General features: G+C 38.4%; 1 protein-coding gene and 1 long non-coding RNA gene across 2 annotated transcripts; one reads left to right on the forward strand and one right to left on the reverse strand.

The window, feature by feature from the left end:
* Positions 1-41,390: 41,390 nt before the first annotated feature.
* Positions 41,391-56,760, forward strand: IL12B (interleukin 12B). The gene is made up of 8 exons (XM_072400424.1): positions 41,391-41,521; positions 47,791-47,878; positions 49,052-49,303; positions 49,451-49,562; positions 49,800-49,981; positions 50,882-51,039; positions 51,801-51,914; positions 53,729-56,760. The coding sequence occupies exons 2-7, from the start codon at positions 47,794-47,796 to the stop codon at positions 51,912-51,914; spliced, it is 903 nt and encodes a 300-aa protein (XP_072256525.1). The 5' UTR covers positions 41,391-41,521; positions 47,791-47,793; the 3' UTR covers positions 53,729-56,760.
* LOC140323404 (uncharacterized) lies at positions 50,900-59,442 on the reverse strand. Its single transcript, XR_011919371.1, has 3 exons — positions 59,307-59,442; positions 52,335-52,368; positions 50,900-51,594 (listed from the first exon to the last, which is right to left on the reverse strand). It is a non-coding gene; the product is annotated as an uncharacterized lncRNA (long non-coding RNA).
* Between the last annotated feature and the right edge of the window lie 1,506 nt (positions 59,443-60,948).

The following is a 60,948-nucleotide window of genomic DNA, read 5'->3' on the forward strand; positions in this document are numbered from 1 at the left end:
AGTTCTTGAGCCGACCCTGTATTTCTTCAGGAACATAGCATGAATATATTTTGTTTTTTATTCATTTGTTGAAATTTTGTGTTACTGTAATTTAGGCTAATCATTAAGGAATAAAGTAATTGTTTTTATCTATACTAACCCTGTGCCTTAAAAAAGAGCCTCCTTCTCTCTTTCCCCTCTTCTGCTATTACTTACCTTGATCATGAAACACATCTGTAAAATGTTGGCATTCACTTTTTTAGGTCACCAATATAGAGAGTGGATTTTCCCAGCAGGAACATGAGCAGCAAATCCAAACTTTATCCAAAACAAAAAAGTTAGTTGTGGCTGTTAGACTTTATTCTAAAATACGGAAAATAAAAAATTTAAACCAGATGTCCCAAGGTAAATGCAAATTTCAGTAGTATTTAGTTTCAGGTTACCTCTAAGGGACCAATCAGAGACATTGGAAATATTTTATCCCCTCTGGTATTAAAGATAGCCTTCTGTAAGTGATATGCCAGGTCCCATCCATATTCCTATCCCTGGTACAGTTTTTGAAATAAGTTGTTGTTCTGACTTTTGCATCTATACCTACTGTTCCAGTTACCTGCCATGCCCCCTCCTAAAGGCTCCTGTCACCTGCCAGGCACAAGGGTCCTACTGTCTCCTGTACAGTTATTGGAATGAGCTGCTCACATTATTTGTGCACCTGGGCCACCTGCCATTGTTACCTTGCCACCCACACTTTTTAATATAAGCAATATCTTGCAAAGGCAGGTAAAGTTTTGGGAGAAAATTTTACTTTTACACTTATGACTATAGCATTTGTTACCTCTCACTTAACCTTCCTGATACCTGGAAGGCACAAAATCTGAATAATATCCAAGCATCTTTGGCATCATTTTTGGAATATGTGTCCCTACTGCTTACTCTATGTACACTGTAAAAACAAAGAAAAGCATTGAAATACATTTTTTTACACATGTTAGAAGATGTTGTGTGGTTTTTCTAAAATCCCCAGACAAAATGTTTCCATTATTTGGCCTCATCATCTCACCAAACCATTCTGCACATTTTGGCATCATTTACTAATTTGTAGAAGTCACTTTTTTAATCCTGGTTTGGCATCCCATAACATTTATGTGAGTTAGTGTAATCATTCAAACTTTATTGATTTTTTTTTAAGTTCAGTTAGAACTTTTAGATTTGCTTACTTCTGTTTTCTATGCGTACAGCTTAATTCTTGAGCTAGCCCCCCACACTGATTGTAGTTTTAGTACTGCAAACCTTGTGGTTTTCACATGGACATTAATTGGTTTTATGCAAATTCAAATCGCAACCTGCATTAGCCAAAAAGAATTAAGAGTTATATAACTTAAACAGAAAATTGGTTAATATGGGTTAATGCACTTTGAACTTTGTTGAAAAACACATTAAAACCCAATTTATTATTACAAACATTTCAGCTTTACTACCAATGCCCCATTCTCAGATCCTTTTCCTGAGTCTTAGGTAAATAGTTCTGCTTACCTCTCCCTATTGGTTGGAACACAGAAAGCAAACTAATCTTACATGAGGAATCCAGAGGAAAAACATTGTACTAACAGTAACAAATATCCAAGTGCTCCTCATGGTGCCTCCAACACACACTCACCACATGACTTTTTTACCTCTCTTCCAAGATCAATTGTTTAAAAAGTTTTTTTCAGTCTTCGCAGCACAAACTTTCCCTATGTCAGCACATGAAGATCTCTGCTTCACATGAGGCAGTGTTCTGTTTTTGTCACTAGATAGCAGCAATGTCTAATTGCTGCACGAAACACATAAAAAGAAAATCAGGACAGGTTCTCATAAAGTGCTCAGGTTCTATTGTGTGGATTTTAGAAACAATGTCCTTTTGAAACACCTTTAAATTTAGTGTAAATACAAGATAAAAATAAATACAAAAATTGCATTTTTTCCAAAAGTGCAAAGGAGTCAACAGTTGGGCCAATGTATTTGACATTTAAGGTTCTAAGTCCATTCAAACTTATTGCAAGTGCAGTTGACCTGCATTTGACCTGCTAAAGCAGACTTGTAAAGTGAACCTGTTTTTTTTCACATAAACATGAGTTTTTTCCTGTTAAAAATTGATCTGGTCGTTGCCTATGACAGGTTGCAAATGATAAATGGTTACTGGTTGCAGACACAGTAAGTATTTCACACTTACCAACTACCGGTATATACCTCTTATCCTGCTATGCCCCCATTTTGCATAGAGTAAAAGTTTATAAATAAACGTTTGGTTAAACAGAAGCTATGTAAAAGGTCTGGTGCAAACTAATACTTTTGTTAATAAATAATATAAAATAACATTCATTGAACTTGCCCACACTTTCAAGTTTACACATGCTACCTCCTCCTCCTACCACAATGCAGTGATCAGTGCCCCTTACCTGATCTCAAGATCAAGTAACCAAGGTGAATCCCAGCACTTGCGTGATCCTTATTTTGTATAAATGGGCTCCCTAGTTATAAAGATCCTTTGTGTATCTGCACAGTGTGTACACCATGGCTGTGTCTTACTGATTAGTGCTGCCACATGAAGTAGAAGGGAATGTGCATACTCCTAAAGTGCATTCAAACCAAAAACAATTTTTTAGTAAATTTGTAATATTGACTCACTGTATACATGACTAGTGTAGCTCGGACATTTGCCCAATTTTTCCCTCACACATGCCTTTCCCCACCTCCTCCCAACTTGCAAGCCCCCCAAAACCCTACCAGTGACACACTGACAACTTAATTGACTTAAAAAATGGCTGGCAAGCAGCTGTTTATTTAACACAAATAAATATCCAATTTACATTTGCATAAATACTAAACTAATAAAACGTTATATAAATTTACAACTCAGCATAAATTAACATACAAATTAGCATACCCATTAACATAATACAATCCTCAAAGATTTTATTTACACCGCCAAATCTTTACAACCATATACCAACTATGTTCCCTTTGTACTAACACAACCAACCAGTTTTAACCCAATCAACTAGGCTGCAGGTCTTGGAAGGTAAAGTCTGCATCACCACTGCATATAGACCTCGACCATCACCATTAATACCACACTTGTCCCTTGCCGCCCAGCACCGCCTCAGGGCCTACACCGTACCAAACTTAAAGGAGCATCCCACCAGCTTGGTTGCCCCTCCATAAAAATATCCCCAGACTCTCACCTTCCACAAGACCTCAACTGCTCCCCTTAAGACAACCCTAATCCTTTTAACAGGTCAGGTGGGAGGGAAATTTTTCTCCTGCAAAAACTGTCCCTAATTTTTTTCTTTACGCCATATATCCTTTCTTATTCTCCTCCCACCTTTACTTTGGACCCGACCCTCCAACTAACCCCTCCTTAATCTTTCCACTCACTGTTTAACCCTTTCCCCCCTTTTTGGGAAGCCCTTGCATCCTGTCATGTAGCCCCTGCACTTAGTTCCTTGCTGTAGGCCTCTCTGATCATGAAGGCAATACTTTATTTTGTGTTTTTGCCTTTTGTGAACCTAATAACAAATTTCTTACCTGGAGCAAGTTTTATGGGGTTTCTGCCAGTAAATCTGAGCAGCTGGAAGATGCCAACTATACATGATATAATAATAGGTGAACCTTGTCTTCAATGGGCAAAAATAGGTGCACAGACCTTAAAAAATATCTATTAAAATCTATCAAATACAGATACAGATATTCGTGTGTCAAACATAGAATTCTTACTGATCTTTTCAATATGTAAGAACATTTCTCTATGAGGCAGATACACAAATCCTCAGTGTATAATATAATTCATCTCAGGCACGAGACATCTCCACATGCAGGTCACCTAGATATTGCCTTCTCCATTTTGCTTGCTGTATGAAAGCAATGTAGGTAAAGACAAAAAATACATAACTTATTTCCTTTTTATGTACTGGGGCTTTTTGTATTGCTTCAGATATAGTTGACATGATAGGATAGTCAAGTAACAATTATGCAGTGGCACTGCCTGTCACTTCATCAGAAAGATATGAACAGGAAGTGGAGAATAAGGAAGACAAAAAAATGTTTAGAGGCTTAAGGGATATTTCCTGATGATAGCTCTCTGCAGTGATAATATTTACTGACGTTATTTATATCATGTTAAACCAGTTTAACTGCGATTACTAGCTCATGTATGACCTGTCATCACATTTCTGCTATAGGTCGAAATACTTACTATGAGAGCAGTGGGATGCATCCATGACCAGAGTAGCTCGGACCATCTATTCCAACCTTGATCTTTCCCCACCAACCTCTTTTCCTCCCCCATCAAACACCCAACCCTACTTACCAACCATTCCCCAACCATTAATGACACATACACCAATATGGGCTTAAAATGGCTGGCAAGCATCCATTTATTAATCCATAAAAGGGTAAATTAACTGTTCAATAAATAACCCATAATAAAATAAATAAAAAATGAATAACAAAACTTTAAACAGGTAAATTTCAGCAAAATTTGACATAACAAAAATACCCCAAATAATATACCCTAACTAATTAATAACCAAATTTCCACCATTTAACAAAACGCGACCATACGCAACAATAACCCCCAATATACAAAAAAACTCCAACTTTTAAGATATAAACCCAGATAACCACACTGCTGGTCACAGAAGGCAAAATCTGCACCCAACAGGAAGTTAACCCTTCCAACAACTCCACCTTGGCCCCTAGCCACCCAGCACCGCCTCATTAGCCATGAACATCCTTTCACCATAAAGTGGGGCGGACCCCACCAAAAAGGGTCCCCCCAGCCTAAATCCACCACATATTCACCACAGATCCGAGCCCTGGATCTTTGCCTTCCAAAACCCCAACCGCCAGCTCACTATCCTCCCCAACTACACATAAATAACCAAAAGGATGGGTCGGCGGGAAGACAGGTTTTAGAGTTTATATATGACAGGGGTTTTAAAGCCTTAACTGTAATTAACATTGCAAGTTTTGCAATATTAAGAAAGAGAACGGGGGGTGGGGCAGTGAGGGAAGAGGTGACTTTGTATCCCAAAAACGTTTAACAATTAAAAGACTTTTACTATTAAAGCATAAAGTTTATCCAACAATAAGAGTTACTGGTGGATCCTCATAGGTTGTCATCCCGAGGCTGGAATTTCATTGGTGTGTTCTTCCTGCTGTAGCTCTCTATACCCATAAGACTGGAGTCATTGCCCCTGATTCATCATTGAAATCCGCGATCGCTGGAAGCGCGATAATACGCGCGACCCGCGATCGCGGATTACCGCTGCGCGAGCTTTTCCGGTTGTTGAATAGCGCGATCGCGCGCGATTCCGGATCGCTAATACGAATGCGCGACCGATAATCCGATTTTGCTTGATGAATCAGGGGCATTGAGTCTGATTTATCAAAGCTCTCCACAACAGAGGAAGACTATAATGAGTAAACCTGTATGATCCATCAAACCTGAAATGGATCTGGTCAGTTTCAAAAGCATTTGCCAAACATCTTCTCCAGTCTTAAAAAGCTTTAATACATTTCGCCCAGTATGTCTCTCCCAAGGGGGTGCTTGTCTAACTGGACAGGCAGATGTTGTCAGGTCATGGTGGACCCACAGAAGTAAGATTTTGTGTAGAGACAACTAGGGGGTCAGTCGTGATCACACAACTAGGTGTCAGTAACCAGGCCGAAGTTCAGGGCAGGGAGGACAAAGTGGCCTCTAGGATCAGGCAGAAGGTCAGGACAAGGTACAGGCTGGGAGGTTGCTGGGGAGAGTCTCGGATGCCTAGGAGTTGTTTTATATCACCAGCCACCATTACACCTGAGGCTAAAATACCCTCCACCTTTTAAGGGCCCTTTTTCCCTGTGCTGTGTCGATGTGTGCATGACCGCCCATAGACAAGGCCAGGGAGTGTGACTGCATGCTCTGTTAGGCAGTAAGTGAGAGCTAGTGCTGAGCCTGACAGCTCGGCAGGGCAGACAGGCACAGGAGCCTACAGGACAGTTCAGTGGCATGGTCTTTGGTAGTAGACAATGTATGGTAGGTATGTCTCAGCCAGCACAAGTCCAGCATCACCAGCCGGCAGGCATCATAAAGCAAAAGTCCACCCTGAGGCAGTGAGTATCAAAATGTCCAGCCTCAGCCAGCAGAATTGGTCCAGCATTTCCTATCCCAAGTCCAGCATCACCAAGCAGAAGTCAGTCATCATGGATTTTTAAGGAAAAAAATAAAAATTCTCAGAAGGTAGAAAGTACCGGTAAATGCAGTGTGTCTCACTTATCACACAAAATTACATGAAGTGTAAAAGTGTAACTTTTGAAAAATTTCATTAGCCACACTAGAGACAACACGCCTGTCCAACCAAAACTTAAAAGATTTTCTTAAAAAATTCATACATATGGAAATATGCAAATAAGGAAAGAGATTTAAATTAAAACTGGTACACAATTTTTCCATGAATTGAATATTCTTAATTTGAGGATGCAGTGTACTGCTTTCCATGCTGGCATTTTCCACAAACAAAAGTCCCAAGGCTTTCGTCCAAAGTGGCTTCCAGGACTGGAGAAGCTGTGTACAAGAGAAGGACATAATTTAAATGCAACGCATAGTAAGGGACATTGTGGATATCAAAACAATATGTGACATTTTGAGATTAACTGCAAAGCATGCTGGGCCTTCTTCATTTCACGTCATGTCCAACTCTTTCATCACCTACAGACCTGGGTAAAAAAACACCAAAGCAGACACACTTTGACATGTTTTTCAGAATCTGGGACACCAACTGATGTTGTTTAAAAGCCCATTGTGCCAGCTCATCGAAACAATGTGGAAGAGTTCATGCCAGTTCTTTCTGTTCTTTTATTGCCACACCAATTGCAACCTCTTTCTGCTAATGGCTCCCTGTCCAAAAATCTCCCTGCCGATTCTTTCAGCTTTTGCAGCAACAGCAAATTTAAAACTGTGGGTGCTTTGCAGGGGAAACACACAGTATCTATGAGCTGAGGCACATTCATCAGTGTGCCCCTACGTATAGCCATTACTATAGGATTTGAGTAAAAATACAGGTACCTCTTCTCTTGTATTAGGACAAAATTTGCTTTGCCCACCATTTAGTTTTAACCTGTCTTGATAAAAAAAAACGGTCAGCAGGAAAGATTCAGTATCTGCTTGTATCTTTCTAAATCTTAAGCATTTTAGGAACCTCAAAAGATGGGGTGCTACGTCTAGTGGTCCTAATAACTGAATAAACTTTGTTCCCTAATCTGAAATCAGGGTGCTGACATATTTACACTTTGATTTCAATTTCTGGCTTTACCTCCCTGCATAGCTGATTACAGAGGTGCTCAGAATTACCTATTGCACTACCACTGAAGGCGAAATGATAAATGATGTGATAATGGCATGATGGATGATATTGCTAAACATACCCACTGTGTCAATCCTCTGAAATCAAAAATCATGATTCTGAAGAAAGTTGTCCAGTCATTAAGGACATTTTAGTAATGTTTTATAAAATTTAAACATAGCAGTAATTATGCCCTTTGATAAAAAAAAAAAAACCTTTCTACATGTAATAGTAATGATGCAGATGCACCAAAAAAAAACATTTCTGTATGTAATAGTAATGATGCAGATGCATCAATAAAATCATTTTATGTTTTATTCAATATGCTCTCACTTCCCTTAAAATGGACACAGTGTGTCCAAATCTCAAAACTGAAATAAATAGATGTACTGTTATTGCTGTCACCAGAGTAATTAAGGAAAGTTTTTACACAAAAGTCCCATCTGCTAAAATTTCCAAATTCTCACCCACATTTTTCCATTGGTGATAAAATGTTTGTTACCAATCCGTGCCCTGATTCAGTTCATAAACAAATTCGGGACTTTCCTTGGAGCACCAATGAGGGCATCAGCTGTCAAATTTATGTCATAGTAAAAAGTAAACCAATCCAGTAAATTATTTGCGGAAAGAATTGTCCTAACGCTAGTCTAAAGCTAGCCAGTCAATTTATTAATTAGAATTTTATTACATTTTGCATACTCTCTGCATCCAGTTTGAGGTGACACTTCAGTCAATCATTCTAAATTATATTCCTTCTTTGTTTCTCAGTGTGCAGTGTTTCCTCTTGATCAGTTATTGGTTTGATTTTGGTATTATGAGATCACATTATGCTATTTGGAGCTGATATGTTATTCTTGTGTTTGCATGTCTAGTCCAAACACTGTATTTTCCCCACAATCTAAATACAAATGAATAGATTGACTGACTTTCCAAAAGAGCTGGCTTTGTGTTTGGTGTGTGTGAAACCTTTGAACTTGAAGGAAAATTAAAAAAAAAAAACATTGCATTGGGCAAAACACCATAATTGTATGATTTTTGTCTAATTCTCTGGTGAGACAGAGCAATGGCTCAGAGACAACAAAGACACAAATGTTTAATTCTCAGAGATTTAGAAAGCCAACCTGTTTTTTTAACTATTGATAAAAAACAATTTGTTAAGGAACATATATTACAAACAATTGTCAATTTTTAAAATTTGTAAATTTTTTTTTTATTTATTTCCACCAGCCCTCAGTCACCTCCTATCTACATATCATCTGCATATATTGCCTGGCTTCCTAATAGTGATAACAATGGGCCATGCCTGAGCAATATACATCGTCACAGCCTCTTGCAATGTTCTTCAGGGATGGGTCACAGCACAGGAGCACAATTGTTTTCACATAACCCTGAAGTGCCTAAGCAAGGATTTTTATGGCAGGAATACTGTCAGGTTTCTGTAACATTTACTAGCCAGTAACTATCTTTTACCATTGCTGGTGTTATATTGATTGTATCAAGGATGGGCTGGTTAATTAACATTTGACATGACATGCAACCTATCCTATAATTTTGTTACACAAAAAGTACATGTTGTAAAGTTTAGTTCTCTATTACAGATCTTTGAAAATGATACCATTTGTAGCAATACTAATGTCTGATACCAATTCTGTAGTAATTATGAGTCATGCTAAAGCCTCTAAATATTACCATACATCCTCTTTTGATTTACTTGTGTTTTTTTTTATTAATCACAGTTTAGGATGAACTATGATGCTATGCAACATATTAGTAGGAAAGATGGTATAATTATAGTACTGTGTGTGTGTGTACTGGTATGATATTGTTGCAGGGAACTATTACAGGTAAACATTTTTCCTGATATAGGTATGTTCCCTGACAGAGCGCAGACAACAATAAAACATTGATATGGGTTTAGGGCTCTACTTATGCAACAGAAAGTTTTCCTCCCAAAATAGCATTTGGAATATACAGTAATAGGGGCTTTGGAGCAATAGCTCAGAGAATTGATCATAGTAGTCCAATGTCTTACGAAAAGCACTGTTGTAAAAATGTTTGCCCTACATGATGACTTCCTATATGTTCAATTAAGCAAACATTCTGAATTTTGTGCAGTACAGTATCTAAAGTAGGTGGTACAATCATTCACCAGTTGTACACTAAAAGAGTCAGGCTGCCATAAATATGTGTGTGGACAACTTGCAAGCTAGAGGGGGTAATTGTGAAATGGGGAGACCTAGTGAATAGGTCAGTATATCAAAAAGCAATATTATACCCTGTGAGGTCAACAACCAATTGATGGAGTGGATGGCGTCCAGTGAAGTTATATAGAGGGGCCACAAGCATGCTAAAAGGATGATGCAGAAGCACCTGCATCAGTGTGGCAGAAAGAATTGTATACATATTTTCCTTATAATAGGTACAGCCTGAGCTCTTATAAGCATTGCCCCAGATAGCAGTTCTGGTCTCAGGGTCCAGTTCACATATTCAAAACCTCTCCCTAATGCACATAAGGAAATTTGGACAATGGTGGGTGTGTAAAGTACTTGAGAAGCCTACAGGTATATACTGAGGAAATCAACCCTTTGTGTGTGGGTCCCCTTTACAGATCTGTTCAAAAGGGGTAATGTTCTAAAATCCAGAGGTTGGAGAAAACCATGCAAAATTTCTGATTTGTAAAAGGCATAGAAGAAAGAATGGGTTATATTGTATTTGTCCCTCAACGTCATGAAGGAGTAAAGCTACGTATCAGTAGAATGCAGAAGTTGAAACAGAGCTGTTCCCCTCCAGGGCCCTGACATGGTCATTTGAAGGCTTTTTGGAATCAGAGGTGTTTGTATAAATGAGGTCAGTAAAGAGGCCGGGGATGTGAGCCTATCCTTAACATAGCATTGCCTCCAGATATATCTGGTAAATATAATAGTAAAATGCAAGTCCCTATCAGGAAGGGACTCCTCCTTGTCTCCCTCCCTCCAGACACTCACCAAGTACAAAGAAGTCCAAAACAGAAGACACCGTAGCTATGTAACTAAGTAGTAATTTTCCTATGAACACACATTACCTCCGTCACCAGCCTCTGCTCCAGATCTGAAGTCTTTATCAGTGTCTTTTGCCGTTAACACTTCTGCATGACGAGGGGAGCTCGGACTTTCTAGCCCATCCTTCACCACCACCATCAGAACCTCCACCTCACCCCGACCCCCATCCTGCTTATCATCCCCCCACCATTAAATACCCAGACACCAATCTTGGATTTATATTGGCTGGTAAGCAGCCGTTTATTTAAACACCATTAAACACATTAACCATTCAAGTAATTAAAAAATATCCAATAATAAATAAATGACAAAAAAAATACATTTACACTTTTGATATGCAAGCATACATTACCATAACAAACCACTCCATTAATATTATTATTACCTAATTGGGATTATATAACCCAAACATATTACATTGAATGTAACCTATTTAACCAACAACCTAATTCCTCCCTTTTATTAATACCTAACCATAACAACAATATCCATAATGTTATCAAACTCCATACTCCTGGTTATACACCCAAGCAACCAGGCTGCAGGTCTCAGAAGGCAAAATCTGCACCCAACAGGACATTAACTGGATCCTTGCCTACCAAGACCCAACCGCTAAAATTTACCACACTTTCAAATTATAATTATAACTATGAAAGGGGTGGGTGGGAAACTTATTTTTCAAAAAGAGGGCCTTCCACTTCTGTCCAGCTCCTTTTAACTCATCCTATTCCTAATCCCCTCCTACCCCACGCTCCACACTAGCACAGCCCCCTCTATCTCTACTACATTTATTAACCCTTAACCCCCTGCCTCCAGGTTGTGTAGGCCCTGTGCCTAAATTCTTCCGGCTACGGGCCTCTCTTGCTCCTTTCTTCATCCATTAAATCATTTCTTCGTCTTTTACACGTGAAGGGTTAAATGAAGGAACCACAAAACATTATTTAAGGCTATACGATGGATATTAAACTATTTACATATTCTCAACAAGTGGCAAAAGATTAAAAAAAACATTACTCACCTCTTACCTGCATGTACAATGAAGTAACCTCAGTTGAAAATTTGAAAATGAATTTGTCACCAATGCCCTTAGGTACATTGTTTTTTACTGCTTGTTAATAATATATCAATTGTTTAGTGTGCATAGTCTGAACAGTGGTTCACTTTACATACATTACCTGCATTCTTCATACGATGATATAGTAGAGACAGTCCATGTAATAGAGAAGATCTTATCTACAAATCAAATACCTACGTCATGGTGACGTAAATGAGAAATTGGAATTTGTTTAGTTTTCATTGAAAAGTCACGGTTGACAGTGGCATTTTTTAAAACTGGATTTCACTTTTAAATAACCTTTGTGTTATCAAAACAAGGGTATTCTTGGTAAAGTTGGATTAAATTTTCCCTTTTTCTCTTTTAGAGAGTTTTTTGAAAAAGAAACCAGCAGTAACAGAAGTTGGGATGTGAAGGGAAGAAAAATATTGCCGTATACTATACTAAATATAATACATACAGTTAGAAAATAATGCAGCACAAGGGGCTTTACACTATGATCCAGAAGCCCACTGATAGCTGACTCATTGTCATCAATGTACAGTAGTTTAATCCCAAGGTGAAAAGTTCAAATGTTCCCCTTCTCCCAGCTGTGAACTACCACTGCCACAGCACCCATTTGCCGAAGCTCTTTGCTCTGGCCCTGGATTTGCCCTGTGAAAAAAAAACACTTTTCACCCCTCTTCTTTAGCAGGAGATTGGGACTATAAATAAGCTAAATAATTAATAAACATTCATAATAGATGAGTAGTGAATTGAATAGTATTAGTATATTATTGTGTAGAGGTGGAATTATGAGAGTGAGTGGGAATGATAATAATGAACATGTAATGAGAAAGAAGTTAAAGGGGATTGATTAATATGTAAAAAGGAAAAGAGGACTTTTGTAAATATATCTGTTTGTATTCTGTATTGTGGATAAACAATATTATTATAGGAGTCAATGTTGCATATGAGGATATGTCATATAAAAAGATCTCCAAGGAACTTATGGTTACTTATGGTTAGATGGTTACTCTTGTAATAAAGTACAAGAAGGTATCATAAAGAGTGGAGATTTAAAGTGATTCCAGAATAAATGGTCACTAAGGATTCCATGTGCCATTAAAAAAGAAGTGCCAAAAAGGTAATGTTAAGGTATTTATTTTAAAGTCATTATTATTATTATTATTATTATTATTAATATTATTAATAAACAGGATTTATATAGCGCCAACATATTATGCAGCGCTGTACATTAAATAGGGATTGCAAATGACAGACTAATACAGACAGTGATACAGGGAGAGAGGACCCTGCCCCGAAGGGCTTACAATCTAGTAGGTGGGGGAATTTCACACACAATAGGATAGGAGATATGTAGTGGTGGGAAGTAGTGGTGGTTTCAATTGACAGAAGAAGATGGGTAGGCAAGTTTGAAAAAATGGGTTTTGAGCGCTCTTTTAAATGAGCAGAAGGTGTAAGCCAAAGGAGGATATGAGACTTCCCAGAGAGAAGGTGTACAGAGAAAAGAGAAACGGTCCACGGACTGACCCTTGGGGAACACCAACAGGGAGGAGAGTGGGTGAGGAGGAGTTACCATTGAAAGAAACTTGAAAGGAGCGGTCAGACAGATAGGAAGCAAACCAAGAGAGAGCAGTGTCACTGATACCAATGGAGCGCATGATTTGTATTAGAAGGGGGTGATCAACAGTGTCAAAAGCAGAGGAAAGATCAAGGAGAAGGAGCAGGGAAAAGTTGCCTTGAGACTTAGCTCTAATGGGATCATTGGCCACTTTAGTAAGGGCTGTTTCAGTGGAGTGGGCAACTCTAAAACCAGACTGGAGGGGGTCAAGGAGAGAGTTGGTGCTCAGGTAATGGGTGAGTCTTTTGTAGACAAGCCGTTCAAGAAGTTTGGAGACATATGGGAGAAGTGAGATAGGACGGTAGTTTGAGGGTAGGGAGGGGTCCAGTGAGGGTTTCTTTAGGATAGGGAGAATTATGGCATGTTTAAAAGCTGAGGGGTATTTACCAGTAGAAAGGGAAAGGTTGAATAGTTCGGTTAGGGCAGGGGCCAGGGTGGAGGAATGGGCACGGAGTAGATCAGAGGGGATTGGGTCAAGTGGACAGGTAGTAGACGGAGATGATGAGAGAAGAGTTAAGACTTCGTCCACAGTAACAGGGCTGAGGGAGGCCAGTGATGATTTACAGGTGGAAGGGGTGGGTATGGTTGGAGTGGCTTGGTGGGCAGAGACATCATGTCTGATTTTGTCTATTTTATCTCTAAAGTAGGTGGCAATGTCTTGGGCAGAGAAGGATGTTGTGGGGGGAGCAGGTGTGGGGTTTAGGAGGGAGTCAATTGTAGAGTAGAGGTTGCGTGGGTTGGAGGCTTGAGAGGAAATTACAAAATAATTGTGATACAAATATTATTTATCTATATTAAAGGAAATAGTTCAAGAATATAGAATAGTAACCACATAATTATCAAGTTAGCTATAGTGGGGACATATAAAACTTGATAGAGGATACAAGCTAGAGTAAGTAAAAGGTTAAATAAATGCAAGGGTGCCAGTATTTTTGGCCAAGACTGTATGTGATAGTGGTGATGAAAGAGAGGAGAATGAGTGAGGTGCAGATGAGAATAATATTAGTGGTGTGTAATGCAGGTGTGGTAAGAAGAGGAATAAGTGTAATTAAACTGGTGGGTGTGTGGAGGTGATAAACATTCAATATGTGAGTGATGTAAAAAGGCAAAAATAGGATCAGTGTGTATGATGAGTGGAAAATTGTTACCTAAGCATCTTATTGTGACAAATGAAACGATTATAAACATATTTCTATCCAAAGTGATATATATTATCCATAATGTATTATACATCGAGGTATCAAATAAGTATATACAAAGTTACAAACTTACAAATTATATATTGTAACTACAGTATATAACATAGTGAATGGTTGTAATATCAATAGGTAATATATGGAAGGATATATACATATCATTCAGTCAGAATTTCATTGCAATATAAAGAATTTACAATATGCATAAAATGAATGAAACAATGGATACATGATTTTTGTTGGGGAGTATTACACATAAAGTGCTATATTAGACATTGATCATGAGAATAATTACAATGTACTCATTACAGGCATAGTATAATGTAAACAAGATGTTATAAAATTTAAAAATGACAAAAGATTATAGTGTTCAATGCTGGATGCAGGTAAAATTGTATTTGTGCTTTTTCTATAGTCATGGAGATTGTATTGTTGTCATCAATGACTATGCATAAGTAGCGAATGAAAGTTATGTTCCATGATGAACTTAAGGTTGAAATTGTATAATTGTATAAATTGTATAGTTGTATAAATTCAAAGAATTCCAATAATGGGTCAAGAGAATCTGTTCAAAGGAGGAATACATCATCAATGTACCACCACTACAACAGAATCTGGTGGCGGTATTTATTAATGTTACAGTTGGTAAAGAGTTCTCTTTCCTATTCTCCTAAGTACAGGTTGGCGTAGGATGGGGCGCATCTTGTTCCCATCGCTACACCCTGTTTGGGTAGGTTAGTGGTATTATCAAAAGTGAATACATTTCGTGTCAATATATATTTCAGTAATAAACAGGATGAACATGGTGCCATTGTATTTAACCAGGTTGCAATGGATTGAAGTCCTTTCTCATGGGGGATGCTGCTGTATAGTGCCTCAATGTCCATGGCGACTAAGTTGGTATTTGGAGGCACTTTTTTATTGTTGGTAATTTTAAGGCGTTCTATCCCATCTTTAGGGTATGAAGGTAAACTGGCTTCCAATTGTTGGAGGTAGAAGTAAACTAATTCACTTACATTGGCTGAAGAATTAATACTTCATATTATGGGGCAGCATATAGGATCATTAAAGTTTCTGTGAACCTTGAGGAGCTTGTAAAAGGCAGTAATCATGGGGTGTTCGATCAAAAAGTAATCTCTGGTGGATTTGTTAATAATATTTGTAACTGAATATCGATCCAAGATCCAAGATGGTTTTAGGGATGAGTGTGTACCATTCATGGTTATTTAGGATTTTCAAACACATGGATTTGTAGTGGGGAGTGTTTAGTATCACTACATTCCCTCCTTTGTCATATGGTTTTATCACTTTATCCTAATTGATCTTATATTTGTTAAAGGCTTTGGTTTGTGCTTGAGTTGGTTGAAGAATGGGGAGAGTTCAGATGTAAGTTGGTTTTAAATATTTCTTCCGTAACTACGTCCACAAATGTTTGTATGTGGGGATTGGAAGAAAACTGGGTAGAGAAGGTAGATTTAGGTTTTCTATGTAAGGGGTGAAAAGACAAATCAGGATTCCTATTGGAGGACTTACATAAGTATGATTCATCTTGTGAGTGGACTGGTTTGTTCTCCATAACAAGTTGATAAAGATCTTTTAGTACAGGAAAATCAGCTTTGAGATTTCTAAATTCAGGTGGTAATTTTGATAAAGGAGTTGGTGGAAGGTAAAGTAGGTATGGTGTCTAAAATATGGTTTGGTGTGCTTTTGATTCTTTTGTCAGGTTACTGACTGGTCGCTTTTATATCTCTTTTTTCCTTTCTGATTGAGGTCCAAATAAGTGAGTTGCTTAGAAAGGAAACCTTGGTCTGGCATAGTGGAAGGTTTAAGAATTGTTACAGGTTTTGCTGGTTGGGTAGTGGGTTTGTTGAGGGAAGAGGTGGATTCCCATTTATATGCTTTTTTATTTATAAAGGCCTATTTGTCTCTTTAAAGTTTCTTCGCTTTCTTATGGTAAATGTATTTTTCCAAGTGATTTCTTAGGTCTTGGAATTTTTCTTGAAAGAGAGGTGAGTTAATGATGTTTACATTGTGAGTTTGGAGCGTCTGTAGCTCTAAATAAATGTATGTATTGTCACGGCTGCAATCATTGAGAAGATGCCCGGCACTGGGGGTTAAATGGGGAGAAGTCTCCCTATTCAAAACCTCTAGTGCTCTCTGATTGGCTAAGGAAAGACTTCCTCAGCAAATCAGAGAGCATTAGAGGTTTTGAATGGAGGGACTTCTCCCCATTTAACCTTTAGTGCCTTAAAAAAAAAAAAAATGTTGGAACTGTTGTGTACTGTTTTCAAATTACCAAGGGACTGTTTTCTGCTTGCTGAGTGCAAGAGAACCTGCTCACATTGTAATATAAGTATCTCTTACTATGTAACACACTTTCCAGCACAGTAATATTATGATACATTTGTTAAATTTTTCTTTTATCCACTGCAATGCAATCCCGTGTGAGAAAAATGTAACAAATGTATCATAGTATTACTTTGCTGGAAAGTGTGTTACAGAGTAAGAGATACTATCATTGAGAAGAGTGTGCGATCCCTGGGGCACTAGAGGTTAATTAAGGACTCCCTGTGTTCTTGGATAGAGAATCTCTATCCAGGAACACATAGTACAGGACTGCAACAGAAATCAGGGGAGCGGAGGGGATCTGCTGCACCCCCGATTGATGTTGCCGCCCTGTAGTATGTGTTACATGACAGGATGTGTTACAGGACTCCTGTGTTCTTGGATAGAGAAACTCCATCCAAGAACACATAGAACTAGTAAAGGGCTGCAAGAGCAATCAGGGGAGCAGAGCTGACAGCAATGGTACTAAGATGCATTATTCATGTAGGAGAGAGGGGAGAAAGAGGAAAATGGGTTTTGCCCACTGGGAGAAGCCCTATCAGCACAAATAATGTCTCCTTCTTCTCATAATTTTTTAAGAGGTACGCCAGCCCCCAGAAATAAATGAATAACTAAATAAAAACTAAATAAAGAAGATAGAGAAAGAACCGGGTTTTTTGTTGGTAAAAGACAGTAAATTAATAATATATATTAGGTGAGTTGTAGCAAAACTGATCACATGTATTCAAGCATAATCATGGGGATAATGGGCTTCATACTATACAAGTTTCTCTATGTATAAATAAAAAGAGCGTATACCTCCTGATGTAGTAGCATGAAAGAAGTTTACAGCTAATTTTTCTGGCACATTTGGCCCAAAAGGGTTCTTCAGGGGTATTTTGAGATAGAAAATAAGCTAAATATTAAAGAAACATTCATTGATAAAGTGAGTTGAATAGTAGTAGTATAGTATTGTGTAGAGGTGTTATATTTAGAGAATGAAATATATCTGTGTGTATTCAGTATTGTGGATAAATATTATGAGTATGAGTACGCATGAAATCCTTGGTGATGACCATTTATATTGAAATCACTTTAATTCTCCACTCTTTAGGATCATTTCTTGTACTTTATTACAAGAGTAACCGGCTTTAACACAGTATCCAGCTCCCTTGATATGCATGTGTAATGGAACTTTTTAGGTTCATTGGAGATCTTCTTTCTAAAATATACTACCCTGTGAAAAATACTGCCATCATTCAGCACATCATTTTTTGTGCTGCTCATAATAACATTTCTTCCTTTCTGTCTAAAACATGAGAAAAGAATTGGGTTGTTCCCATTAGGCAACACAAACAATTCTGGAAAAGTAACCAGAAAACAGGGAAATACAAGAGGCCTGGCCTTTGTTTGGCATACTATAACAGAATGTTGCATGGGCATGCCTATTTCTGTGTTTTTCAGAGGTCTGCAGCCAACATTAGGGAAAGAAGTCAGGTCTGGCATCAATGTCAATTGCATGTATAGCATACAGCTCACCTGTCAATGGCCACCGGATGGATTGACTGAGCCAATAAATGAACCAATCTAGACCACTGAAACCTTAAAAAAAATATAGGTTTCTATATATTCTAATTATTTCAACAAGTTAACTAATTACATGCAAACTGCTTTATTAAAAAAATAAATAAAATCTTTTAAATATATCACAAGCCAGTTAGGATTTAGATAAAGTACAAGTGTATAGAAAAATCATAGTACCACAAACATCCCAGAGCTTTAAATTTGTTTTTATTTAAGTTGCACTAAGCTGCTTTTGATTTTGATTTAGATTTTAATTGATTTGCTTCAGAAGAAGAGTAGCATACCGCTTAACCACTAGTTAAATTTTACTTTTAATATGATATAATTACTCAGAATGGAAGATGACAGCTGAAAAGTAGATTTGTTACCACCTAAAATCATGCAGTTTATATTTTAGATATTTTAATAATGAAAGACATTGTTGGGATATATTAAATGGCCAAATATTCAAAAAACAACCTTCACTGTTCAAACAAAAAATATATATATTAATTTTTACTCCACTCCTACTTCTTTCGTTTACTATATATAGCCAGAATGTGTGCCTGCCTGCATTCCACTGTACACGTAAACAATATAAATAGTAGAAATAATTACTGATAATGCTGATAATCATGGTAAGAAGTAAACTATAACAAAAAACACCATGGACCAGTTCTGGTTGGAAATAATGATCTTGCTTAATACAGGGCCACATCACATGGGAACATGTATATCTTTAAGCAAAAAAAATTAAAGATTACATTATAATGGCAGTTGCAAAACAAGGAACAAACCTCATATCTGGAGACAGGCATAGTTGCACAGTCTAATGCAGTTATAAATAGAGGAGTCTGCGGTTAACAGCAACCTTATTACAAAATGGAGATTTGACCTCATGAAGACAGAAAGGGAAACTTGCTGCTATGGACAAAATAAAGTGTTTTCTGTTACTTATAGAAACTGTTTCATAAGGTAAATCAAATTGCAAAAATAATGTTAAACCATCAGATTATACTGGGCAGTTAAATTTGTGTACAAGAGTCAGTATAATTAAATGGTACCTGGAACGCATATGACCAATAACCTGTAATTCCTTCTGGCATGAACGCTCCATTGTAAAGGCAACATGACAGTCCTCTGTCTATACGGAATCATCTTTTAAAGTCTAACTGTGCCTTTAAAAACATAGGTGATGAAATTTAGGCTGCATAAAACCAAAAAGTGTCCATCACAGTGCCGTTTTCTTCTCTTTTTTTTTTTTACTGTTCTAGTTTTAGCAGAAAATTCAGGTGCCAGGTTTACAGTGGTCCAACATGCACCCTGTTATAGTGGATTAATGACTAGAGATGAATAGTTTTCCGATGGGCATGATAAACCAGGAAAAAACAAACATGTTCAACATTTTCTTCTTTTGTTAAGTTTGAGCTTATTGGTCACATTACCTTCATGACCGGGAAACTGTTGGGTTTACCAAGGTGTCATCCTAATTAAAATAATTAGCTGCAAAAGGTCTTGTAGCTACTGATTGTGAATCTTGTCCACCAGCTTAGTTCTGCCAAAACAGCCAAGGCTGATTCATCAGAAGGAAATTGTGCAAATCCAAAAAGACATAAATAATTGCCATATATACGGATATCCTAGTGAATCCTCAAGTGGTGACTATGGTACAAAATAGATGTTAGAAAAACACAGCAGAAAACAACAGAAAAAAAGGGCAGGGATCACGGAGTTGCTGCAAATTATGTCATAAGGGGTTGCAAGGTGAGAGATAGGGCATGAAAGCCAAAGTGAAGCCAGCCTGATGTGAAAGGCAGTTTAGTAAGTGGAGATGTTTTAGAGTCAGAGTGATACCAATGGTGGAAGAGGCTATAAGAAGTTGTGCATTGTGTGTCAACACTCACCTTGGGGCAATTTCATGGGAACCCTGATGTCACTGAAGGATACCTGAGAAATAGGAGAAGCCTGGAGATCTGATGCAGCAAGTTCTACTTTGATGCAGGGCAAAGCAAATTTTTCACCTTACAGCTGGTGCCCTCAGCATGAAGTACTTCCTTTCCTTCTGATTGATAAGAAACCATATGCTAAGTTTAAAGTTTAAACTAGTTAGAGCTTATGCATGGACAAGGAATCTGTCCTTTTACCATGTGACAGTGACTGAATACCAAGCTCTGGCATTGTCTCATGGGTTGACTTAAAACATATAATATAATCCATAATATATGGAAGTGCCAGGCATTTCTGTTTGCTCTTGGTGGTAATCAGATCTGGAAAAATAAGGTGAGTATATGTGGGGAGGGGAGACTGACAAAAAAGTAAATATGTGACTTTGCACTGTAAAGACAAAGCCCAGGTCCACCCAAAAAAATAAACTTGAATTAGGTGTTGTACCAGTTGTCTGTGCTATATTTAGACATGTGGCTTTTCCATTTTTTATTTTTGGTATATTTTATTAGTCATGTGCCCTGTTTGTATAGTGATAACATATTCAGGAAGGCATATATTATCTGTCTTCCTGTAAATGATTTTCCTTTTCGGTGTAGTTATCCTGCAAATGCATGCAACCTAGTTCTCATCTACAAAGCTGATTCATTTCAACCTGTATGAACCTCTCATAATTTGTGTAACTGCGGTCCAGAAAAAGGAAAGACATTCATGACTGAATTAACATCAAGTAGCATTTGCAGAAGAAAGGTAGAAAAGGCAGACTTCTTGTTGCCTTAGAATTGCTTTGCTATGAAGATATGTTAGAACATTTCTATCTGGAGTTCTTATATGTTAAAATGGTATATGGTAAAACATACTATAGTTAGCATTTTTGGAATACTTGATTCTTGGGTTTGACTACCTCCATGTAGACTCCCTGGAAGGTTTATGTATGTTTCCACCACAAAATACTGTTTTTGTTTATTGCATTATTGTATCCCAATTGCCCCAGAGTGTATATCTATATGACTTTGTCAGGGATTTTAGTATTTAAAGGGCACCTATCTATAGATCCTCCAATCTGGACAAATTTGCTTTGAGGGCTTCTGGGGACAGAACCGACATACATTTTCAATATGTTCTTTCTAAATAATGGGTCTATGCTTTGGCATCCCACATCCCACAAAGCTTTGCATACCAATCTTTTCTAGGAGTTCCATAAAAGATTCCAAACCCAAGACAAAAGGTATTAAGTGTTGAAATTCAGTAAGAACAGTGTGAGTCATTACTGAAATAATTAAGTGATTTCTGAAAGTATAAGCAGAAGGATTAAGTAAGTGATAATTGACAGATTATTAGCACTAAACAGAGTACACTTAATTAATTAATAACATAATTAAAAAAGTTATGTTGCTCTGCCTCTGTCTAAATAAAATAGGAGATATAACCTTGATTTTCGAATCCTGCATCCTATTTTTGTAACTAGAAATTATCAATTGGATGCAGAAAATTAAACTTTCATGCAAATCATATGTAAAGTTCTGCAGGTGTGAAGTTTACTGATTTTCAAACTTTATTGATTCCTAATAAAGTTCAGAGCATCAAGTTAGTTCCATTTGCATGAAATCTGCATTCAATCTACAAACAATTTAAACCAGCATCTCATTGACAACTCGTTAGTTTTAGCATCCTGAATATTTATTGTGGTATTGATGGGATTGATCATATTGATTATTTTTTATTGTTTCTGTAATTACCCCCCCTCCCGAAACCCATCTCTTTTTTTCCAAATTATAATTCATTGGTGTATTAAACAGTTAAAAACAATAACAATAAACTATCCCAACTTATAATAAATGATAAAGACTATACACTAATAAGCAAATATGTCATTCAATATAGTGCATGCATGGAAATGAATAGACATTTTATAAATGATGCAACCATTTTTTAATCTAAATAAAAAAAGGGAAAAAAAGATAAGAACAAATGAAAATATATATAAGATAATATAAGATATAGAAGAAAAAAAACATTGTAAAATAAATAAAAAGATGACTAAGTGAAACCCTGTCCAGGCTGAAACATGTTGTGCAACAGCTATCTTAAAATGCCTTTAATTCTCTTAAATGCATTGAAGAGGAACAGATCATTATTTTATTATTAAACTGTATAGTTTGGAACACATGGATCATGCAATCTCTATTTTAGGATAAATTATACATTAAGTATATGCAGGTAAATTGGGTAATATTGTAGCACCCTTATGTCTGACACAACAGTTTTCATAAAATAACATAATATGTTTCAACATTTTATTAAATGTTGTTTCTCTTTTTCAAGGTGCATGATGCACCCAAGAAAAGAGAAGTGTGGGAAATCCAGGGATAGCTTATGCTTAGAACACCAGCAGGCCTGAAGCAACAGGATGGGCAAAAGGCCTCATGACAGGGGGAGTATAGAAGGCAGAACGTTGGGGTTAAAAGTTTAGGGGAAAGCTTGGTGGAAGGTGAAGAGGGGGACCGGATGGCTTGTGTGGGGTTAAAAGTTTAAATGGAAGGTTAGAAGGTTGAAGAGGGGAAGGGACCTCAGAGCAAGGGCATGAAGGAGGTAGAGGTTGAAAGTTTAAAAAAAAAAAAAAAAAAAAAAAAAAAAAAAAAAGAGGGTGGAGAGGTGTGAAACGCGGGAAAAGCTTGGGTCAGGATTGGAGGAGGTAATGAAGGGGTGGCGGAAATTGAAGGGTTAAAAGAAATGGTCCTGGGGGTAGGGTGCAGCACTTTTGAAATAATTACGGGTGGACTGCATTGAATTTGTGATGGCTGACATGGAGGCCCTGATGAGCAAATTGAGACAAGCTGCTGAGTCCAGAGGAACAGCGTGGCTGGAAGCACAGCTGGCCGCGGCACTGCAGGGGGTCGAGGGGGAGACATGCACGGAGCCCCCCCTCTCCAGACGAGCTCGGCGGTCAAAGTCGGCAGCATCCCGTCCGAGGAGGAGCGGGGGCGGATCTTTGGAGGCGGGCTCCGGTCTGTGTCCTGACGGGCGGAGTCCCGGGCGGTGCTTGAGGAACGCGTCACAGAGAGGAAGTTCCGGTTTGGCGCAGAATTCCGGAACTGACGTCACCCGACGGGGCCCGGAAGTGGGCGAAGATGGAGAACGGAGCATTCCGGAGGAAGCTCTTTCGGAGGGGGAAGTCCTGGAGGATGACGGCGTACCGGCAGTGAGACAGCAGTGCGGGATGACGGCAGCGGGCGGGATCAATGCCCGGCAGCCTTGTGAGTACCTGGGGGTTTGGGGTACGCGGGGGGTGGGAGGTGGGGTTGTAGAAAATGTGCAGGATGTTTGTTTGCCTGGGATGGGAGATAAGGGCGCAGGTATTGGGGGGGGCTTGCAGTGCTGCCAGCAGGAGGAGGTCAGTCACGATGATTCTATGAGGGGGGGGGAATTATTGATGGGTTTGAGGGATTTGCTGTTGAAATTCGCTGGTGGGTCTGCTGGGGGTGTTGCTTGTAGGGGCAGTAGTGCTGAAGGGGGTGTGGATCGAGAGGACAGGGCGCCTGCGGTGGTGGTTGCAGAGCCGGGGCAGGGGCGTGTGGGTGCTTCGGCAGAGGGGTCTGCAAGTACAGGGGGAATTGTGGGTGCGGCGCCTGCTTGTGCTGATGGCGTTGGTAGTAAGGAGCGCAGCGCGGAGGTGGGTTCTCAGGGAGTGACAGATGGTGCGAAAGGGGAGGTCTATGTCTGCTTTGAGGGCCCTCTAGGCGCGCATCTGGCACAGGAGATAAGAGAAAAAATTTGGAAAGGTGAGTATGTGGAGATATTCTCCTTATTGCCGGTGGAGCGTTTTGGTGGAAGGGACTTGAAGCTTGGGGATGGCAAGCGCTCGGGGGAGGAGAAGGGGCTGTGGCGGTTGATACCGCGAACTTTTCAAAATTGGTTGCAGGCCTTCGCAATTTTAGCAAGCATTGTGGGAGAAAAGGCGCCGGACAATTGTTCAGCGCTTTTCTGTTACTTGGATGCCATTAGTGAGGCCTACAGGGTTTATGGGGGCTTAGCGTGGCTTAGGTATGATGAGCAGTTCAGGCAACGGAAGGCGATGAGGCCTGGAATGCGGTGGGATCACAAGGACATCAGCCTTTGGATGCGCTTGATGACGTCAGCAAGGATTTCCCAACAGCCTTTTCCTGGAAACGCCGGGGGTTCAGGTGTGGCAGGGCCCCTGGCAGGTAAGAAAAAAGGGCTGTGTTGGCTGTTCAACGAGGGATCATGTAAGTTCGGTCCCACTTGTAGATTCAAGCACGAATGCTCCAATTGTGGGGGAGCGCATTCAGGTGCCCGGTGTTTGGTTAGAGGGCGGGGGCGTTCCACGGAGCTTGCAGGAAAAAGGGAGGACCCCGGTGAAATTGGAAAACATGGGTCAATTTCTAAGTAGATACCCAGATCAGAGGGCGGCGGGGGCACTGGCGGAGGGTTTTAGGGAAGGTTTCAGGATTCCCTGTGAGCGGGTGAGTACACGTGGGGTCAACAAGAATTTGCGCTCAGCGTTGCTGAATCCTGGGGTGGTTACCGCTAAGTTGCAAAAAGAGGTTGCCTTGGGCCGGATGGCGGGGCCTTTCGAGGAGATGCCGCTGGAGCATCTAGTTGTTTCCCCCTTGGGCGTTGTCCCCAAGCGAGAACCAAATCAGTTTAGAATGATTCATCATTTATCGCATCCCAGTGGGGATTCGGTTAATGATGGCATTGCCCCTGAGCTGTGCAGGGTTGTTTATACTTCCTTTGATGTGGCTGTTGCTTTGGTTCGGCGGGCAGGCAGGGGTTGTTTAATGGCCAAGGCTGATATTGAGTCTGCTTTTCGTTTGTTGCCGGTGCATCCTGGCAGTTTTTGGTTGCTGGGTTGTTGTTGGGGGGGGCTTTCTATGTTGATAAATGTTTGCCTATGGGATGCTCGGTGTCCTGTTCCTTATTTGAAATGTTTAGCTCATTTATTGAATCGGTGGTGAAGGAAGTGGCAGGAGTCAAGTCAATAATTCATTATCTTGATGATTTTTTGTGTGTGGACCCGCAGGGGTCCATGGTTTGCGCCAATCTGCTGGGGACCCTGGAACATGTGGCGGACCAGTTTGGTGTGCCATTGGCTAGAGACAAAACCGTTGGTCCGGTGACAGAGTTGTCCTTTTTGGGGATAGTTTTGGATTCAGTTCGCATGGAATGCAGGCTGCCAGAAGACAAGTTGGTGGCCCTTAAAGAGGAAGTGGGGAGGGCTTGTTGTCTGACGAAGATACGTTTGAAGGAATTGCAATCCCTGTTAGGGAAGTTGAATTTTGCTTGCCGGATCATGCCCATGGGGCGGGTCTTCAGCCGCAGGTTGGCGGCGGCTACGGCAGGGATTAGGAAGCCGGAGCATTTTGTCCGCTTGACGAGGGTGTTGCGGAGGGATCTGGGGGTTTGGAGGCGTTTTTTGGAGGACTATAATGGCAGGTCGCTTTGGATGGAAGCTACGGTGGATAATGGGGTTCTGGATCTTTGGACGGATGCGGCCGGGGGCTCGGGTTATGGGGCATATTTTGCCGGGCATTGGAGCGCGGAAACTTGGCCGGAGGAATGGCGGCGGTTGGGTTTGTGTACTAATTTGGTTCTGTTGGAGCTTTTTCCGCTTGTGGTAGCCCTAACATTGTGGGGTCACTTGTTGCAGAATCGGAGGGTCCGATTCCATTGTGATAACATGGGAGTGGTGGAGGTTATTAATAATAATTCGGCTTCCTCTCCTCAGGTTATTTGTTTATTGCAGCATTTGGTCTTGTTGTGTTTACAGTTGAATGTTCATGTAAGGGCGGTGCATGTTCCTGGATGCGAGAATGTAATTGCGGACTCCCTTTCTCGTTTGCAGTGGGAACGATTTCGGGAGGTGGCTCCGGAGGCAGAGGAACAAGGGACCCCTTGTCCGGCGGCATTGTGGTCGGTGATATGGGGGCCCTAGCGGAGTTGATCAAGAATTCTGTTTCTTTAAGAACTTGGAAGGCTTATGTAGGTATTTGGAGGGAGTGGTTGGCGTTTGTTGGGGGGGATCAGGGGTCAGTGGACAGTTTGGTGGGGGAAGAGAGGGTGTTATTATTTTTGCTTAGAAATTTTCAGAATGGGGTGTCCAGGGGTGTCATGGGCAAAAAATTGGCGGCTTTGGCCTTTTTATTTAAATTGATGGGGCGGGTAGATGACACGAAGGGTTTTGTGGTCCGCCAAGCACTGAAGGGTTACAGGAAAGGGCCGGTTCAAAGGGATGGGAGGCGGCCTGTGTCCTTTGGGATGTTAGAGGAGGTGTGCCGCAGTCTGAATACAGTATGCTGCAGTGATTTTGAGGCTGTACTGTTCAGGGCTGTGTTTGTGGTCGCGTTTTTCGCGGCATTGCGGGTGGGGGAAGTGGTGTGCCCCAGTAAAGTGAGAATTGGGGGCCTTAGTTTGGGTGATGTGCGAGTGGTGGGCAGTGATTTGTGGGTGTGGATCCGCAGGTCAAAGATGGATCAGGTGGGGAAAGGGGCTCGCTTGGTACTGCGAGGCCTGGAAGGAGCTGATTTGTGTCCGGTTAGGGTGCTGGGTGAGTACCTTGCCGTGCGGCCTGGGGTAGGCGGGCCGCTGTTTTTGCATGCAGATTGTTCTTTTGTAACCCGTTTTCAGTTTGTGTCGGTATTCAGAAAATGCGTAGAGGCGGTGGGCAGGTGTCCTGGTGAGTATGCCGCTCATTCCTTTAGGATCGGAGCAGCCACGGAGGCTGCCAGGTGGGGCCTGGGCCCTGAGGTGATCAAGAGGATTGGTCGTTGGGAATCCCATCGGTTCCGCTTGTATGTGCGGCCTCACTTGCTGTAAGGAAGGTAGGGTGGGGATTCGGTCATTGTTCGGGGTACGTGGCAGCGTTGCTTGTGGTTGGCATTTTTCTTTTTTGCGGTTGTATTGTTGTGCTAGTTGGTGGTTTATTTTCTGTTTTTGTTGCAGATCATTCGGTGTGCTTGGTATGGATCCTGGGACATTCCTTCGTGTATTGGGGGGCCAGGCGGGCTGATGTGCGGCAGAATGGTAGACAATTGGGCATACTGCGGGAGGAGGCGCAAGTCCGTTGGATTGGGATCCCGGGTATGCAATGGAGACGGGTTGTCCCTGAGGTCAACAGGTTTGCCGGCCTGGATAGGGCCCCTGATGTATTGTTGCTACATGTGGGTGGGAATGATTTGGGGGCTAGGCCTATGAGGGAATTGATTCGTGACATCAAGTTCGACTGTTTACGGCTGCGGGAGGCGTTCCCGGGGACCATGTTGGTTTGGTCAGACATGGTGGTTAGGTTGGCTTGGAGGCAGGCTCGTTCTGTGGACAGGTTAAATAGAGCCCGGGTAAAGGTCAATAAAGTGGTGGGTCGCTTTATGGGGAGGATTGGTGGTTTGGTGGCCAGACACCGGGAATTGGAGTCTGATCCTGATTTAATTTTACGGGGTGATGGCATGCATCTTAATGCGGTGGGTACGGATTTGTGGTTGCTAAGTTTGGGTGAAGCGGTACAGCGGGCGGTCAGGGTGTGGCGGTGCTCGCAAACTTAAGGTGTCAAGTTTGCGGCATGTGGCAGGTTTTGTTGGTCGGGTCCATGGAAGTTAGAGGGGGGGTAATGGAAAACTATAAAAGAGATGGGGTCACGGGAAAGTTTTGGTTTGGGAGTGTGAGGTTAGCCTTGCATGACACTCGGTTGTTGTGGAGGCTAAGTGGGAGTGTGGTGGTCCGCTAACTGTCCCTGAGGTGGGGTATGAGCGCCTGGGGGCCTGGCAGGGGAGCGGAGACAACCTGATTGCTAAGGAAGAATGGTGACTTTCATGGACCTGCAAGAAGAATTGTTCCGGTTTAAAATTGTTATTACTATAAAAATAGTTGTTTAAAAACATGGTGTTAATAAATGGGGGCTGCTGTGGCCAATTTACTTCCAAAAAATGTGTAATGGTCTTTTTTGGGGTGTAAGTGGAGGTTGGGGGGTATGTTGATTAGTTGGTTGCAGCAGTGGAGGACTTCTTATGCTGTACCCTGGTCATGATGTTTGTGTATTATGAAAAACAAGGTTTATTGGCTTCCTTTTGGTTTCCCCTAAAAGGTTGATACGTAAAGCATGTTGTAAGAGGATGTTGATCTTTCTCGCTTTACAAAATAGGAAAGCAAGGAAGTGAGACATTAGTTCCCAATTCCCTATTCCCTCTATTGTGGTTATGAATGGTGCAGACATATCACATGAGAAGCATGACTAGAATTCTATTCCATATTATAATCATTAATGATATTTAAAAGTATGGGTATAGATTTCATTTTATCATCTTTAAGGCTTAGGAAATGTTTTAGTTCTATATACACGGAGAGCGAGAAAGTGATTTCCACTGTATCTTGGTTAGAAGTCACAAATGCAAAACATATATATACAGTTAGGTCCATAAATATTTGGACAGAGACAACTTTTTTCTAATTTTGGTTCTGTACATTACCACCATTAATTTTAAATCAAACAGCTCAGGTGCAGTTGAACTGCAGACTTTCAGCTTTAATTCAGTGGGTTGAACAAAGTTAGAAAAAAGTTGTCTCTGTCCAAATATTTATGGACCTAACTGTATGTATATTTATATATATATATATATTCACATATATATATATATATATATATATATATATATGTATTCCAGAAGACTTTCAACTAAATAGGACAAACTAATTAAAGAAGTTAAAATAGAGGTTTAAGTTTTTTGTTGCATACATTTGCAAATTTGGAGACACACTGCCCTAACAAGGTCCAATGAAAAATTATTTGAATTCCAATTCAAAATAAAGAACACACAGAACAATTTATTACTGGAGAGCAGGTTAGCAGGAAGTGTCCATCTTAAAGAGGCACAGAAATTACAAAATTGTAAAAACATGGAAAATAATTAGATATTTGTGCTAAGCCTGACCTGTGGCATTGTTTTGGTGGTTCGTATATTGCCCGTCTATCTGCACAATTCTCTTTTTACTGGCTTTAAACTGATTAGAGTGGCTGACATTTTTGCATTGTTAAATACTGTATATACAGTAGTTTGGTATGCATAGATATATAGCTGTCAATAAAAGAATTCGGGGATGGGGCTAGGCACAGGCAGCTGAGTGACATGCTACAAACTTGTCTATTGACAGTGGCAATGTTGGTATTTACACCCTTGTTAGAGTCCATAGTCATTTACCAAGGAGCTCTATTTATAAAACAGGTAGTCTGACTTTCCCTCAAACATTCTCTCATGGGAATCCTTCAGATCCATGTGTTTCAATGGTAGTAGTTAATTCCCATGAGGGAATGTTTGGGGGAATGTGGAACTAAATAGAGCCCCAGGTGTCTCTTAGATTAGCTCACATTCCAACGGTCATACCATAGTACCATAGCCATATGGGAAATTCTTTGTTGGTGGTGGTGGTAATGTGAGGGGGGCACTAATTAACCTACCACTATGTTTATGTGGAAGGAAACCAGAGTGGCCAGAGAAAATTCACAGTGAACATTCAAACCTCATGAAGAAAATGTCCTGACTAAGATATGAAGCTGGAACCTTGGTGATGCTAGGTGGAAGTACTAGCCACTGACCTACCATGCTATCAAGTTATTGTGGACACTTCTTTAAATTATTCCAGTAATACAAAGTGACTTTTGTACTTTATACAATACAAAGGGTCTGTTTATAAGGCAGTGAATCTGACATTCGCATTTCCTAGTGGAAAATCCTCTAGTTCTATGTGTTTATTTGGCAGTAAACTAAAACTAGGGAATGCTTTATAAATAGACTCCAAAGTATTTTAGACCATTGCAACAGTATTCTTTTCCAGTATGATTGTGTCCGTTCTCAAAGCCAGTTGGATGTGGTTCGAGTAGCCTGTACAGAGCCCTCACCTCATCCCTAATGAACAACTTTGGGATAAACTTGAAATACAACTTTTCTAAGGGTTTTTTAAATCTCAACATTTCTAGCAGAAACTGCTGGAATCTCAGCTTGTTTTTTTCACCACTTTGCTCAGTGTTCTTTCTCCAATTGTCTCCTGTCTCCCCAGCCACCTGCCAGGAAGCAAATTCTTAAGAGATGATCTGGTTTTTACACCTTTTAGCCATGTCATGTATATTCAAGACATTTTGATTTGTATTTGTTTTGTCACAAAACACCAAAAGAGAGATTACTCCAGATACCTTGCCTCATCAGTGACTAGTGCTCAACAAATTGCAGTCTGGATTGTTAGAGTAAAGCTACGTACACACTTCCAATTTTTATCATTGGTAAACGAACGACGAACGATCCTGCACGATATCTGCGAACGATCGTATAGCACCGATCCTGTACATACAGATAACAACACGATCGTTCAAAGATATTGTACACACGATAGATGCGATTGTTTGAACGATACAGGAAGTGATGTGCACCACAGGAAGTGAGCGAACGTTCGTTCACCGCGCATGCTCAGACCATGGACGATCACTGAACGACCGTACACACGATAGATGGTCAACGATCGTCGTCCAATCCGATCCGCCGGTCCGGTCGTTCATTTCCAACGACTATCCTCATTCGTCGGCGTCGTTATTTTTTTTACGAACGATTTTTGCCCAATCGATCGTTCGTCGTTCATTTCCAACGATAAAAATTGGAAGTGTGTACGCAGCTTAAGACTGGAATTTAGGTTTCAACCTGCAGTTTAGCTTTGTAGTTGGACTTCAGACAATTGTTATTAGCTTTGGATAGATGGTGAAGGAGATATTTCTGTCAGGTTTTGACTTAATCTGTGATCCCATTAGATAAAAAAATTTAATTCTACATATATCCATGCTGATACATTTATTATCAAAGTTAGGTCTGTATTTTCTTTCTTTTTTGTCATTAAAAATAGTCTGCCTCATGATCTACCCATACCTAGAGTTGTAACAGATAGTTGATTTTCCCAGGACAGTCACTTTTCTAGCACATACCCTGTGTGCTAAACTGGATAAAGGATCATTTTTTAATAGGCTTATAGCTGACAAATGTCTCTTCTCAAGATTTAAAGGTAGGGTCAGTTATCTTCCTGATATTTGGTACATGTCACTACCTGTTAATGCACAGTGAATACCAGAAAAAAAGGACATGCACAGAGATGATCAGTTTCCAAGCCATTTTTAGCTAGATTAGATAGGTAAATCATGGAGCTGCCAAGTAATTGCTGCGAGTAGTAGCAGGGTGATCACTTCAGTGCTTTAGCTGTACATTTTGAGAATGAATTGTTTTACAGTACCTTCATCTACAAATATCAGTGATAGTTAGTTTTAAAGCTGATATACTGCATTTAATGACATTAAAAAATATATATTTTTCAGCCCTAGCCTTGCCAATTTCACTTTACAAACATGCATATCAATTACTAAATTGATTTTCCCAGAAATTCAGGCTGAAGCTGATGGTGAGACTGAAAATGAAAAAAAGTAGATTCAGCAAGGAGAAGAGAAACAGGACTAGATGGAGAGAGTGGAGAAGGAATGAATGTGGCTGAAAGTGAGAAACACCAGCGGTATTGTGATGTGATAAAAAGAAAATGTCTGTTTCGTGTAAGTGGAACACATAGGACAATTATGATGTAGAAAGGGAAACTATTCTGAATATAAAGACGAGAGACTGATGTAAAAAGGAGAAGGATTATTTCTTAGAGATATACTAAAAACAATACATTTGCCCCCATGGTAATCATTTAGCTACAATGCAAGTATTCAAGAAGACCATATGACTTTTCTTGGACTTTCCTGGTCAGCAACGTAATGCATTGGAATTTCAAACACAGGCTTAGGTTAAACGCTGGGGGAAACAGTCCATGCAGACTAAAACTAATCAGGACATTATACTAATGTTTAATATGCCTTTTTGTTTTATGAAATTTCTTTTTTATCACTTTTTCTATGTCTCCATCACCTCCTTTGATCTTCTTCAACTACGTCCTGCCTACTTGCACCAGCTGCACATGTTAGACTTTTCATGGCCATAGGTCTTGCAATCCACATTCATAAGAAGTCAATTAACAGTTTAAATTTAAGTAACTCTGTTTTTGTTTTGTTTTTTAACTTACAGTGTTGTCCATTGCTGTACTCTCAAAAGCAATTTCTAGCTGAACTCCAAAGCTTACAAGCAGCATAAGTGTGCTTAAATTGGACCTAGTATTAGCCTTTTAATATCCACTATAACTGGGAAACAAGGAAGTAGCTCAAGAAGCGAATATGTTCTGATCATGTGCTAACAAGGTGTATGCGAGATGAGCTCATCAGCCTACTTCCACTCGTTTCACTGTTCAGTCACAAGCTGGGGGAGGGACTAGACTTGCAACTGTTTCTTAACTGCAGATGAAAAAAAGGTCTCCCAACAGGGCTATGCTGTATGGCAGAACTGCAGAGATCTCAAAAGTGGTTGAAGAGAGTTTCAAATCCTTTGGCAGATAAAACAAAAACCTTATATGCATACCCTGTATTAGAATTAGAATCCTAAAATTCAACTTTAATGGTCAATATGAATACCTGAAACATTTTTTCCAGCTTTCATTTAGTGATTTTTTTTATTTTAGGAAGAGGGGCTACTAGATAGTCCATGAATTATCATGCAAGGCACGCTTTAGGTAGCAGAATCCTCTATTTTTTGATTTTGGAAGCCAGAGAGCCAGATTTGTATTTTTAGAAGAAAGCTGACTATAGGAAGACTTATAGCCTATAGCTTCAAAGTGTCATGAGTCATGACTTCTGTTGCAGTAGCTCCAATTGGCTAACTGCTTAATACATCTGGGGCTCAGGAAGGAACCCACTATATAACATCATAAATACATCATAAATTGTAATAATATATTACCACTAGTAACTGGCTATTATATTGCACTACACAGCAGCTTTCTTCCAATACTTCTTAATGACTTCCTTTTTTTACTTTAACACATGATTCAGCAGGCTATTTGCTTCTAGTTTAAGAGGAAGTTATTCGCAAGTAATGTTCGTTCTATTTTTGCATGTATAGTAAAACCATTGGAGAACTGAAAAAGTTGTGTCATTGTGTCTCAGGGCATTTCCTGCTTCAGGGTCTTTCCAAGGCAGCATTTTACCGTTTTTTCTATGTGTCTGTATACAATGGGGGAAAAGTTCAGTACAATAGGTTGCATGTGAACTTCCTTTTTATCACATTGCGGCTACATTGACATCACTAGGGTCGGTGATACCTAGTACAATAGTTTATGCAGCACAGAGTACACATTGGGATGATATGGAATAGGGAACACAGGGAAAATTACAGAATGAGGTTCTGTGAAATAGGGAATGCACCACACAGAACATGCCATAAGGCAGTGTAGAATACAGAATAAAGTGGTAGGCAACTGGGAACACACTGTGCAGAGTACAGAATAAGGTGGAAAAGGGAATGCACAGCACAGAATATAGGGACAGAAAAAAAATATAGGTAAGTGCTGAAAATGTGGCCAGGACTGTCATTATGAAACAAAGTAGTGTATTTTTTGTGCAAGGGTCACATACAATTACAGTGCAGATTTAGAAATTAGCATGCCTAATTACTGCTCCTTTACTTAGCTCCTTTAGTAGCTACTGCTACTTTAGCCAGCCTCCACCTCCTACTGTGCACACAAAAAACTTCAAGACAAGATGACAAAAAGAGGTGCAATATGTGTTACTGCACAAGGAACCAGCCGTCCCCGGCCAACAGATGCCCCTACAGAGACCCCAAGTTAGTTCTGCACAGGAACCCCCTGTTGGCTACATCCACCACTGACTTACGGTGTACAGAAAATGTGACACTACACTTCCTGGACCTAGAAGGAGGTCCATAGTGTGGTCAGAGCTTCTTTCCCAAATATTGAAAGCTGCAACTTGATCTTAACAGTATGATTACACAACAGTCCTCCCTATATTATAGAAACCTCTTTGTAATCCACAAATAAATTATATTTGTGATCCTTTTAGTGACTATTCAGCACACATTCGGTGTGTGGTCAGCCAATTCTGATTCATGGTTGTCCTTCTCCACCACATTCTACTGGACCATTACTTTAATTTGCTGTTTTTTGGAAGCCTTTGGCCTAGTTTAAAAACTTTTAGAGAACTTTAAAAATTATAACAAATGGTATATATTACATGGTGTCTTTAATGCTTAAAATAATTACTCAACACACAATTAATGGGAAGGTAGCCACAGCCAGCAAGATATCTTCCAATTTGGTGTCCACTATATGTGGATGTGTACAATGTTAAAAATGTTAAAAATAGCGATATAAAGGGTACATATATTATTTAATAACTCAACATATAATAAATTAAAGGAATAACAGAAGGTCATAGTGTGATGGAACTGAAAATGATTTTATAAAGCAGTGAATCTGACATTTATTGAAACATTCCCTGTTGAAAAATCAACTGCTGCCATTGAAACACATAGATTTGGAAGATTCTCCACCAGAGATAGAACAATCACGAGGTATATTTGTCCACTATTCTAATTTATTATTGTTTTTTGGGATATTGCTTAACATCCTTCAAATAGACTTGTAAGAACACTCATCTAAGGAAAGTGGTTTTACTGTATATTTATAAAGACATCATCATAGACTGGGCTTTGTCTTTCCCGAACTTGTTGGCCTGCGCTCCAGTTTCTATGATAACTCACCCCCGTCATACTCAGGGATTTGGCCACCATGTACAGCAGTGGCCACCAATAACCGCGGTGATGGTTCCATTTTTTTTTTGTGTCTATGTCATATGCGTTCATATGTTTGTTTTATTGGTATTTTGCACTTATACATAATGACATTGTGTGCGGTAAACTGTTGTTTCTTATTATGTTACAAGATGTTATTTCTTTTTGTCTGTTTTTTTTATATGGTTGTTAAAAATTTTGGAAAATTCAATAAAAGTATAAAAAAATAAATAAATAATAAATAAATAAATAAAAAAAATAAAAAAGTAAGTAAGTAAGTAACAATACCTACACATTCTTTATGGCAGTGACTACATATCTAAAAATACAACACATACAAAGAGTTACTGACCAGAAAACTTACAAAACTTTGATCATGAGTTCACTAATGATGAAACCAAACTGTCTAGAAGGTAAATGAATAAATTGGTTTTTGCAATTATGACATTCTGTTTGGTATTTCCAGGTTACAGTTATAGTATCAACTTAGTATAAAACATTGAAAACAGTTATTCTTTATTACTTCCCCTTCTTCCCTTAAACTTCCTCCAAGTCACCTGTTAGAGATTCACTGCGTCATCTTTGTTAGCTGGGGAAACCTGGCCCTCCCAGCTTATCTTGCATGTGCCAGGGATGATTGAACTCACTCAGGAATGAGTAATCAAGATGGCCAAAGATTGTTGCTGAGCAGAAGAAGAAAGAAAGATAGACCTGCAGTAATTGACACCTGCTGGACATTAAACTTTTTTAAGCTACCTGCAATTTAAACATTTGGCAGGGAAACGTCTTGCAACACCAATGGAAGATGTCATGGAAGATGTCATGTAACTAAGTGGCAAGTGGCACAAATGCTTGGACATGTGAAAGGGTGTGTAAAAATAAACCTTTTTTTTAGGAAAATGTACAGTTCACCATGATCATCAATCACTGCAGCACCATGATACATATTTTAACTCATTTGAAACTGTCCCTTCCATGAAAGGGCTAGTTGGTTGTGTTTTCCATTCATCTTCCCAGTCCTCCATTACAAATATAATAATGGCAGACAAAAGTGCTGAAAAGATGCAGTGGAAGGTTTAATCCGATCCTTTCTGTAATTAAATTCTTTACAGTCTACACACATAGGAGTGCAGAAGGGGAGTATCTTTTGTTGAACAGTTAAAAAAAGATCCCATCTCAGAAATTTGGGATGTTTTGTAACCCTTAAGCTGGAAATAAAAATGGTTGGCTTCAGGTTTACCAGGTAAAAACACTGTTTTTTGGGGGCATATGTAGCATTTGTAATGTCATGAGATTATTCACCCATGTTTATGCCCAACTAGATAATTTACAATAAATAGACATGATAAAAATATTACTTATTCAAACACAGTCTGTAAAAGGTATTAGCACTTTCTAACAGGATAGATTAGCCAGCATACTTGGTGATTCTGTTTATTTAGGGAAAGAGGAGACAATTACCAGCATACATGATAGAGGACAGCTTTTCTTTTATTTGCAGATTGTATGAACGAAACTGTCTAGATTTTAAAAAAGAACAAAAAAGATAGTTGAGGGCAGATTCACACCTGCGTCTCAATTTGGTTTCTCACTGCTGACAACTTGTCAGCCACTCAAGCACTTGCGCAGCAGCACTGGTTTCTAAAGAGGCAGCATCAGCTGGCAGCAGTTAGCTGTATTAGTACTGCTCACTGCTGTCCCTATTCAATTGCTTTGGAGCTGCCACAGGGAGATACTACATGTAGCATCTCCTCGAGAGGCAGCAGCTCCTGGTGGGAAAAAGCATTAAGTGCATTGCAACCTGACAGCCAGTGTGAATTTAGCCTTCAGCTTATCCAAAAAAAACAAACAAAAACAAAAAAAAATCCACAAATGTAAGCTAAATTTTGGTGTCTTTTCTGGTCAGTGGCACAGTCCATTAGAATGATAGATTAATATTGAGAAACAGGAGGAGCTACTGGACACTTTTTGTATTTAAGACCTTTCCAATCCCTCAAGGGCTCTTGTGGAAATGTAAGAGAAGTAGTTAAGCAAGTAAGCAATATTACTTTTTAAGGCAAATAGCATGTGCATTAAAGCAGCGAAAGAGGCAAAAGAAGTGAAAAACTTAGAAAAACAATTGCAGTAAATACAAAAACCAACAAAAGTTTTTGCCGCAACATCCACTATTTATCTTTGAGATTTCCCAAATAGTTTCTCTGCTGCTAGATGTCCACAGTCTGATGGTAAACATCATCAATATTATTATTATTAATATTTATATTATTTTTAAACAGGATTTATATAGCGCCATCATATTACGCAGCGCTGTACATTAAATAGAGGTTGCAAATGACAGACGAATACAGACAGTGACACAGGAGGAGAGGACCCTGCCCTGAAGAGCTTACAATCTAGGAGGTGAGGGAATTAACACACAACAGGAGGGGAGATTTGTAGTGGTGGGAAGTAGTGACGGTTTCAGAAGAAGATGGATAGGCAAGTTTGAAAAAATTGGTTTTGAGTGCTCTTTTAAATAAGCAGAAAGTAGGAGCAATTCAGCCCATTTCCTTTAAGCCCAGGTGATCCTAGGCCTGTGTCAATACAGTGATGGAAGAAGTAGCATAGTGAAGAACCTATCTCTCCTTCACTGTTTTCTCCTATTAGCCAGCTTCTTGTTAGCAAATGAACTGATTAGATTTTTGTACTGTTTCTTCTTCTCATACTCAAGCCCCGCTGTAGAGGGTCTGCCAAAGTCTGCTCAAGTTTAGGCACTTTTGCTGCTTGTTTTAAAAAAAAAAAAAAAAAATTTAATAATGTAATAATAATTATAGATTTGCCTTCATAGAGGTCTTTTACATTTGTCTAATGTTCAATGTTAACCTTTACAGAAAATTATAAACTATGGGGAAAAAAATGTCAAAAATCATTGCAAATCCAACTAAATTTCAGTTGGATAGGGCTTGGACCTACTTTAATGAACAACAAGTTCATTTTAGTTATATGTCTATGTGTGGTATTGTCATGCGACAATGTACCAGATTATGTTCCTCTTTTCATTTTAGGAATTTTTTTTTTTAAATTGTGTTGTGGCAGAGACTGGAGGTTGTGATGGTTTTAATCATAGTTCCTTGGAGCCTACAACTAAACCCGCAACCTCCTTGCTGCCCACAGGCTTTTCTCTACATCACCCAACAGGGACACAGACATCAATGTAAACCCTGGAATGAAAGCTAGAATATCATAAAGTACATCATGGTGGGTAACATATGAAAAAAAAATGCTATTATTAGTAAAGACAATAAATAACAAAGTGATAAAAAACATTGTAGTGAATAAATACTTGGAATAATTATTACCTTCAGTCCCCAAGAGTCAGACAGTTTTTTTTACAGACATTTTCCAACTCAAACTTTATCATTCCTAAAATGTGTGTGGATCCTGGTCCTTGAGGACGAAAGTTGGACAGCCCCAAACTAGTATAATATCATTTGGAAACTTTGCACTTTACACCACTAATTAATCTTGTTTAATGGATTTTTTTGCATAGTAAAGGCACTGACTAATTTACTTTTTATATTAGAATATATAATGATATATTATATAATGATATCCTAATTATATTATAGTAAGCTAAAATTATTAAAATGGCGACATTTAGGCATATAGTCAAAACAACTATACCAAAAATCAAAAAGCCAAAAAAGGTGATTTAAGAGACTTTGAATGCCATGGTGTCAGAAAAGCTGGTCTGAGAAGTTCAGAAAATCTTGATGCTGGAATTTTCACACACAGTCATCTGTAAGGTTTACAGAGAATTGTCAGAAAAAGGTAAAATATCCACTAAGTACCAGTTCTCTGATCAAAAATACCTTGTAGAAGGCAAAGAACAGAGGGGAATGGTTCAAACTAATAGAACTACAGTAACTCAAATAACCACTCTGCTGTGACATTCAGATGGTCAGAATTTGGTGTCAGCGACATGAAAGCATGGATCTATCCTGCCTTGTATAAACTCTTCAGCCTGGTGCTAAATGGTTCAGAGGGTATTTTCTTGGCACACACTTGGCACACTTTGGGCCCCTAGTACCAATAGGGGCTTAGTACCAATTTTGTACTTTACAAAGATACAAAGTTCACTTTCATAGAAGTCAGTTTGAGTTAAACATTTATTATTCTTTGAAATTTAACTGAGAGTTTATACCAGTGTGGAATCTATATGGTAAAAAAAGGAAGTGAGAATGAACTGGAAAAGTCCTGTATAGTTTATAAGCATAAAGGTCAGACAGTCTGCAGTTTGTATTTGCTTTGGATTTTTCTTATTTTCAGGAATCCTGCAAAAAGCACCTGAAACCTTATGGAATACAGCTGGGGGCCTTCTTTTCACAACCACTTTTTTGCCTGCTTATTTAAATGATAAATGATAATAGTAATTTCATACATGATAATGGTAGTACAGACATATTCCACATTCCATGTGTATACTGACTGTTCCCTATATAAAATCTGAATATAAAAATATGAAACTTTGCCTTTTTGCAGAGATTTTTTCATAGCTCAACTTTTGCAGTTTGAATGGTCTTGTATCTGCCCCTTAACTTGTTTTCTGCAGGTAATAGTGGTTGGGCCTGCTGGGTCCCTTCATAGCTCTGTTCTCTGTACAGAACCTCTGCAGCACAGTGATGATGTTCCTACTACTTCTACTAAGAAAATGACTATGCTAGGAAAAGGCCTTTGGTAGGGGTTAGTAGGGTTAGTCATCTGGTATCTACCTTCCCCATATACCCATAGACAAGAAGTGGTCATTGGCTGAACTAAGTAGCATCCCATGTCTATGGACTCACATTTTTTGTATATATTATTTGTTCTTTTCATAAGGGCACAATATTCTGCATTGCAGTACTTCATATATATTTATACACATAGTAAAATAATACTCACACAAAAGTTTAGTACCAAATCCACATTTCTTCATGTGATTCCTGGGACTGAGTGCTAAGTAGAGTTCTACTAACAATGATTAATTATAAATATTATTCTTTGGAACCAAAATTCACAGGTGGTGTACAGAACACGTTTCGTCATTAGGCTTCCTTAGGGGTATTGAAAATACTGTAGCAGTAATGTCCACTTGTATTGGACAAGTACTCATGAATGTAGGTAATTTATGCTGTTATAACCTGTTAGCAGGGGTTAGACTTGATGCTTGTAGCTAAGGTTAAGGATGACAGCCTAATGGTAATATTATTGTGGATAGTTGGAGAATTTTCTGGTTACAAACAGTTGCTCTTCTGAAATACAATATGTCCTCAAAGTAATATTATTGTAAAGTGGTGTGGACAGCTGTGTAACATCAGCATCAAGTCTAACCCCTCCAAACAGGTTATAACAGCGTGAAACAAAGTGGATTTGGGACTAAACTTTTGTGTGAATTTTATTTTACTATGTGTGTATATATATGAAGTACTGCAATACAGATTGTTGCTTTGCAAAAAAACTCTTTTTCTCTTTCTGGATTCTTATAATACCCCAAGGGGGTTGGCATTTTGGAAATAAGATAAACTATATTCAGAACACTACACACTTGCTCTTTTCCTTTTGAATATGATAGAAATTATAGTCATTATTATTTTCACATATCTTTTAGTCACATATTTTTAGCTTTACATATTTTTCAAATGCAACATAAGGAAGACAACCAGACAAAGCAATAAAAAAAAGTTTATGCTAAAGGAAAGCTAAATAATTAAAATCATATTTTTGTCTGTTATTTGTATCTTCCCCAAGGATGCTGTTATTACTTTATTGTCAAAAAAGGTGATATTATTTACATATAAAATGGAGGCTTCATTAGGCTCTATTTGTTGTTACCACTTCCTCATGCCAGTGAACCGCTGCTTCGGGGAGATGCTACATGTACTGTCCCCCTATGGCAGCCCCAAAGAGAATATATGTACCACCCACTGCCAACAGCTGACAAATCTGTAGATGCTGCTTCTTTAAGAACTAGCATTGCAGTGTGAGTGACCAAGTTGCTGGCCAGCTACCAGTTGCCAGGAGCTGTGCAAAATTGATTGACCTGGGCAGGTCTGAACCTATCCTTTTTTTGGTTTTGTTTTTAATGCAATATAACAAAACAATTATTATAAGGGCAGCTATAACATGAGGGTTAGTACTGCTAAAATAGTTTGTTTATAGAAAAAAAAACATATTCAAAACAATAGCATGACATCAATATTCACTGTTTTACAGTATCATTGCACTGTATCATTGCATTTTAATGTTAATCCCCATTTTTTGAAGTCTGCACACCCATTGGGGAAATTTACATCTTTTCCCTATTTTATGAGGAACTGCCAAAAAAACTACATGTTGCCACCCACAAGTGCTGAATCAGTTTAACATAAAATTCCATTTTAGCTTTAATGTCAGACTGAACAGGTATAGGACAGAATATTATATGAAGATGAATGACATATCTGTATATCATGTCCCTTCACTTCACTTTTTATGAAAGGGGAAGAGGAAACTATTAAGAAGCTTTAGAAAAAAAAAATGAAACCTTTTAGCTTCCTACAGGATTGGGGCATTACCAGTGACATCATGAGATGTTCACATACTTGTATATAACCTGGGATCCTCTGCAGTTTAGATTGTAATATTTGGCTGGAACAAGAAAGCAAAGGTACTCACATCTTCGCTGCAGCTCCAGGCTCTGGTCCAACGCCCTACACAGAAGTAAGATGCCTTAGGTTCTACTTTGTTTAAAATGTTATTCTACATTTGTATTTATTGTTATACATTAGTTCTGATTGTTGGATCCATCTGTGTGTTTTTAGAAAGGAAATGTGTTTAGCTACTTGTATATGTTCCCTAATTTGTTTTTACACGTAATTATAATTTCTACCTTAAAATGTAGTACATTGCAGCTTATTAGTCCTTGGAGGTGGTAGCTGTTATTATTTTATTAACTGTCTTTTATAATAAGTGTTATTCATTATTTTCACATATTTCCTTTTCTAGGGTAACAATGCTTATTTAATGAACTACGCTTACCTTAAACTTCTCTCACATAACATAACATAATGGCGGGATGGTTTCCAAGCTACATACGGTACATATGTCAAATCTCCATTGCTGGACACACACAGTGCTTTTCAGTTTTATGGAGAGTGAAATGAGAAGGATGAGTGTGAGGCACCCTGCTGCATTTTTCTCAATAGGAAATGACAGCGGTTTTCACCGTTGCTTGGTAGATAAGATGGACTGTACTTTTAATACCCAAGCAGGTACAATCTAAATAAGAGACTTTTTGCTGGTTTGGAGATATCTCAATTTAACTTGGTTGTAGCTTCTTGCAATTACTATATACCAGAGCTTAGACTGATGAATGGGCAACCAATGCACCCTAATGTGGCCAAAATTGATACCTTTTTTGGAGTACAAGAGATGGCAACACAGTACTATGTGGTACAGCAAACTATAATACATACTTATAATGTGTTGAGGTGCCATTCAAAGTGAATGACATTGCTCCACAGCTTGTTAGTGAATGGAAGTGTGAATATGGCCAAAGTTAACTGCAGCACCATAAATGCTTTCTGTCCTGCTAGACAGGGCTGGGCTGTATGACAGAGCAATTTAAACCTCATATAAAGACATATGACAAACAAGACATACATCATTTGTTTTGTCTAAAGCCAGCCTGACAGCATTTCTTAAATGTATACTTAATTTCCCCTTGAAACCCCAGATAAACAGTTACATTTTGAATTCATATACAATCCGTTTTATGTATACTTTACTTACTTTTACTACTTATCACTGTAATAATTAAAAAAATTAGGAATTCAAGAATACACCTCAAAGAAAGAGACACTTACAAGAAGGAAATGGAGGTGCCTATTGCAGATTGACTACAAAATGCATAACTACACATGTACAACTGTTTATTCATCAACAATTGGCACAAATCTTTCATTGCCTTCATAACATTAAGGCAATCCTTTAATCCATCAGGACTTCCTTCAGGATTCCTTTGTAGGTAAACACGTGAAACAACCCCGATGATTATGAAGTGTTAAATAAAAGAACAACATGAAGATACCAGGAAGCGTAACCTATATTGTAATTATCAATCTTAAAGAAGAACTAAACTCAAAACTGCCTAATACAAAAAAATACACTTACCTTCAATCCCGCAGGGCACTCCATCGGTCCAAAGGTGTTTTCTTTAGGGTCCTGTGTCGTCCCGGTATTCATCTCCAAACCGGTGCGCCGGGTGGCTCCATCTTCGCCTCTTCTTCCTGGTTCTTCTTCCTACGTCACCCGACCCAGGCAGGAGATCGGGTGATGTAAATTGGAAAAAAAACTTGCCGATATCACTGCGCATGCGTGAGATTGGCAATTTTTTCTCCTTTCACGAAAAAAAGGCTCCTTGTGCGCATTGCCTGGGCATGCGCAGAAGGAACACCCAAGAGCCTCCCAAGATGCTCGACGTAGGTATCTCGGGAAGCTTTGCACTTCCATTCATTCTCGATCGCCTATATGATCGAATTATAGAGGGCAGTGCTGCACTCTTTTTTTTTTTTTAAAAAAAAGGGTGTTGCACTTAATAAAAATAATCTAAACAAACCGAAATTGTAGCTTACATAAAAGGGTTGTCTACCCTTGTTGTTTCACCTAACACTGATGTCTGTGCAAAAAATGACTTGACAGGGATATTTTGAGAGAAAGACAAAGTAAAGGCGACTTTGACTTGTGATGAATGAAAATGAGAATTTAATTTTTCACAAAAAACAAAATTAATGGGGAGGGAGGAGTTAATAGGAAGGTGAAATAAAAGAAAGCAGGGGGAACTTTAGTATAGCCAGTGTTTGAAGAGAAGTGAGTGCGTTGAACAGTGGGGCAACTTCCAATTAAATATTGTATTGTGATTGGTTGACTTGTCACTGAGGCTTAAATTTGTTTCAAGCATTGGAATGCAATGTGACATAACATATTAGTTGAATAACACCTTAGAAAATTGTGAAACTTGGAAAGTTTTTTAAGACCAAAAAAACAACAATGAAAAAGGAGGTATGAAAACCTTCAAAAAAATGCATTCTCTAAAATTTTCAAACATGACGTTTTACTTAGTTTTTTGAAAAAAGGAAAATCACACTTTCCAAAAATGTATTTTCAAAAATGGACCATTTAAGGAAGTCTCTAGTTTTTGTTTGGTTCTTGTATAGCGGCAATGTTTTGTCCTCTTCTTTACCATACTCTCCCTCCCTTCCCTCATCAAAAGCAAGAATAGGAAAGTCATATATTTAATCTGTGGCTTATTTAGGGAAGTGAAGGCTGAATTCTTATTGATTGGCAGTACATGCTCAGTGTAATTTGCAACAACACCTGGGACAACTGTTGGTTAAAAAATAGTTCCCACATGCATTTTTACTGCACTGAAATGGATGCCATTTTTTAAAAAATCAGCAGGTTATTTTCTAACCTTCTTCATATCAAATCACAGCTATTGTTTGACACTACCAAACAGGAAGAAGCAGTGCCGGCCTATGTAATGAGCAATACATTATAATATACAATATAATCTCTGTTTATGCATGAGATTGGCACTTCACTTCTACGTGAACACCTCAGCACAGGTGTTGTTTTTTAAAATGAAAGCTATTCTATTCCATATGCCTAATTTCACACATAATATAGACAAAAAAGCATGTATGTATCATAGAGTGCATTGGCTGATACTATGTAACCAAGGGCAGAGGTCAGCAGTATAAAATGCAGAGAGAAGAGTGCAACAAACACCCTCTCAGCCCACACCCCTGCGCACAGACTTTCTAGCACGCTCAGCAACAGTCCGCGCACCAGCAGGACTGGTGGACAGAGTAGGGCTGTCAGGGTTTACCCCTCTGTTACCCCTTGTCAAACACACCATCACAGGTAGACTGCCATCACATGCTTAGACGTAAGCATGCACCGTTACCCCTGACAACCTACAAAAAGCTTATACTTTTTGTAGTGTTTAATAAGTAAAAACATACAAAAACAGAGCATAAACAAATACAGAAAAATAAACACTAAGAACAAAAACAGAACAATAGCAGAACAAGAGCAACAGCATGAAATAAAAGGGAAAACTGTGAAATAATACTTAGGTGGAAGTTGGTTTTCCTGGTCCAGGTTGCTGGTAAAGTCCAAGTTATTAGCCAGAGTCACTGGGCTCCCTGCAGTGCTCAATGTGTCAGTGCTGTTGTCTTTAGCAACAAGATGGTATCAGTGAGAGCTCCCTCTATTAGACTTACATGGCTTTTTCTATGCCAACCACAGAGTTGGGACTATTAAGACAATCCAAAGACAGCAGGTTGGAGCTGATTTAGGGGCTATGTCCACATGGATTATGATGCTTGTGTACTATTCCAAAATGCCTTTGTTCTAGCTATTATTATCAATTTTACAAGTGCAGGTTTTATGAACTGCCCCCCAGATTGTTAATCAGCACAATATATGAAGTTCACAGAGACCAAACTAGGCATGTCTGGGACTTATGGTTCACCAGAACAGGCTAAATATGGGTTCCAGGCTTTCTTGAGGCCTAGGAGACTAGTTCTCACAATGCTTCCCAAATGATCCAGTTACAAATCAACCAACTACTACTTTATACAGATAGGTATATTAGAAATATAAAGATTATTAATAAATGGGTTCCGGAGACACAAAACTCAAACTTTTACAAATTAGTTGTAAACTAGATGGTCTGGAAGGATGCTGGTTGTCAAATCAAGAAATCTTTGATAAGGGGAAATTTTTGACCCTGGTCTGTCACAACTTGGGCACCCAGCAGTTTGACAGTTCGCTAAATGGTTTCCTTGCAATGCTAATTGGAGAAATGGCCAATTTTTCAACATAATAAATTATTTTGAAAACTATATATCAATCTAGAAATACACACTACCTTCCGTCACTCTTGACTGATGTGTCGTCAGCTGTGAAAATGCTTTTTCCTATTCATGAAATGTTTAATTCAGATACATTTGACATTTGCTCCATGCTCAGTGTGAAATTAACACCCCAAGGTAAAAATTAGGCTCACCTTGTCATTGCACACAATGTTCAATTGTTTGGAATATTTATATTGTTGGAGGATGTCAGAAATCCAACACCTGGGGAGGAAAACAATCACTCTAGTTAGCTATATATAAAAAAAAAGATTACCGCATTTTTGGAAGACTGCCACTGCTCTGAGTCAGGTTATAATTTGGTCACCTGTTTATTATCTGTTCTTAATATGTTCTAGATTCTATGAAGTTGGTAAGATTATTTGATCCATGCAGATACACAATTCTGCTTTTCTCTTCCTCTGTTCTGTTTAACTGCTAAGATCAACCAAAATACCCACTACTTTGGGGTATGTAAGACCCCTCTCTGTGTCATCTCTGGGTCAATCCCTCAGCAAGTGTGCTGTAATATGGGTAAAGTCTATAGCCCTGAATGCCTTTTAACCTATATGGCAATAGTGGCATTGGAAAAGGTAAAAAAAAATATGTCACACATTATGAGTTATATAAAGCAGATGCCCACAAAAAAAGGTGATATGTTTTTTCAAAAAGCCACTGCTTCACTTCGGTTAGGCAACTGCAAGAATTTTCATACTCCTGGGTGTGTGGCCCCATCACTAGCTGTGGTTTGCCTCAGTGGCTCATATGTCAATACATAATATAGGAGCTTGCAAGAAGGAACACATGGAATGATAAGGGACAGCAAGCAGTTTATGTCCCAACCAAGCAATTTGTGCAGTGGCCAGACAGAAATAAAGCAGTGACTTTTAGACTTCAGAAGTAAGCTTCTGGAAAGGTAAGTATATGAAGTTTTCTTTTAGCAGGTTTTTAATACAACTAACACTGTGCTGGCATGTTTTCTTTAAAATATATCTAATTCAACATTTTTCTCTATTTTGGATGGGGAAACATATAGTTAAACATCATGTTCTTTTATGTTTGTGTTTATTTGTGTTTACTTTATTGCCCTCCTCTACTCACCCTTCAGTAATAGAAGGGTGAGTAGAGGAGGGCAGTAAATTAAATGTTTTGCTTTGCTTTGTATGGGTAAAGATCAGAAAATACAAACAAATGGACCTGAATTAACATTTTTAAATGAATAATATTTTTAAGGTAACCAATATTTCACTTTAATTTGGAGTAAAACTCTAGTCCCAAAGTGCCCACCTGCCCTCATTTGTGCATTAAGTCATCATAGCAGGATGACGCCCTTACAAGACCAAAACTCAACAGAACAGAAAAGCATTTCACAAATGGTACACAGAGTAGCTTTACTATATATATGAAAACTATTTAACTATGTCATACTTGTGCTCGACACATGTTGTGGTATTGTTGCTTCATGAAGGGTGCAGAAAAGTGGAGGCTGACAGTGCAAAAAAACCCATTAGTCTGGCTAATATACTAATGCTTTGGTTTCAATATTAAACAAGAATATAAGTAGGAATTTGAAACTGACACAAAGAAATATTGTTTGGGTAGTTCAAAAACAAATGCCCTGTTTTGTTTTTACCTGTGATAAGTGCTGCTGGTTGCATCTGTCGGTGCCACAATCATCTTTTCTCTACCCCTCTTTGCTGGTAAACATAAACAGGTTTTAACAAGCTAAATGTTTGTCCTGCCTGATTCTGGTGCCAGACAACATTCTGATTGCTTCTGTAGGTTAATTCCTTGGAAAGCATTATAACCCTACAAAATACTCATATTTTGCCTAGTTATCTGAAGATGTCGATCTGATAACAGTAATGTATACAGGAAGCACTTAATTTGTTGCCTACTCAACTACTACTGGCCATGGAATTTTCCAGTTTTAGGGAGATCCAAAACAACCTTGTTCAAAAATTCCATGATACATTGTTCTTCATGTATGAGTTCCTCATACCTACTGAATTGGTAGGTTAATTACGAGCTCTACAATCAAAACGACTCATAAGACATTTTCACTTACAGGTCATGCATCTACTGATGATATTATCGTTCACCTTGCTATGCTTGGATCCTGTGTATGGAGCCTGGGAACTGGATGCAAAGAAAAACAGTAAGCATATTTTATGTTTTTGCAAGTCTATTGTATGCTGAAGGGAGGAAAAGTAGGGAACCTGCCCACCTTTACAATTCTGGAATTAGTTTTCCAAAGAGGAACATAAAAAATCTTTCTGTATCAGATTCTGGATATTCATGACATAGCTTCAACATATTATTCATTTAGTCTGGAGGAAACTGTTGCACAGTCTATCCAAGCTTGTCATGATGAATATCAATACTGATAGCACCAGGCAGATAATAAAGATTTCAGAGCACTGTCTTTAGATGTAGGACTTTTTCATAAGAAAGCTCTCTGGTATACAAGAGCACTGTTTTTGAACAAAGATCTAAAATATAGGAAAAAGAGCACCAAATAAGCATTGATGTCCAGATATTTTTTACTGTTAAGCAGCTGTTTTGGACATCAAGAGGTAAATACTATTTGAGGAAGAGCAGAAAACCTGTTCTAGTCACTGGTTTGGCAAGGACCAGGTGTCACTATGTAACCAAATACAGCATGTTTGTTTATTTGAGCTACAGAAAAAGTTTTTACTATTGCAAAACCATAGGTGTTAAAATAGAGATTCCCCTCCACTTCATTCCCAAACCTAGCCACCTTTACTTACTTCTTGGAAGGATTTCCACAAGAGATTGGAGTATGTTCATGGAAATGCATAAGATCATATGAGAGGTCAGGTACTGATGCTGAATGAGATTTCAGTTTATCTCAAAAAAGTTAGGAAGAGTTCAGGTCAAGACTCAAATCACACCAAACACACTAAACCAGGTCACATAAATCCTAATATTTACTACTGGCTGTGTAGACAGAGGTACAATCATACTAGAAGAAAAAAGGACCTTCCCCAAACTGCTACCAACAGTTTTTCCGCTGTAGCAAACCTAAACTTTATCATTTACTGTAAAACCCTGTATTGAAATTATTTGGAGACATGTTCACATTTGTATTCACTATGTATTGTACTTTGAAGGTTAGGTTTAGGTTAGAGCTGAAGTTCCTTAGCTCTACCATAGTGTGCCTTGTGATTTCTTTGTTTTACATTTTTTTCCAACTAGCTTCACATTTTGGTAGAACAAAAAAATACAATAAACTAAACATATCTTGTAATATTACAGTGAGATTCCCTCTATTTGCTTCCTTCATTAATTTGCATTATTCTTTATTAAGCAATGATAGTGGATATAGATTCTGATGAGAAAGCAACAGTAAATGTAAAGTGCCGCAGTCGGGACCACCAAACTGTCTGCTGGAGGAAGAAAAAACGAGCATTAGGCTGCAACATGGAACTTAATCTAAAAGTGAAGGAACAAGTTGACGGGGGGAATTTTACTTGCCACTCTGATAATGGACTCATTCTGGATTATAAACTAATTCTACTACACATGCAAAATGTTCCACAACATAAGAGGATATTCTCAAGTAAGTCTAAAAGTTTCTTTATTCCTGTTTCAAAATGTTCATTTTTGTATTCATTTGACCTTTACTAATGTTGCTTTTAATAATTCTGTATAATGTAGGATATCTGTATACCATGATAAATTATTTTTGTTTTCTGCTGTTTTTTAGAGTCAGGAGAAATAGTAAAATGTTCAGTAAAAAGCTATAGCGGTAACTTCAGCTGTTCCTGGAATTCCACAGATGACAACAATATAGAATATATCTTTAAGGCTTATAGGAGGTAAGTCACCCAATAATTAATTGTTAATGGTTATTTCTAAATAAATATATTTGAAAAAAAATGAAGCAATTTTCTGATATTTTCAAAGTCAAAAGCTTAAAAAGAGGCTGGACTTAAATTGTTTGATAATAATTGTTGAAAATGAAAAGTTTATAGGCTTTTACCCATTCTTTATTTTATAAACAAAAGTAAGCCTGACATTTTTATTATACACTAATTCAAAGTTACATTCTGCAGTGAAAACAACAGCATATACTGCGACGAGCCCACAAAAAATAAAAATCAGTACACTGTGGAATGCCGTGATACCCAAACCTGCATTTATGAAGAAGAGGATCAAAGCATCACAGTTGTTCTGCATGCAATTCAACTACATAGATATGAGAATTATACAATGTCCTTCATGCTAAGGGAAATCAGTGAGTATTTTCACGTAACCTTTTTATTTCTGACAAAAGATGATAGAGGATTGATACTTATATAATGGGCCTGATTTATTAAAGCTCTCCAAAGCTGGAGAGAATACACTTTTCTTAGTGAAGCTGGGTGATCCAGCAAACCAGGAATGGGTCTGGTACATGACTGAAAACATTTGCTAACAAATAGCAAATTCCAAATTCAATTCCAGGTTTGCTGGATCCAACTTCACTGTGGAAAGTGTATCCTCTCCAGCCTTGGACAGCTTTAATAAACCAAGCCTAGTGTCTCTAAGTGTTCATCTGTGGCTGACCTAGGTTTAGAATAATAGGGGGTTGGGTCCATATTTTAATTCCTCTACTCCTGTAGAATTAAAGACTCTCAAGTCTTGTCAGAGAAGCCCAGACTGCTGGGCACAAAGCAAGTCTCCCTCACTGTGGTTATTGCTTCTTGTGGATAAGGTTATGGTGCATGTTGGGAAAGAATATGGTTAGTGTCGGGAAGGTATAGAGCTTCTGTCAAATTGTTACTGCTAGTAGAAATGGTATACATAGGTGCTAGCAAAAGTTTTTACTAAGTAGAAATAGTAGGGTGCTTGTTTGACAATATAGAGATATCACAGAATCCAATGTATAAATACAAAGCAAATGGGGCAATGCCTGTGTCCAAAGGAATTTACTAAATCACTGCAATCTTTATTTTTTGAGGGCCGGCGTCCTTTCATTAAGACTATTAACTAATTATTAAATTGTAACAATGCATTTCTGTAAGAAATGTATATCAATTTTAATCTACATCTGAATATATATATATATATATATATACTTTTATTTATATAAAAGGGGTCAGTAAAGATCAAATAAACATCCTTTTAAGTTGAAGTCATGTCATTTTTTTTACAGCCAAGCCTGATCCCCCACAAGAACTAGACATTAATAGCACAAAAGATAACAAACACATTTTAATACACTGGAAGTACCCAAAAACCTGGTGCAATCTCCATTCGTTTTTCCCACTTATCTTCAACGTTCAAATAACAAAAGACAAAAGAACTACAGAGGTAAGCTGACATTATTTCTAATAAAAGTAAAGTCACTGGACTATTTATTGCAGTTAAATGGCTATGTTTTTTTTATGTAACAATGATTGAGTTTTTTAGGGTACACTACAGAAGTGGTTAGGAGTATGGTCCTCTAATGGTTGAGGATTTACTGTGTCCATAGGCTCCCAAAATATAAATCCACTCCTAATAATGGGTCAAGCTCCCTCTACGCAGTGCTCTGATTGCTATTACTGTTTAGCAGCAGATGGCAATTGACAAGTAACAGAATGTCCCTGAATTCAATACAGAAAAGACCAGAATGATTGAATTATTAATCTAAAAAAAAGGGAGACAAATATTAATAAAGAGACCAATATTTGCATGGAACTTGTAATTGTGTGGATGTGCTTTTACCTAAAATAATACATAATCCGGGAAATGAAACTATATACTGAGCTGGTTTTGTTACTTAAAAAAACATGTTAGTGTTTGTGTAGAAACAATTACCTGTTTCCTTTTGCCTCAGGTGTATTTGGAAATGTAGATTGCACAAAACTTCCTGGAAACTTGTACCTGCGGGGACAGGAGAAATTGCAATCTATTGTCCTGTGATATGTTATTTTTATACATGTTATTATAGTTTAAAAAATAAAATCAGATGATCTTTCCTTTAATAACCTGTGAACACTGGCTTGAATACCCTTAAAATGAAAACATAAAAAAATGAAACAAATAAAAAAAGGTAATTAAGGTATTGAAACTTTTCTATTAAATTTTAGCATCAAACTGAGGTTACCACTTTCAAGGCGGACAAAAACATAAAATCCTTCTGTGTCCAAGCCAGAGACAAATTCTTCAACTCAACCTGGAGTGAATGGTCATGCTACAAGTAGGTAAGATATCTTTTTTAATTTGATGTATGTATATTTTGGGGATTAATATGAAGAAATGTGTGCTCCATGGAAAACCTTACAGGGGCCCTTTCACTCTTAAGCCTTGATCTTGAAGTGAACTTTTTCTTAGGTAGAAAAAATGCAATGCCCAATACTTAGAAGTATAAAAGTACATGTAACTCTGGTTGATCTTTAACCAAATGTAAAGTTCACATAATACCACTGAAGGAAAATGTTCCTGTTTCCCTTATCCCTTTTCCGGAAAGCAATATTTTTACTAAGTCTCTATTAGTTTAATATTCACACAGATCTCAAATAAAAAAATATAAATTAACAGAGAAAAAGAATTAACAAGTAATCAACAACTATTCTAAATAAGCTAAATAATGATCACATAGACAAAGTAAAATGATACATTACGCAAAGAGTCTGTCCTCTGTATCCTGCACCTTGGCTGGGTTCCACGAAGATTGGAGAGAGAAAGAGAAAGTAAGACACAGGCCATAAGAGGTATCCGAGGTATAGGAGACATATAAAAAGAACAATTTGTGGCTGTTGTCCCTTTTTTTACATCTCCAGGACCCCTGGCCAGATTCAGCCACACCCATGCATCCACCCCTTACTTAGGTGTCCTCCCACTTCCGGAAAAACACTGCTCACAGGTGCCTGCTGATATTCTCCAGTAGGTGTCACTGTTGCATTGGGGGCAAGCTCTCTGACTCAGCTGACCAGCTAGTTCAGGCTCCTTTGGGGGTCATCAGATAGTAGGTATGTTTATACACCTGGCAGGATGATTGGAGAAGTCTTTAAAGTAAATGCCTCCATGCACAACCCCCCATACTTCACACCTGGTATAGTGTGATCTTCCTGTTCAAAGAGGTGTTATCTTTCCTTCCAGTTCCTTGGATCCAAACCCCATCCTGGGGTCATTCTGCTGGATTTGTCCTCATTGACATTTCAAAGGCAACCCCCATCAAGGCTTACCAACAGTCACACTGAACCCATCATTTAAACTGTGCTGATTTTTTACAATTCATGTTGCGCACTCCAACAACCACCATAACCTCAGTGTCTGCCTCTGAGTAAAGGCTTATGTTGATGGGTTTTCTGTTCAAACTCTTTGTTATGCCTGCAGTTCAGCACAGACCAAAGAAATACAGAACAATGCAAAATCAGTTTGTAAATACCCATCAAATGCAAAAAAAACCATGCCCATTGACATTATTTCTATACACCAAAAATGAAACTGCTATTTCAAAGAATGGCTGAAATTTGTCTTGTACCTTTGTGCAGACTTCTGTAAAATCCAGTGTGTCCATCATACAAGGAGGAAATAAAATTATTAGGGGTATTTTGTACAGTAGGCTATCATACTGCAAGTAATAGTGTTGTGCAATTGTTTCAGTTTAGTTTAAGGACCCTCTATGTGAACAAACGCACATGTTCCAAAATATCTGAATCTGAACCAAAGTTTTCTTAAACTATTGAAACTTTTAAATTTAATACCGTTGGCCCTTAAAATATACACAGTGGGGAGCCATTGGCCACTCTGTAGATTTACTACAAGCATATAGCTGGTACTGTAAATAGGCCATTGTAAAGGTAATTACCAGTTAGTGTTACTAAATGGAGGATTTTTTTACGATATTTAAGTAATCAAACAATCATAGTTCAATCAAAACAAGCAAGGGGCAAGGTGCAGGAACCAACCAAAATTTTTAGACAACGGTGCGCACATTGTGATTGCTTGCTATGCTAGCTACTCTTTGAACAAAAACACAGTTGATAACAATCATTGTCTAATTATTACACAGTCTGAAAAATGCTGTGAAGAAAAAGAAGAACAAGAAGAAAGATGGAGCAAAAGAAAAAACAAAAGAGCATATTAACAAAATAAAGAAGTTGTAGACAGCCACCTCTCTTGCTACAGGATATAGACACCTCCAATCTAATTTCTACATTCTGTTTCTGATACACAGTGCTGATTCTTCATCCCCAAAGCCAGTAGGGCACCATTAGGGTTGCCTTTCCTTTGCTGCTCCTAAAAATTTTTAAATCAAAACTTTTATTTGTGCTCTGTTAAGACTGAAGTCCCATTTGTTTTTGTTTTTACATATCAGGTGTCATGTGTTACCAGGGTAAGGCGATTCCAGCTTTCCTTTTTGTACATTAAACTAGCATTCCTGTGCATAGATATTTCATGTGATGTGACCAATTTAAACTTCACATGCATAAATTGGATTGTAGGGATTAACAAGGGTGTGATGAGAAGTACTTTAAGACCCTTGTTACTGTACCCAAAGATTTTCCAGCATTCTGGAGACTCTCTATAACTGCTTATCAGCCCTTTTCTTTTGCTGTTGGTTTTGTTCTTCTGATTCACTACTCATGGTGAGCCATCTCTGACTGGCCATGGAGAGTGAAAGCAAGCTTTAGATTGGTTAATATTTTCAACATGAATATGCTTCACTTTTTCAGATTTCCTGTTCATTTTGATAGCAAATTTGAGATTTGTAATATTTACCGGTATATTTATTATTTTTTATTTTAGTCTTCAGGGTTCAGGTCAGTTTTGTACAAGTTATTGTAAAATATGTTTCATTTCTAGTTTAATTCCAGGTATTTTAAAACTGATTTTAACTTTTTGGAGAAGCAGGGCTGGCAACTCACCCATTCCAAACTCTGTGTTACAGTAAATCACATGATCAGTGCAATTTACAAGTATGAATATATCCTAAGGAAAAACTGTACTGAGGAAGTATGTAGGTTTCTATTGCTGACCTTCCCTTCCCCAAATACTTATTTTTTGCCTGCCTTGCTTATCCAGTGATATATTCGCAATAAATTATTTAACTAGACAATGCCTATGAATGTAGTGATCAGAATTCATTTGTATTAGAAAACCTCCAGGCAACTAGCACTTACAGAGGAAAGGTCACTACAGATTTATTTTTAGGCTCATCTTTGAAAAACTCTATTCCCTGTTCCAGTCTCTTCCTTCTACCCACCTGTTACTGTATAAACAGTTGCAATAAATACCTTATGAAGCCCACCGCCTATGTCCTTCTCCAGCTTTGCTTACACTCACAACCGGGGGATCCACAGCTACAGCCAACCAGTTGCATATTTCTGATGGCATCTTTCTGCTTTAGTCCTCCAGGGACGACATTACCTCTAGATAGCCAATAGAAAATGTTTGCACTGCACATTTAGCTATGCAGTGATGTGGACAAATGAGGAAGGACACCTCTCCTCTTCAAGGGAGGATATGGAAGAGTTGGCACCCAGGGCATCACATGACCATGGAATAAGGTTTTTTTGTCAGGGATTAGCTTGAGGATAGGGGGTTATTAGTTGATTACTTTGCAGGGAATGTCATTGTGACCTTTTAAGTATACTGACAAAGTTGCTATGAGTGCTGCCAGCCCATCCCAAATGCCCAGGCATCCTTAACACATTTAATTCAAGTCAACAGGAAATTGGGCAATGGATGGAGGAAAATTACTGGGGGCTTGGAGAATGTAATTGTTGTTAATATTCACACAAGAGGAAGTAGAACAGGTAGAACATTACAAGTTCTGCTTTAGGTTTTATTTTTACTACCTGAAACCTGAAGATAACCATTGAACATTTTCAAAATATTTTTGTATTTGCCATCATTTTGGCACTGCAGCTATTTGTTCTTTTCATATGCACGGAGCTGGTCTCTTTAACTTATGCTTTTTTAAGCCAACAGTCTTACATGATAAATATATTTATTATTGTTGAATTGTTAAACTATGAATGAAAAAGATGAATTATTTCCATATGTGAGCTTCAACTATTTTTGTATTTTAAAATATTCTTTTTTGAAAACTTAGTAAAATGCCCTTTTTAGCAAGTAAACTTGTGTTGTTTTTTATTTATTTAAAGCTGAACTTCAGCCTTACCTTTAGTCTAAAGTTATACAAATTGCTGATTTCAGTACACACAGCTTCTTAAGAAGGATTGCCACCAGAACCAATGGCCCCACTGAAAAGTTTTCCTTTACCTCCTGTTCTGATTACAATTGTAATTCATTTTGTATAATATATCTAGGACAAAAAGGGACAGTGACTCTCACCACTGGGAACACAGAAAATAATAAAAAAACTTGTTTATGTAGAGAGCACAGAATTTCAACTATTGATATACCTATTTACTGTGGCAAATAGAAATGACAGCAAGCACTTAAATAACACAGCCATCTTCCACAGAGCTTTTACAGAGCCCATAGTCATGTCATTGTTTCTCCTATTTGCTCAAAATCTACCATGTCCCTACCATAAACATATGTCACTTACATAATCTAAAGAGACACCTACCAGTATGTTTCTTGGGAAATGGATAGAAACCAAGGTGACTGGAGGAAACCCATGCAAACACAAGGACAAATACACACAGATAGCAACTTGGGTGAGATTTAAACTTGGATCCATAATTCTGCAAGGCCAGAGTAGTAGCCAACAAGCCTTTTACTCTATATAAACCTGCACTAAATTCAGCGTTCTACCACTGATACTGGGTTAAAAAAAACTTGACTGAGGTACAAGCCTTTCTACACACACTTTAAACAAAAAAGAAATGTGGGCTTCAGATATACTGTAACTCTTATTGTTAAGATTATTTATTTATAAGGCTAACCCATATATAAACAATTAAAAGGTCAGTTTAAAGCTAAACTTGCAAACAAAAGGTGAGTTATAGTTTTCTTTTAACATTATCCTGATGTATTAGCTTTGTGAATTAAGCCCAATGCCTTGTGGTATTATTGTGCATTTGGCATTAAATATGCAATAATTCATGTACACAAGTATTCAAAGTGTCCTATGTTGCCTTTGTTGAGTAGCCATAGAAATAATATAGGTTGGCGTTATTTCCCTAATTTTGAAATATTACCACTTTGAATACCAGTTTCATACTATCCTGCACATTCATTACACTGTAGAAAACAATATTATATGTTGCAATGACACTCAGAAAGAAACAAGGAAGTGTTAAAAGTACAAAATGGCACCACAGCAAAGTCATGAGATCCAGTTTATTAGCTTCTCTAAATCCTACAACAATGACAAAAGGATATAAACATTGCTTTATATTCATAAATCACATATAGATCTTCTGTAAAGGTAATAAAGCCAAATAAAGGGAACCTGTCAATCATGCAAACAACCAACCTAACAATGAAACCAACTTACTGTACTTCTGATAATCTCCAACACACACACACACGCAATGAACCTTTAGGTTCCTGGTGCACTTTCTACGGAGTACCTCCACTATTGCCTGACCCTGAGCAAAGCCACATCCACCATGGAGCTAAACTCCCAACGTCCCATACCAGGGCAAATCAAAGACATCTAAGTTATGTACATAGGTTTTTATGAAAGGGTGCAGGGGTTCCCTAATGAAATGGAGGAAGGGGGAGATAAGAGGAATTAAAGCCTGAGTTTTATTTTCATGCAACAGCAACCCAAAGGTCAAATTACCAGCCTCACATATTAAAATGCCAGCAATACTTTATTTCAATACAAAAGGTAAAATCACATGACTTTAAACATATATACCTTAGTATATTATCTTCCCATTAAAGAGCATGTAGCTGTATATTTGCAATCCCAATGTAGAGATTTATTTACACATTTAACGGATTCTCAGTCTGCTTCATCAGAAGTCACATTGAGATTACGTCATTGAGAATAGAAGCCGCTGTGACCATTGAGAATAGAGCCTTTGCTTCATCAGAAGTCACAATGAGATTACATCATTCAGAATGGAACCAGCGGTGACCACAAGCTTTCCCATATACAGAGTGTCAGCAAAGTACATGAAGAGAAATAAACGAGACACCAGGGTGCAACCAAACATGGGTAGCTTGTTCTATCTGGTGCCAGTGGGCGAGCTACTGACATCAGTAACCTATTTGAACCATTTGAATAATGACACCATTTTGGTTGCACCCTCGTCTTTCGTTTGTCTCTCTGCATGTACTTTGCTGATACTCTGTATATGGGAAAGCTTGTGGTCACCGCTGGTTCCATTCTGAATGATGTAATCTCATTGTGACTTCTGATGAAGCAAAGGCCATGAAACGCGTAGATAAATCACAACATTGAGACTGCAAATGTTCCTTTTTTGGGAAGACAAATGCTGAGTTATATATGTTTGTGGACATGTGATTTTAAATTTTGTATTAAAAAAAAGTATAGCTAGTATTTAAATATGTTTGAGAATTGTGAGGTATGATATGATGCCTTAATAGTCTTTGAGCTTCCTTCTTCATATTTGTAAATATATACATTGTGGGATGTGGCATCGGTATATGTCGGGAATTTGATTTTTTTGATGATTGTCAACTCACAAGCTTTACATGTTCTAAAGTTGGTGCTGTATGGCTTTCTCTTTCCTGGATCACCAATCACATTAAAACTTTCAAAGCAGTTCTGAATCTGATTGGTGATTGAATTTGTGTTAAGGTTTTATGTATGTGTAATGCCTGCAGTGGGCATTTTGTGGAATAGCTCTTCTGCATCACAAGCAGGGGTTCCTAGATCACCAGATTACCCTACTATAGCCTGGTGCACTACAACAATATATGGATGAAACACTAAAGCCCTGAACTGGCAAAGTGGGGCCCGTAGATGCATCTTAAGCTTATGGGACATTCAGGAAATGTATTGTGTTGTCTAAAAGTAAGAGGCATGGGTACGCTAACATAAAGTGGGGGTTCTTTATGTATTTCTTTCAGGTAAGTGGAGTAACCCATAACAAAACAACTCCAGTGCATTTGTCCAGATGTTTCCCTTATTAAAGACAAGTCCCTTTTGCTTGCTTTACTTGTTCAGTGGGACCGGTCTTGTATCTGCCCCCTGTTGTTTTCTACAGGCAGCTTGAAGTAAAAGGACCAGCTCTCTGTGGGAGTTTCAAACAGCTTAGTGATGGTGTCACTCCCTTTTGTATCATTAAAGAGTATATTTAAAATACATTTTTATACCGAATGTTAAATTGTAACCATTTGTAACTCCAGTGCATTTGTCCAGATGTTTCCCTTATTAAAGACAAGTCCCTTTTGCTTGCTTTACTTGTTCAGTGGGACCGGTCTTGTATCTGCCCCCTGTTGTTTTCTACAGGCAGCTTGAAGTAAAAGGACCAGCTCTCTGTGGGAGTTTCAAACAGCTTAGTGATGGTGTCACTCCCTTTTGTATCATTAAAGAGTATATTTAAAATACATTTTTATACCGAATGTTAAATTGTAACCATTCCTTCCTCTTATTAAATCTAAAACATGTTTAGATTTACTTCATCTCCATCTCCAAACAAAAATCAATAACCCCATTTATCTCATTCTGGATTCTGTTTTTATTTTTTTCATACCTTGCATAGAAAGACATTTTCACCTCCAGGGTCTTGCAGATGTAGATGTGCCTGTGCTGGCTTGTAAGCCTAAGTGAGGTGTGGTAGATGTTGGTGGCCAGAAAGAATCTCACAGAGCTGAAGAAACGTTGCAACACAAATCTGCATATATACAGTAAAGAGTTAATATAATATAAAGTTTTTTTTTATTTTTTTTCACTGTGTATAGAAACTGTTATCTGGTAGTATGCAAGAGAAGGCCTGAGGTCACCTTCCCTTACCAGTGGGGTCATCCTCCGATAGCAGCTAGTTCCTATTCTGTAGAAGGGCCTGGAAATGACGTCAACCAGAGAACTGGAAATGGACTGGGCTTAATGGAGCAAACTGAAAGCCCAGGAAAAGTGGAACTGAGAGTAAGCAGGCCATCCCCTTACCTTAAATGAGGTAATATAGAGGTAATATATATATTTTTTTTATTTTACTTTACTGTGTATAGAAACTGTTATCTAGTAGTATGTAAGAGAAGGCCCGAGGTCACCTTCCCTTACCAGTGGGGTCATCCTCCGATAGCAGCTAGTTCCTATTCTGTAGAAGGGCCTGGAAATGACGTCAACCAGAAAACAGGAAATAGACTGAGCTTAATGGAGCAAACTGCAAGCCCAGGAAAACTGGAACTGAGAGTAAGGAGGCCATCCCCTTACCTTAAATGAGCAGTATTATGTATTACAATATTCCGATACTTAGAAGTTTTTGGAACACCTTTCTGAGAAAAAATACCTTGGCTGATCTATTGGTGGATCTTAGCTACTCCTGATGAAGTGGTGTCATTATGGGAACACATCCATGAAACGTGTCGAGTTTATTGGTTGAAGCATTAAAGTAGAATTGGTTGAAGCGTTAAAAAGTTCTCAGATAATTTGTCAGGGTTATGACAACGCTGTGATGCTATCACTATTGTTTTAAATAGAATATTGTATAAATGTCAATTTATGTTGTATATTTAAATTGAAATTGAACTTTTAGTATACGGTTTAGCACTTTAAAAGTCCCATTTGTTTTTGTTGCTTATTAAAAAAAATATACTCATCATACATAAAAAAGTTATCTTTCTGAGCTTGACAGTGGTCTGGGTTATTCTGGGCTTTTTGGAGGTTGATAGGGGTGCACTGATTTTGTAGGATGGTATGGGGAAGAGAGGTAATGGGGTGCACTGGTAACAATGCAGGGTGATTTGGAGGTTTTAGGAAGGTAGAGACAGGTGATGGCATTCAGTGGCATTATTGCTGAGAGATACTGAAGTACAAGAAAGAGGAAGACAGGCTATGGGGTGCCTTTGTATTATTACAGAATGATATGGGGGTACAGGTAGTTAGGGATAGGTAATGGGGTGCACTTCTACTCTTGCAGGGTGATATGGGGTACAGGAAAGGGACAAGTTGATGGGATACATTGATATTATTGCAAATAAATATAAAGAGAGGGGGACACTTAAGGGGGTGCAGTTTTGTCTTTGCAGGGTGATAGGGGTTTACTGTAAGGGACATGGGATAGTGTGCAGATGAATCATGGAAAAGGTACATGGGGGATAAAAAAGGGGAAGACATTGGTGAAGGGGTGCATTGCTAATATTGCAGAGTGATATGGGAGTCCAGGAAGGGGGAGG

This window comes from Pyxicephalus adspersus, chromosome 2 (genome assembly GCF_032062135.1).
Source record: "Pyxicephalus adspersus chromosome 2, UCB_Pads_2.0, whole genome shotgun sequence".
In the NCBI taxonomy this organism is placed as follows: domain Eukaryota; kingdom Metazoa; phylum Chordata; class Amphibia; order Anura; family Pyxicephalidae; genus Pyxicephalus; species Pyxicephalus adspersus.

Coding starts and splice junctions, on each gene's coding strand:
- IL12B (XM_072400424.1), top strand. CDS start 47,794: ATGCATCTACTGATGATATTATCGTTCACCTTGCTATGCTTGGATCCT. Junction 49,304..49,450: donor ACATAAGAGGATATTCTCAA/GTAAGTCTAAAA, acceptor GCTGTTTTTTAG/AGTCAGGAGAAATAGTAAAA. Junction 49,982..50,881: donor CTTCATGCTAAGGGAAATCA/GTGAGTATTTTC, acceptor TTTTTTTTACAG/CCAAGCCTGATCCCCCACAA.